The 72,089-nt window shown below is 45.1% G+C and overlaps 1 protein-coding gene and 1 long non-coding RNA gene across 2 annotated transcripts; both read right to left on the reverse strand.

Annotated features, from left to right (window-relative positions):
- Window positions 1-30,393: 30,393 nt before the first annotated feature.
- LOC149360831 (4-vinylphenol methyltransferase 2-like) lies at window positions 30,394-57,840 on the reverse strand. The gene is made up of 4 exons (XM_089572526.1): window positions 57,707-57,840; window positions 41,462-41,601; window positions 38,454-38,619; window positions 30,394-30,684 (listed from the first exon to the last, which is right to left on the reverse strand). Exons 1-4 carry the CDS (start codon window positions 57,795-57,797, stop codon window positions 30,476-30,478), a joined length of 606 nt encoding a protein of 201 aa, XP_089428652.1. The 5' UTR covers window positions 57,798-57,840; the 3' UTR covers window positions 30,394-30,475.
- Window positions 45,817-50,354, reverse strand: LOC149360832 (uncharacterized). The gene is made up of 4 exons (XR_016288875.1): window positions 49,511-50,354; window positions 49,061-49,129; window positions 48,482-48,546; window positions 45,817-45,952 (listed from the first exon to the last, which is right to left on the reverse strand). It is a non-coding gene; the product is annotated as an uncharacterized LOC149360832 (long non-coding RNA).
- Window positions 57,841-72,089: the final 14,249 nt, after the last annotated feature.

The raw sequence follows: 72,089 nt of genomic DNA on the forward strand, positions 1-72,089 counted from the left end.
TTCGTGTTTCAAGGTAGATGCGCGGCTAGAAATGTCGTTTAGCCTGTGAATGACGGTCGAAATGGAACTGTGCGTTAGTTAGCGCCGTGTGAGCTCAATTTACTTTGCACCTCCGAAAACGTACTTACATACACTCTCGTTCTGTGGTGGATTACATTTGTTTTCTAATCTTTGTGTTATCGCCTGTGTGGACCTTGGAGTGCTGTTCTTTTCGAGGTGTGCATTTCTTGCTACGTATGGACGCTCGCTCGGTGCGCGTCGTGGACGCCGACGTTTCAGCAAAGGTGTCTTGTAACGCTACAGACTGGAGCGCGAGACGCTTGTCAAAGTTGTAGTCAAGCGGCGCTGGAGGAATGCGTATAGTGTGATGGTATAGAATTCTTTGCCGGCGCGAATGGCCGGCGTGCTCAAACACCGCGAAGAACCCACGAGCTCCATCCTGTCTCCCCTTCGTTGCACACGTACGGATTCCTCCATGTCTGTCATCAGAGCCGTCGGCCGCCGCCGCTGGCCTGCGGGCACTTCATTTTGAAAGCTGGGTAAAGGTCGGCTCGACAAGAGGTGGCTTACATTTCGTTCCGAGTGGTTCGTTCATGAATCCCGCTCACGCTTGCACAGATTTCTAGAATACCATTTGCGCGAGAGGCAAAGTATGTGTTTCTGATTAAAGACTGCTACTTTACGAAAGCGCCGATGTAATTCGCCGCTTATTTGCGCCTAAAATTAAATTAAGCTCTCGTGTTATTATAGCTGCGCCTGTTGAAGGCGTTAATTGTTTCATTGAAATACTTCCTACTTTGAGCGCGTTCAATGCTTAAGTTATTTTTCTAGCAGCGTTGGGTTAGGCTACCTCAATGCAAGAAAGACACCTCTTTACTGCGCTCTTGGGTCTGCACTTGAAGGAAAAACTAAGTGAATTTCAGACGGTATTTTATCATGACAGTAATTTGTTGTCTCAAACTCGCGACTGCTTTCGAAACGGCGCAGCTGCAGCCTCTGTGTGCTGTATGAGTTTTCTGAATAATGAGCGCGGCATGGAAGCGCTGCAACCCGCTTGTTTCTAAGAGCGCGCGCAGATGTATGAGTGTGCTGTTCCATCTCTGTGCTTCAAGTTATAGGCGCAAATCTGTGGTGAACTGGTTGCTTCTGCCTGCTGGTTTTGAATAGCTTGTGCCCGTTTGAGTATCGGCTTACGTACACCCGACCAAATCTTTAACTGGCTCTGGTGTTGCATCGATAAATGCACCTTGTAAAAAAGGTGCCTTTTCGCTACACTGCTAGCATATTCATGTTGTAATTTGACACGTGAGATGGCATTTCGTAGTTCTTTTTTGTTAATATACCGTCTGAGTGGAGTACTTGCGTGTTTAGATCAAAGTTATCAGAAATATTCATCGTCTGCCGCTACGAACAGCCGAAACAAACGGAATACGCAGCAGTGGTTCTGGTGGCGCATTTGCACTTACTCTGGGTAAACGACTTGAGAGGATGAGGCCATATGGACCACATCCATTGATGCGTATGCCGCTTGTTTCAGCTGTTCGTAGTGGCAGACGAATGTTTCTGATAACGTTGATCTAAACACGCATGTACTGCACTCAAACATTATATGAACAAAAAGGAACCACGAAATGACATTTCACTCGTTAAATTACAGCATGAATATGCCATCAGTGTAGCCGAAAATCACCTTTTTTACAAGGTGCATTTAGCGATGCAACACCCGAGCCAGTTAAAAATTTGGCCGGGTATACCAGGCTTCACGCAGGGTATTTTGAAGCGCTTCTTCTATAACGGTTATAAGAATAAATTCTCCAATATTCTCCTTTTTGGATCCCTGTGTAAGGTGCACTGAACCTGTATTTTATGGAGGTGGCATTCTGAACAGCTCCTTGCGAGTCAATGCAGATATGTGGCACAATTGTTCGAAGTGTTCTGTTAAAAATAATGTAAAAGGATTGCCATACAGAAATCAGTATCAGTACTGGATTCAGAGTAGAGTGTTCCAGGGATTATGGGTCTTTGTTCCAATGTTTTATGAAGACACTTATAATCTGTCGTGTATTTACTGAAATGAATGCGCCGGCATGATAGCTCAGTGGCTATCATGTTCGTCTGGCGACCTGAAAGATGCAGGTTCGATTCCAGCCTAGGCGGTCCCATTTTAATAGAGGCAAAATGCTAAAGACCTGCGTACTCTGCACAGGTGGCCGAAATTATTCCGCAGCCTTTCACTTCAGCGTCTCGTAGCCTGTGTCGCCTTGGGTCTTCGAACCCCATAAAACCAAACCAAAAAATCAAGATTGCCTTTCTAGAATGGCATAGCCAGGATATGCCTTGCATTGTAAAGCACATGTGTAGAGATGGAATGGGAACTTTTTTTGAGTTCCTCAGTTATTTTTTCCTTTGTGCTGTACAGGTGAACATGCCGAGATGATTGACTACAGACAACAGGCCGCAAGAATGCTTCTGAGGAAACTAGCCGGACTGTTACTTTCAACATTTATGTTACTGTGGTGCATTCTTATTGTCCATGTATTGCATATTCCCAGCCTGGATGGCTTGGAAATAAAACTGAATTTGTAAGTATATTGATTGTGTCATTTGTGAACTCTGTCTGGTGACTTTTTTCAATGGTTGTAGACTGTCTATAGGCAGTTTATAGATAATGGTCTACTAATAGTTTAGTAGACAGAGGTCTATAGACTGTCTGTAGACAATGGTCTATAGCACTTCCAGGCCACACACCTGTGGAATGTCTATAGACAGTCTATAGACATATATCTACTGAACCAGTAGACTTTTGTCTGTAGACTGTCTATAGACAGTAATCTACAGGAAGTCTATGGCCATAAGTCTATAGGTCGTCTATAGACAAGTGTCTATAGACGGTCTATAGACAACTCTATAGGAAATGCATGACCATAAGTCTATAGATAGTCTATAGACTGTCTATAGACCTGTGTCTATAGACTTCCTATAGAGCTATAGACTTTCAGTAGACATTTGTCTATAGACTGTCTATAGACAAAAGTCTACTAAAAGTGTATGGCCATAAATCTATAGACAGTCTATAGACCAGTCTAAAGGATGTCTATAGACAGTCTATAGACTTCATAGACTAAAGTCTATAGACAGTCTATGGACTTTCTATAGACATTTTTATAAGGGCGTACGCTGTGTACGGCCCCTTCAACTGCATCACGTGATGTATGAAATTTTGTGCTGTTTAAATAGTAAACGTAGCTATATTTTTAGATATGATTACGTTAACTAAACTATAACATAAAATCACTTTCTGTAAACACTTCAGCGCTACGTCGCACAAATAGTAACCAAGCGAAAAAATTCACTCCTGATGCTGTTCTGATATATTAAAATTTCTTTACGAAAGAAGCCATTGGCTTGATTCTTTTGATTATACATTTTGATTTGTTCTTCGATATATGAAAACAGACGAACGAATGAAAACGTGACTGCTACCCTACTGAAAGTAGTTCTATATTTAAATGATTCGATATAGAAATATATGGAGTCTATATAGATCCTATCGATACGATATAGAATATGCAAAAAGCGCATGTGGAGACTTGCGGACACTATATGACGTCATGCACACTGTATAGAAGTCATATGAATTCTATATCTTATGGATTCCTAGTTCACAAATTTTATATTTGCGGCTCATATGGAACGTTTGAGATAGGATAGCCTACTGCAGGATAACCAACGACTCGAACGCCATCAAGCAGCAGCCTATAGCTACAGCACGACCGAACATCATAAACTGACCATGGTCCTCTTCGGTTCCCGACTGCGTGAATAGCTCCTGTCACCTACACATATGTTGAACAGTAGCCTGTTAATTAGATAGGTTTAGGAGTGGCTACCTCGCCGACAGCGGTTCACTGTTTTGATCAGCAGGTTCAGTCGTAAGCAGACGCTCAAAACAGTGGACTGGCCCAGATTTAAATTTCGCCAAATAGGGCCCCGAGAGGGTTCGATAGCCTTTTGAGAACATCCTGCCGTCATTCCCGAACCACTGTGTAAACATGAAGATGAAGAGAGCATACCGGGGTTCGACATCAGAGATAATTGACGTTGCCACTATGGAGGTCGCATGCTCTGATTTGCTACAGGACCTGAGAGCCCCTTATTCAACAGCCGGCTGCTCATCGGCCCGATAGTCGAGCAATTAATTTTCCCGACGTTGAAGGATTCTTTACTTCCGACTCGATAGGAAAAGGCACAGAAGTGCAGGCACTTATCGGCCATTCGTCTCGGTGCTTTTCCGTGAAAAGGAACATTCTAAAGTGGCGAAGGGACAGGGTGTGTCGAACGGCGTCATCAGCAGATTAAAATATTCTCAGGTAATAATATGTCGCGTGTCAGAGTGTTTGGTTTGTTTTCCTGAAAAAAAAGATTGTAACGTGAACTTGCGCGCATACCTGACGCAAAGGGGCACTTCACATATTACGGCCGGCTTTTCGATGCGGGCTAAATTGTTGCGGTCGACCAATGGGAACGCAGTCAGTACATCGCAAATCGTTATCGAGAAACACTAAAGACAATTTTCGTCGTCTTTTTCTGGCGTATTTTGGGGCATCACGACAGAAATTCTTGTCACGACAACCGGATTTTCTGTAGTAATGTGCTGTCCCCTGTCGTAATGACCGAACCAGGAGTGTTGCAGCAACAGGCAACTTCGCAATACTACCGAATACTCTGTCATAATGACAGGACAACAAGGCATTTTGTAGTATTTTGGGACCAGCCCTGTCGCAGTTTTTGACTGGGATATATAAGCCTAAATAAGTCTTATATAAGCGTACTGAAATATAATAACTTACAATGCAATGGTAGAAACCGAGTAAAGCGAGTAGCCTCCACCTGACACCTACATGTTCGTGCTCTTTCTGGCTCTCACTTGTTTCAGTGGGACAATTAAACTACCTATACGATGCAAATGAGTATGCTGCGGCTAGCCAAAGAGAATGACAGAGTATGTTTACGACATTCAATTGAGAGCGAGAACACGGGACTTTTTTTGCCAACTGATTTTGCTGATTTTTCATGAATGAATGACCCAACTGAAGCATGCACATGGCTGATTGCATTTTGTGTCCTTTTTGTTTAGCCGACACGCAAAAGGGAGTTTTACTCGAGTCAGAGCCTCCCCTTTAGTGCTGTTTATAGAAGACGACGGTGAGCGGGCAGTGCTGCGGGACGGAGCGCGCAGGCTATGTCAGCTGCGGGCACGCAAGATACGATTTTGCTCGAGACAGAACCACAGGATTAGTGCTCTGGGAGGACTGAGAGATCCTGCTGCTCTCGGAGGACCCGATCGTGGAGACCATCGCCACCGACTGGGTTGGCAGTTTATGGACCGCAGGAAAATAAACGCTTGGGTGCAGTGGCGGCGTGCGGGGGCCACGGAGTCTGCATGCTCCAAACTCCTCTGTTATGGCAGTAAAGTTTTGAATCATCGTGATGCTCAGACGACGACGATGAGCGGGCAGTGCCACGGGACGGAGCGTTTGCGCTAGGCAGTGCTGTGTCGAAGAGTACGATGGGGAGCGCTCAAGCTAGGCACATACATTGAAGAGACGATCACTTACACGCAACAGACGGTTTTGCTAGGCTCTTAACGTCGTTATTAGAGCTTTCGCTTAAATACCGGTGATGGTTTTGCGCTTTTGTAAGCTTTACATAAAAATCACAAATAGTAATTGGAACAAGCACAATGCTCATTAATAAACATTGTAAGAAATTCCTGCGCTTGCCTTGACGGGTTTACATCACCGACCACTCTTTAGCATGGTCGCTGTAACTACTGGGAGAATGCTCCCAAGTAAGCATTCGACTTCAAAGGTTAATAGGAAGCCGATGCTTCGCTTAGAAGTTATAAGGAATTTAAACCGTGAATGATGTCTTGTTTGGAATCTTGCATGTCCATGGATACTGCACTCCGTACATCTTATAAATTTTTTTTTTTCAGGGAAGAAAATGGTGCACTATATGTCTCACTTCGCTGTGGACAGTTCAATGGTGCCGTGAGGGGAGGAATGAAGGAAGCAGTAAAAGTAGAAAGCGAGAAGGTGGTGCCCTAGTAAAGGGCTCTTGAATAATGTCGACCACCTTAGGATCGTTAACTTGCAGTGACATCACACCGCGCACAGGCGCCTATTGCGTTTCGCCGGTGCCGAAACACGGCCGCTGCGGTTGGTTTTCAAAGCCAGATACTCCAGAATAGTAGACGAGTGCCCTAACCCCTGAGGCGCCGTGGCGTGTACATCTTGCAGAGTGCTTAAAAAGATATTTTTACGCAATGACAACCATATCAGGTCGGTGAAACGTTACCCAAGCAAACTGTCGAGAAGCTGCTCTGCAAGAGGCTTAGCAACGTATATCGGTTTGAATGCCAATCTCCGGGCTTGTACACAGAGTAGGTTCTCACTGTGGATTATCACATTCAAAAATTTCATGCCAAGCGCCAAAGAGCTGTTTTGTTTTTAGCCTCACAGAAGTAGTGTCATCTTGGTCACAGAAGAAGTGCCATCACAGAAGTAGTGCCACAGTGGCTTGACTTCATGAGTGCCAGTACAGGGTTTGCGAAGAGAATACCGGAACTCTATCATCGTATGCCCTTGATCACAAGCACGTGGTGATATCGGGGTTCGAAAAATGTTCTAAGTCGATGTTTCCCTCTGCCGTACAGTATCATGATGGTGCCCTTGCAGCGCACTTAGTGTTCGTTAATAACCCTCTATTTGATGATGAGTGCATTACAACCAGTGGCCCTTCCCCAAGGAGAGAAAAAGTGCTATTATTTAGCTACTGCGGTTAGAAACGTTTTCCCCTAATAACCTCCTGGAAGAATAACCTCCTGGCAGATTTAATAGATGAGCCTGGAGGATAAGTGAGAATGAAGCTGTACAATGTAATAGTTTTTGTTGCGATAAATTCAGCGAAGGACGTTATTGCATGGTTGTTGAAGTAACTTCATCTAAACTTGTTTCGGCAACTGGTACAGTGTGAAGCGTTCCCATCTCTAAGAACGTTTCATTGCAGCGGATTAGTGTTGAATTTTGGCTATTTAATAAGTAATACGTTCAAGGAAAATTATAGGCATAAGCCCGTAAACGCGGTTTTTTAATGCATCGTTTCATGCTTGCGCATTCCCGCAAAAATTCAAATGGAAGAGACCGTCTCTAACACCATTCGCGAATGAATGCGTTGTCAAGAAATCTATAAACATGGAGAAAAGAGCGTACAGGAGAGCGAGTCGGTCAAATGCTCCTGAAGACTGACAAAATTACAAGGAAATCTCGAAACAAACATAAAGAACAGTTATTGACGCAAAATACAAATATTTCAATTGCACTCTGCCCAATCTCTTAAAAACAAACCCGAAAAATTTCTGGAATGTAGTAAATCCCGAACAAAATCAGTCGGTACCATCCATGTTAGGTACAGATGGCAACGTGCTAACACCAGTGGAGTGTGCCGAGCAATTTAAGGCATACTTCGCTGTGGTGTACACAGATGAGCGTCCTATTAATTCCGTAATGCCGCAGCAGCAGAGTATCCCGTTTCACTTACCTTCGATTATCATCACCGCACACAGCGTAAAATGCGCCATTGACTAATTGCTGTTCAAGACCAGTTCAGGGCCCGATGGCATCAGTGCTAAACTTTTAAAACTAAGCAGTCATTTCTCAGCACAGATACGTGCACTAATATTCCAACAATCACTCGATTCTGGATGTATACCCGAAGACTGGAAAACAACTCATGTTCTGCCAATAGGTAAATCTGGTGATAACACTGTCTTCAGTAACTACCGACCTATCTCACTAACATCAGTTAGTAGCATATTCTATACACTCACATTATGGCCCATATCAATCGAAATAATTTGCTTGCGAACAACCAGCATGGTTTTCGCCTGAAGCTTTCATGCCAAACACAGCTTTATGAGTCGGTAGCGAACCTTCATGATTCATTGCACGTGTCTCATTATGTAGATGGCCGCCGCTGTGGCACAGTGGCTACGGTGCTCGGCTGCTGGCCCGAAAGACGCGGGTTCGATCCCGGCCGCGGCGGCTGAATTTCTTTGGAGGAGAAATTCGAGGCGGCCCGTGCCGTGTGCGATGTCAGTGCACGTTAAAGAACCCCAGGTGGTCAAAATTTCCGGAGCCCTCCACTACGGCGTCTCTCATAGCCTTAGTCGCTTTGGGACGTTAAACGCCATAAACCAACCAACCAACCAACCAACCAACCAACCATTATGTAGATGGCATTTTTATTGATTTTTCAAAAGCCTTCGACGGTGTACCTCATAAACGACAAACATTGAGAATGCGCAGCATCAAACTCGACGGCAAAACAACTCGATGGCTTGAACAATTTCTAACAAATCGTTCTCGAGCGGTTAAATTAAATGGTAATATTTCCAGCCTAACCCTTGTCAAGTCTGGCGGCCCTCAAGGCTCAGTAATAGAACCGCTTTTATTTTTAATACATATTAATTATATAGCACTAAATATCAATTCGACAGTCCGCCTTTTTGCCGACAACTGTGTAATTTACATAGATATATCTAGTCCTAACGACGTCATAGCATTGCAATCTGACCTGAGCAAGCTAACAGATTGGTGCGGCAAATGGCAGATGAAAATATATAGAGAAAAGACTAAACACTTGAAATTCAAATATGTTTCAAAATCGCAACCAAACACATACATAATAAATGCTAGCATAGTAGACTCGGTTTCATCTGTTAAATACCTCGGCATCCTGCTAAATTCTAGCTTAACATGGGCAGACCACATCGAAAATATTACATCTAAAGCACGAAAAAAACTTGGCTTTCTGAAGCGGCGCTTATATCTAGCCGACAGGGACACCAGGCTTCAAGCATTCAGTCCTCTTGTTCGCCCTTCCCTGCAATATGCGTCAATCATTTGGCACCTCTAAAAAACTACCCTCACCAGTATACTTGAAGCCATTCAGAATAAAGCCGCGCGATTCATCTTATCATCATACTCGAGATTTCAAAGCGTTTCAGCTTTGAAGGAAGAGCTCGACATGCCGCCCCTCGCAATGCGCAAAAAATTTGCCAGATTATCTTTTTTTTTCACAATCTCTTTCACAGCAGTACATCATTTGCCCGGTTTCACATCTTACCGCCACCTCATACTTCACGTCGCATAGATCATATCTACAAAGTTAACCCCTTCATCGCTCGGACGGAAAAGTACAAGATTTCGAATTTAACCTTGTCAATAAAAAAATGGGATGAGTTGCCCTCCAGTATCGCTACTATAACCCAGTTTTCCTTATTTCAGTCGGAATTGCTAACTTATCTGGAATCGCAGCGCATTCAGTAACCAGATATTCTTTTATATCACTTACTTGCAAACCAGTAGGCTCTCTTTCTTTGTTATTTGTGCATTTTTGGAACAGTTTTTACGTTGTCATGTTCTTTCTCAACCTGAGGTATTGACCACCTAAGGTGTTTTTTTACCTTTGAAAATGGTGCTCTGATTTCTCTCTCCCCCCCCCCCCCCCTTATGTAATGCCCCCATAGACCCTTAGGGTATTAGAATAAAAAAAATAAAATAAATAAATGAATGTGCATGTCAGCACTTCGCGGCGATAGATTTGGAGGTGAGGGGGCCGCCAAGGGTCAGCACTGCAGGTGTTTGTTGGTGCGCTGGCATTCTCTTTACCTTCAAGCGAAAAGGAGCAAGTTGAAAGACCTCCTTTCCGTTCCGGCCATGTGGCTGCGACGCAGTAAAGAGATTGCGTCAGATGACGGAGGAGTGAAGACAACTATGCTGCGAACGGTTAGCACATAGCGACACGCCACAGTGCTATGAATATCGGAGATTTAGGCCATGGCCTGAGGATTCGTCAACGATGTCGTAGCTTTCTTGCGCATGGCACCTGCTTGTTTTTTTCATAATTGTTAGTAATTTAGACAGTGTCTGAGAGGCGGTCAAGGCTAAAGGCTGAAAACCCTGATAAGGCTTTGGCCTCTTGTATTTTTTTTAAATCAGTGAAGAACACTATTCCCAGGTACAATGAATCTGGCAAGTCACCACAATTAGCACAAAAAGTAAATGCAGTAAACGTATGGAATGCGATAATTGAAGCGCCCTGCACACGTACGGCAAACGCTGCAAGAAAAAAATTGGAATCACAGTTCTAGACTCTAAAGTAAGCTGTAATCGGGTAGAACATTTTAAGGTCCATGCATATCACAAAAGACAAGAAAGCAAAGAAAATATGACAGGATGTAAAATGAACATTGCTCCAGCTGTTGAATATCATTAGCATCTGCGTAAAACACTGTGGCTTACTACGCCTCTTATGCACAAACATAAGAAAGAATTCCGAATAAGCAGAAATTAGTTCGTTATAAGTAAAGACAATGAGCCCTAAATCACAGCGTCGTTTTGAGCAAAAGCTTCTATATAATTTGTCAATAAAATTATAGACAGCTGGCTAAAACATGTTATTATAACTGTTTATGAATAAGCTAAATCAAAGTGAACATTTATAAGGGGACACCTGCATACAATTGCGTGTTACGAAGCCAAAGTATTTGCATAAATTTGGCAAAATAGTCAGGATTTTTTTTACATAACTTTTAAACGAGGCAACTGTGGAATATTGTGATACACTCAAAGAAACCAATCAACCCTCGGCCCTCAGTCCCCAGCGGCTGCGGAGCAGCTGACCGAGGTGGCGGTCAGACCTGTGACGCAGCGGAGGTCGCTAAGAATCTCTGGCTTCGGACAGGACACCATTGGAAACAGAACCTTGCAAAGTTTAACGCTAGAACCTTAGCAAGTGAGGCTAGCCTAACAACGCGGTTAGACGAACTTGCGGGTATGAAATGGAATGCAATATAACCGCTGGTCCTTAAACGCAGTGGATTGCAAGAGAACGCAAGCATAGCGGGGGGTGTCAGAAAGTTAGGGGGGTGAGTGAGATTAACAAGTTAGCGGGGATACGGTGGGTGTAGCTGGCAAAGGACAAAGTTAATTGGAGAGACATGGCAGAGGCTTTCGGCCTGCAGTGCGCGCACTCAGGCTGATGGTGATGATAATGACTATTGTGAAATAATCGGAGTGGTGTAACTTCCCGATGCGTAGCAGTAACTTCCTATGGATGTTGGTCCTCCGATCGCACCGACTAGCTAAGTGTGCCTTAAAAACAATCAGTGGGGTGTATTTTTACAATGAATAGCAGAAAACTACAAGCGTCCTGTGAAACGATCTGCGTATACGTTGATTGATAAGGTGAAGCCTTACTGTACGCGAAATATTGCGTTCATGAACATCTTCCACTTGACAAATATACCTATCCAAAATGTCTGGACGCGGTAGAGAGATAAAGAAAGGTTGTCGAATTCAGAGACCTATGTAAAACGCCGAGCACAAGATTTTTGTCTAGGTCATATGCGCTCAGTTCTAACATAATGGAAATGACCGCAAAAATAATTTTAATGAATAAAGGCTGAAAGCAGCAAACCTATTTGTTGATTAAAATGGAGGACGCAAAGCATTCGTGAGGTCAGCCTTTCATAGAAAATCTGGCATAGCGTGCCTTCAAGATTTAGGTGTGTCGCGATCGCATTACAACGTACTAGGCTTAGTAATTTTATGACCATGCCGGTAAAGTGCGATTTAAATTCATCAATAAGTTGCCAATCTCCAGCAAGAGAGAGTTTGTTTTCATGTGCAGGTAATAATGCTCTGAAGCAGTCTTTTTAGGCAAGACTTCATTTATGTAAGCCACAGAGGTGGCCTAGTGGTTTCAGCAACTTCGTATTCTGCAGAAGGAGCAGCATTCAATCCCGTGTGATGCATGGTGCCAACGCATTTCCCTTATAAAAATGGTCTATAGACTTTCTATAGACTTTTTATAGACTCTATAGACATCCTATAGACTTTTACTTTTGTCTATAGACAGTCTATAGAAAATCTATAGACTAAAGTCTATAGCTGTCTCAATTTCCTTTTGTCCATAGACTGTCTATAGACTCTCTATAGACTAAAGTCTATAGCAGCCTCAATTTCCTTTAGTCTATAGACGGTCTATAGATTCTCTATAGACTTAAGTCTATAACTACCTCAATTTCCTTTTGTCTATAGACGGTCTATACACTCCCTATAAACTAAGGTCTATAGCTGTCTCAATTTCCTTTCGTCTATAGACGGTCTATAGACTCCCTATAGACTAAGGTCTATAGCTGTCTCAATTTCCTTTCGTCTATAGACGGTCTATAGACTCCCTATAGACTTAGGTCTATAACTACCTCAATTTCCTTTCGTCTATAGACAGTCTATAGACTCGCTATAGCCTAAGGTCTATAGCTGCCTCAATTTCCTTTTGTCTATAGACTCTCTATAGAATAAAGTCTATAATTGCTTCAATTTCCTTTTGTCTATAGACGGTCTATAGACTCGATATAGACTAAGGTCTATAGCTGTCACAATTTCCTTTTGTCTATAGACGGTCTATAGACTCTCTATAGACCAAGGTCTATAGTTGCCTCAATTTCTTTTTGTCTATAGACGTTCTATAGACTAAAGTCTATAGCTGGCTCAATTTTCTTTCGTCTATAGATGGTCTATAGACTGTCTATTGACTAAGGTCTATAGCCTCAATTTGCTTTCGTCTGTAGACGGTCTATAGACTCTCTATAGACTACGGTCTATAGCTGCTTCAATTTCCTTTCGTCTATAGTCGGTCTATAGACTCTCTATAGACTACAGTCTACAAATACCTCAATTTCCTTTCGTCTATGCACTGTACACTATAGATAGTCTGCTGTCTATAGACCAGTCTATAACAATCCTAATTTTATCTAACAATGTTCGATACACTGACTTTCGACTAAGTATAGAACAATGTCAATTTCTTTTTGCACTGCATGCTGCGGGGACCTGCATCTGGTGACCGCAACTATGTCGGGAGTCCTCCACCTCCTTCGCTATTACGGAAATTAAAAAAGTATTGCGTGAGGACATTACAACACCCACCTGTATATTTTCAGGAGCCTTGACAAGCTCCTTTTCGTTATATCGTGACGTATATTGTCAATACAATTAAATATTTAATGCTAACAAGTAAGCCGCGGAAAGGCAGCCGTTCTTGAAGTAAGGGCGCCGCAAACTGTACTACATCGAATGAATACGCTGTCCCTTAAAGGAATCGCTCGACACAGTTCCATTCCATCTTTCGATCGTTACTGTCCAACGCGCTGAAATCAGACACATTTCATCACCGCTTCTACATTTCTCTTTAAAACGTCCTGAAAATAAAGGGGGAAAGACGGGTGTGAGAATTCAAGGAAGCGCCCATCGCTTAGAAACACCTCAGAATAGTCTCAAAGAGCCTGGTCCTCTGTGCGATTAACATCTCCCATTTATACCTTTGCAGTTTGTATTCACGTGAATAAGTTCACCGACGCAACAATCAGAAATAGGTAGAACAATCGTTCCTACCCTTGCACCTGTTGCTTCGGAGCCGATGACACGCTGATGTCGAGCATATCAGTTTTCTAAACACGAACACACGCAAAAAAGACGTTATGCTATGCAACATTCTAATTATTATTTGAGAATTGTACCACATACTATTCGGTGGGAGATGCGGCGCGTATACAGTCAAGCAGTTAGATTTCAGTTCTCTTTTCACGAAAACAATAAGGTTTTTAGAGGGTATGCGAAGAATTCACGCTTATAAACCAGTTACGTTCTGTGGTCTTGGATATCAGATCAAGCTCCACAAGGAAAGAGTGCGAGCGATAAAGATACGACCGTGAAATGGGTTTCTGTTTCACGTTTTACCGTTTTACCACGAGACGGCGGAAAATCATTCGTGCTGCAAACAACCCTGTGCGTGGCTGCATTGGTGGTGTAGGCGTTTTTTTCGCGGATTACGTTTTCTTCAAAATCCAGCTGCATCGTCCGCTTACGGTAAGTCTATACGTTTATATTTTATTCATTTGGTCTCCTAAACCACTCTAAGCAGAGCTGTGTGTGCAGAACAGATTATGTGCGCAGTGACAAACGTCCTATCTTCGTTTCTGAGGCGGAAGCCATCGGGTTCTCGACTAATGCCGCTTATCTCTGTGCCGCTGTCTTTACTAACGCGCGGAAAGGCAGTCTGTGCGATGCCCTTGATGATAAGCCGCTCCTCGCGAGCTGTCTACTAGAGTTTCGTGTTTCGAGGTAGACGCGCGGCCAGAAATGTCGTTTAGCCTGTGAATGACGGCCGAAATGGAACTGTGCGGTAGTTAGCGCCGTGTGAGCTCAATTTACTTTGCACCTCCGAAAACGTACTTACATACACTCTCGTTCTGTGGTGGATTACATTTATTTTCTAATCTTTGTGTTATCGCCTGTCTGGACCTTGGAGTGCTGTTCTTTTTGAGGTGTGCATTTCCTTCCTACGTATGGACGCTCGCTCGGTGCGCGTCGTGGGCGCCGACGTTTCAGCAAAGGTGTCTTGTAACGCTACAGACTGGAGCGCGAGACGTTTGTCAAAGTTGTAGTTAAGCAGCGCTGAAGGAATGCTTTTAGTGTGATGGTATAAAATTCATTTCCCGCGCGATTGGCCGGCGTGCTCAAACACCGCGAAGAACCCACGAGCTCCATCCCGTCTCCCCGTCGTTGCACACGTACGGATTCCTCCATGTCTGTCATCAGAGCCGTTGGCCGCCCCCGCTCGCCTGCGGGCACTTCATTTTGAAAGCTGGGTAAAGGTCGGCTCGACAAGAGGTGGCTTACATTTCTTTCCGAGTGGTTCGTTCATGAATCCCGCTCACGCGTGCACAGATTTCTCTAATACCATTTGCGCGAGAGGCAAAGTATGTGTTTCTGATTTCAGACTGCTAACTTACGAAAGCGCCGATGTAATTCGCCGCTTATTTACGCCTAAAATTAAATTAAGCTCTCGTGTTATTATAGCTGCACCTGTTGAAAGCGTTAATTGTTTCATTTAAATACTTCCTACTTTGAGCGCGTTCAATGCTTTCGTTGATTTTTCTAGCAGCGTTGGGTTAGGCTACCTCCATGCAAGAAACACACCTCTTTACGGCGCTGTTGGGGCTGCACTTGAAGGAAAAACTAATTGAATTTCAGACGGTATTTTATCGTGACAGTAATTTGTTGTCTTAAACTCGCGACTGCTTTTGAAACGGCGCAGCTGCAGCCTCTGTGTGCAGTATGGGTTTTCTGAATAATGAGCGCGGCATGTAAGCGCTGCAACCCGCTTGTTTCTAAGAGCACGCGCAGATGTATGAGTATGCTGTTCCGTCTTTGTGCTTCAAGTTATAGGCGCAAATCTGTGGTGAACTGGTCGCTTCTGCCTGCTGGTTTTGTATAGCTTGTGCCCGTTTGAGTATCGGCTTACGTACACCCGGCCAAATCTTTAACTGGCTCTGGTGTTGCATCGATAAATGAACCTTGTAAAAAAGGTGCCTTTTGGCTACACTGCTGGCATATTCATGTTGTAATTTGACACGTGAGATGGCATTTCATAGTTTCTTTTTGTTAATATAACGTTTGAGTGGAGTACTTGCGTGTTTCGATCAAAGTTATCAGAAATATTCATCGTCTGCTGCAAAGGGCGTCCGCAGAATTTTTTGCAGGGGGGGGCTCCATTGGTTCTTGGCGCCAGAGGGGGGGGGGGGGGGGTATGTTCGTAGCAAAAAGGCACTATTTGCGGAGTAAATTCATTTATTTATATATAAATAAAAAAGAAGGGAAATACGCACATGAAAGAAAAATTACAAACAGCAAATTAAAGCGTGGCTAAGAGAGATATATTGGAGTTTATCAACGAAGAAACAATTAAAATTACTAAAAAATGCAAAAAGATACTGTCACTTCGTGGAGAAGAGTGCTCAGTCTTGCTGCATACGGGTTCTCGACTCACCCGGATTGATGACCAGCACACAGCACAATATGTTCACAAACACGCAACTACAGTCACTCGTCAGTACTCTTCCTTGAACAGCAACTGTAGGCGCCTCGGATTTTTCTGGGCGAATTGCGTAATTACACGGGTGATAAATTCATTTCCGTGCTTCATTACACGCTCTCGGTGCACACTCATCATACACATTGATTGGAAAAACGGTTGAACTCGTACGTTGAAAACAAAAGACGACTATATATACAACGGAAACTTATTTACAAGATAAATGCACGCTCGCCGCTTCATACACCTCGCTCCATCTTGCTCGCGCATCCGCGCAGTCGAGCAACCGCACACACACTGCTCGCCGCTCGTCGTTTTCTCGTCCGCTGTTGTGGTTGTTCTCACCTTCGTTGACAACCGGCCACTAAAGACACCGAAGCACAAACACAGAGGCGCGCACACGTGCAAGGTAATATCCCCGAATGCGCACTTTGGGGGTGAAAGGAACGCCGCGCGACTTCCGAAGGGAAGGGACACTCGCCACTCCGGTCGGAAATTTTGTTTGTGTGTTTTTACGGGGTTCAGAGCCCCAAAACGACTCAGGCTATGAGGGGCGGAGTAGTACAGAGTTCCGGATAATGTCGACCACCTGGATCTCTTTACCATGCACTGACATCGCACATGGGCGCTGTTGGGATTTGAGGCCCAGCCAGTGGTGACAGGCGAGCCAGGCAGGCGCCATCGGGCTGCGTTCACCAAAGGCGCTGATTTTCGGAGAAGACGCAAGGAACGCTGGTGTGGGGGCGCCTCCGGAGACTGCGTCGCCGTGAACAAAAGCAGCTAATCCCCTTTGCCGAAGATTCTGAAAGCGGCGCTTCTACCGAACTGCGCTCTCCCGTGTATCGGAGGAGACAGTGAGCGGCGGCGGCGCCAACTCATCGCCCGCTTGCCCCTGAGCAGCCCGACAAAGGGGGGGTGGACACGGCTGATTTGACCTTCCCTCCTGAAGAATTCATCGGTGGCCGGCGTACGAACGTATCCGAAGGCGAAAACAACATGCCCTGCGCACTGTTTGCCTCCGTGTCGCTATCTCTCTAGAGATCAAAGAAACAGACACCCATCTCAAGACGGCTCGAAATACATGCTCGCCGGTGCCGCTGCATGTCTGCAACAGGTCGCCCTTTTGTAGAACTAATGATGGCGTGGTTTGACAACGGCGGGACGGCGCGCGCCCGGACGCGGCATTTCGCAGATGTGCCCCAAAGCGTGGAAGCGGGGCTGATTTTACCCTTTTGGCTGAGCTCACCACCGCCCCTGGCGTGCGGCCATCACTCACGGTTCGAGTGAGTGATTTTCCAGGGGGGTGCAGCCGCCCCCCGTTGCCCCCCCCCTCCGGACGCCCATGTACTGCTGCTACGAACAGCCGAAACAAGCGGAATACGCACCAATGGTTCTGGTGGCGCATTTGCACTTACTCTAGGTAAACGACTTGTCCGCCATGAAAGGAGTGGTAGTTTACCCAGAGGATGAGGCCATATGGACCAGATTCATTGCTGCGTCTGCCGCTTGTTTCAGCTGTTGTAGTGGCAGACGAATATTTCTGATAACGTTGATCTAAACACGCAAGTGCTGCACTCAAACATTATATGGACAAAAAGGAACCACGAAATGACATTTCACTCGTCAAATTACAGCATGAATATGCCAGCAGTGTAGCTAAAAGGCACCTTTTTTACAAGGTGCATTTAGCGATGCAACACCAGAGCCAGTTAAAAATTTGGCCGGGTATACCAGGCTTCACGCAGGGTATTTTGAAGCGCTTCTTCTATAGCGGTTATAAGAATAAATGCTGCAATATTCTTCTTTTTGGATCCCTGTGTAAGGTGCGCTGAATCTGCATATTATGGAGGTGGCATTCTTAACACCTCCTTGCGAGTCAATGCAGATATGTGGCACAATTGTTCAATGTCTTCTGTTACAAATAATGTAAAAGGATTGCCATACAGAAATCAGTATCAGTACTGGATTCAGAGTAGAGTGCTCCAGGGATTACGGGTCTTTGTTACAATGTTTTATGAAGACACTTATAATCTGTCGTGTATTTACTGAAATGATTGCGCCGGCGTGATAGCTCAGTGGCTATCATGTTCGTCTGGCGACCTGAAAGATGTAGGTTCGATTCCGGCCTATGCGGTCGCATTTTAATAGAGGCAAAATGCTAAAGGCCTGTGTACTCTGCAGAGTTGGCCGAAATTATTCCGCAGCCTTTCACTTCAGCGTCTTGTAGCCTGTGTCGCCTTGGGTCTTTGAACCTCATAAAACCAAACCAAAAGATCAAGATTGCCTTTCTAGAATGGCATAGCCAGGATATGCCTTTCATTGTAAAGCACATGTGTAGAGATGGTATGGGAATTTTTTTTTCAGTTCCTCTGTTATTTTTTTGCTTTGTGCTGTACAGGTGAACATGCCCGGATGATTGACTGCAGACAACAGGCCGCAAGAATGCTTCTGAGGAAACTAGCGGGACTGTTACTTTCAACATTTATGTTATTGTGCATTCTTATGGTCCATGTATTGCATATTCCCGGCCTGAATAGCTTGGAAATAAAACTAAATTTGTAAGTATATTGATTGTCATTTGTGAACTCTGGTGACTTTTTTCAGTGGTTGTAGACTGTCTATAGGCAGCTGTCTATAGATAATGGTCTACTAATAGTTTAGTAGACAGAGGTCTATAGACTGTCTATAGACAAAAGTCTACAGCACTGCCAGGCCACACACCTATGGAATGTCTATAGACAGTCTATAGACATATGTCTACTGGACCAGTAGACTTTTGTCTGTAGACTGTCTATAGACAGTAATCTACAGGAAGTCCATGGCCATAAGTCTATAGGTCGTCTATAGTCCGTCTATAGACAAGTGTCTATAGACGGTCTATAGACAACTCTATAGGAAATGTATGACCATAAGTCTATAGATCGTCTATAGACTGTCTATAGACATGTGTCTATAGACTTCCTATAGACCTATAGACTTTCAGTAGACATTTGTCTATAGACTGTCTATAGACAAAAGTCTACTAAAAGTGTATGGCCATAAATCTATAGACTGTCTATAGACCTGTCTAAAGGATTTGTCTATAGACAGTCTATAGACATCATAGACTAAAGTCTATAGACAGTCTATGGACTTTCTATAGAAATTTTTATAAGGGTTTTTTGTTTTCATTTGTACCAGCTGTCAAGCTGTTGTCTGGATTGCTGTCACGTTCACGTGTGGTGAACTGCGTGGAAATTAAGTATTTGGCCCCTCTAGAGCTAATCAAGCAAGTTAACCACGACTATTTTTGGTGAAGGTGATTTGAGCCCTTAATCATTGTCCTAATAATTCACAAAAGTACACGTTTTGCGTAATCTTGACGGGCCACTATACTATTCTGAAAGCGACAGCGCTTTTTAAAAACAGTTTTTCATGGTGATCTTGTTTTCCTGTTCAACCTTTAATGCTTCTTCATGAGGTTATCGCCGTGTTTTACTGCAGCATCTCCTGAAATTTTCTTTCGACGCAAAAGAGTTCAATAATTTCAGAGTAATTGAAGGTATTCAATACATCCTTCGTTCCAGCCTCATTCTCTTTTGCGAGTAGCGATATGTACAAGAAAAGCTGTTCTCTGAACATTCGTGACGTAATAAACGACGAGGACATAATAGCGAATCCAATAACGAGCAGTCATTTGTACTTTGGCGGGAATGGTCAGTATTCCTCGAACATTTATTGCACGAAATGAGTGCTTAGCTTGTTAGCCTGTTAAAATTAAGTTTAGTGCTGATATCAACAAAAATAGTACGTACGTTGGTATTCTGCGTGGGTATGGTATTGCTCTTGAGTGCGTCACGCAAGGGACACCTGCAGATAAATCGCTAGTAAAATACATGCCACCGTTATGAGCCATAAGCACCATGGAAGCACGAACGCTCGAGAAGAGCAACTATGTTTTTGTTAGTAGGTCTAACATTCCGCATCACAGCTATAATTACACTTGTGATATACCAAAGAAGCACCCAGTTTTATTCAAAATTCTGTGTGTCTGTTATCATAGACAATATGTAGACAAGAGGGAAGCATATCGACGCCTCTGGCTTTTGCTGCTTAGTGCAGGCGAAGGTCCGCTGTGAAAACTGCGTCCATTTAACCTAAATGTCTTTTACCTGCCTATTATCAGCAGCCTATAGGGAAGACGAAGCTTTCTGCACGTATTATTGTGATGCGTCCCTCTTTTTCGCACGCTCCAAACATGAGTGTCGGTTACTGCACGCACAGTCTTGGTCAAAAGTAACCAGTCTGTATGGTTTATTTCTAACTCGTACTGTGGAGCCCTTACAGCTTCCCTGAAGCTGAAATGGTCTTTAAAGGTAATACTTGGGGGTCTTCTTATCTTCCAATTCCTTTTGATCTTTAGGGAAGGCACAAGGTCTCCAAAATACAAGCTAGAAGCAAACCATGCAGCCTGGTTACTTTTGACAAAGACTGTACATCTATGTTCGACCTCCCCTTCGTTGATTCCTATTTGCCTTTCGCGAACTCAACTCAATGAATAGCGATTACAGGTGTTTTATTCCTATTTGATTGTAACTCGCTTATTTTAGATTTAGACGACAATGCAATCTTCTGATTTCTCACCTATGTCCCCCCATTGCTAATATAGGAAACGAGGTAATCTGTCTCTCGTGCAATTCTTAGCCATTCAGAGCAGCTTTTCACATGAGGACTTAAAGTTAAAATTTTTGGACCTTTCCGCTTTATACAGTGTTATTTGCTCATTACATTAATTTTTATTTCCTTTTCTAGCAAACGTCTTCAAAACTGAAGATGTAGTTTTTGATTCGGTTGTAATTCTGTGCATGTTTCAGCAGAGTTCTAGCCCATACATCTCCTGATCCTACATCTGCACTAAAACATTTTCTGCCAATATTTTCGTTTGTAGATCAGAAATAATTCTTGATATCCATAATTTCACCCCAGGAGGATCACTAATAAATTCAGTGCACCTGAAGTTGGTCAGCATGCGCTGGCATCATCGACAGCCCATGAGTCTTATGAATTTGTACAGATTGTGCATGTACAGGTTTGCAGCTCACTAAACCCATGTCCTTCACACTGCAAATTGACACACCCGAGCACAACTCGGTGTGATGAGCGTTCGTGTGTTAAGGGTACTTTTTGTCCTTTTTTTCCTGAGGAATTCAGGTCACACGACGGAGGGACTCGCGGTGAGATATATCCAATTAATATAGGCGCTGCTCGGCAGGGGACTTTAATGCACTGAAATAGAAAAGAAAAACTTTCTAGTCGTATGCAGGAAGATCAATGTGCGTCAGCTCAGCTCACGTACTACGCAGGTCTGCAAGTTGTAGCTCTAAAAGCGCTGCTTTTATGCGCAGATAAGCCGCGTCGCATGAGCGGGTTGGCTGCTCTCAGAATGCTGAATTTGGTTCGGTTTATGGTTTGGTTTATGGGGTTTAAGGTCCCAAAGCGACTAAGCCTATGAGCGACGCCGTGGTGGAGGTCTCCGCAAATTTCGACTACCTGGGGTTCTTTAACGTGCACTGACATCGCACAGTACGCGGGCCTCTAGAATTTCTCCTGCAAAGAAATTCAACCGCCGCGGCCGGGACCGAACCCGCGTCTTTCGGGACAGCAGCCGAGCACCATAACCACTGAGCCACCGCGGCGGCCAGAATGCTGCATTTGAATTTTTTGCGAAGCACGAGTCCTACAGGGAGGCCCTCTTCATACCCCACCGGTAAGGGGTAGTCACCGCACAAAATGCGTTTGACGTGACAGCACCAAACAAACAATATCGAGCCCAGAATATGAATATCATAGTGATTTCTGAGGATATTGTCTAATGCGAAACCATCAGGTGCACTATAAAGGCGAAAACTGTCCTGCGTCTCAGACGGTGCAGGCGGGGGCGGAGTCTGTGAGAAGCCTCCAGCTATGAACCATATAGCAGGTAGAAGAAGGTGGTGCTTATTAGTATTTCCCTCCATCCAGCTGCCACGCTTTGCGCCACACGAAAGGACAATACAACATCCAGCGTTGTAATGCAGCAGGGTGTGGAAAACAAAGTCGCACGAAAACAGCGCAAGCTTCACGAAGGACGCAGAAAGAGGAGAGGAGACAAAGGCGCCGAACGCAGCGCCTGTGTCTCGTCTCCCCTTTCTGCGTCCTTCGTCAAGTTTGCGCTGTACTCGTTGTGATGGAGAACGAACTGGCTCGTGATGTGTTCGTCGGAAAGAAAGTGTTGAGTGAAAACTCAAGGGAAGGAAATTTTGTTGTCTACATACCTGTGCGGCTCGGACTCCATCACTGCTTAACGATATTAATTCGTTTTACCACTGGCATGTGTACAATAATAAACAAAAGAACACTTCATTAGGAGAAGGGAGAGTGGATTAGCGAATCAGAAAAAAAAACCTGAAGAAATGACGTTCGTGAACAGCTGCGCTAGTAACAATGAAAGATAAACCTAAGGGAAATTTTCTTAAAGTATCCGAACATTCAACTCAGGCCTGACTATGACGTACAATAATGTATGATAGGCTCTGCACGTTATTGAACATTAACAGGGTGCTAGTTTGTATTTATTGGTGCAGTTTTTTAGAAAGTTTTGATAAAAAATGCTACTGCACTGATTTACCGCGCATAATATTGCCACGTATCATTGCAGTGTGTGTTCGTTCACGCTCAAGGCAGCAGGAAAGGGTCGTTATCACTTTTGTTCGTGGCGCGAGAAGCGACCAGACTAATCTAGATTGTTCGCAGCCATGAAAGGCTGCATCTAGGTTTTTCCAGATTACCGTAGATGATCTTGACCTGTTATCTGGAAGTTTCCTTGCCGGCTTTAAATTGAGCGATGCCGCGAGCGGCGGACATTCGTAGATCGACGATTGACGAGCACGCTTGTTGCTTACGCCGCCACCGAGTGATTCAGTTATTTTGCGGGCGCAAGTCAGCCCAAATAAAGAGCTTCGTTTGCAAGTCTTTCTGGTGTCTTCCTGACCGCTGGACTGCCGTCACTACAACGTGACATCTGGTGGAGGTGCGGGGTAGCCTTCCATGTACCGGACACCCCCTACAAGCCGTGACGCCAGCCCTCTGAGTCATCAACCGCAGGACCTGAGTCCAGTTCACCGCGCAAGCCGACGCCTGCAAGGGGACGCACCTGAGTTCGGGACCCTGCCGAACCCTACCCGGGAGCGAAAGAAAGTACCAAGGTCCATCATGACCTTGCCCCAGACGACCACTCCAATCATTCTGCAGCAGCCCCGGGTGCCACCAACCTTCGACGCTTCGCCTGGCGCCGACCCCGAAGAATGGCTGGAGCAGTTCGACCGTGTGGCTGTCTTCAACAACTGGGACGATGCCATGAAATTTAGGTACGTCTTCTTCGCCCTGGAGGGACCAGCAAGAGTCTGGTTCGAGAATGAGGAAGCCAGCCTTGCCAACTGGGAAACCTTCAAGGAACAGCTTCTAAAGACCTTCACGAACGTTGTGCGAAAGGAGAGAGCCCAGCAGCTGCTACAGTCTCGCATACAACACCCAAACGAGACCGTTGCTGTGTACACTGAGGAAATGAAGCGTCTCTTCCGGCGTGCCGACGCAAACATGAAGGAAGAAGAAAAAGTAAGGTTGCTCATGCTAGGAGTTAAAGAGCAACTCTTTGCCGGCCTCGTCCGAAACCCACCGAAAACTGTCGCGGAATTTGTAGAAGAGGCATCCACGATGGAAAAAACTCTGGATGCCCGAGCCCGCCAGTATGACCGCCAGCAGCGCATTTTCTCAGCAAGCTGCCTGGACACCGCTAACAGCAATGACCTGCGGGATGTTATACGTCAAGTTGTGCGAGAGGAGCTCCGACGATTGCTGCCAACGGGAACGCGGCCGCAAATTTCATCGCTCACGGACGTCATCAGGGACGAGGTTCAACAGGCCTTGGGTGTGACGCCGACGCCCACGCAGCCTCTGCAGCCCCCAGCCATGACTTACGCCGCAGCTGTGCGCCGTCCTGCCCCTCGACGACGGGACCCAAGCCCCTATCACCCTCAGCCAGCTGCGTTGGACCGCCGCCCACTCGCCCCAACCCGCCCGTCCTGCGAGCGACGCGCGCAGCCGAGGAAATGCGACGAGTGGAGAACTCCCGACCAGCGCCGCCCACTATGCTTCCACTGTGGCGAAGCCGGTCACGTCCTCCGGCACTGCCCATACAGAAGACTGGGCATCCGAGGGTTCTCTTACGACGCTCCACGACCCCGACCCGGCCAGCGACCAGCCGAAATCGAGGAGTTTTTGCGTCGGGAAGGATACTCATCGCCGAGCGGCCTATCGCGTTCTCCGTCGCCACCGTCACTGCGCTAAGTATCTCCTAGCCGAGGCTACGCAGTGCGTGGACGCTTCCCCAGCCCCCGAAGGTTAAACTGAATAAAGCAGCCTCTGGAGGTGAGGTTGCTTCTGAGCGCAAGAACTAATATCCTCCATCGACGAAAACAGAAGACCATGCCCCCTACGACGACGACGACCCCTACGACGACGACGACCCCTACAGCGACGACGACCCCTACGGCGACAACGACCCCTACGGCGACGACGATCCCTACGACGACGACAAATACGACGACAAATACGACGACGACCCCTACGACGACGACGACCCCTACGACGACGACGACCCCTACGACGACGACGACCCCTACGGCGACGACAAATACGACGACAAATACGACGACAAATACGACGACAAATACGACGACAAATACGACGACAAATACGACGACAAATACGACGACAAATACGACGACAAATACGACGACAAATACGACGACAAATACGACGACAAATGCGACGACAAATGCGACGACAAATGCGACGACAAATACGTCGACAACACCGACGACGACGACGCCACGGCCAGACTTGAAGCTTTTACCGCTGCCCTTACACACATTATTAGCAACGCTAAAGGACTCTAAGTTCTCGAAGCATTCTCCGTGTTTAATTTTAAAGCATCGAGACGATGCTTCTTTGGAAGGGGGGTGATGCCACGTATCATTGCAGTGTGTGTTCGTTCACGCTCAAGGCAGCAGGAAAGGGTCGTTATCACTTTTGTTCGTGGCGCGAGAAGCGACCAGACTAATCTAGATTGTTCGCAGCCATGAAAGGCTGCATCTAGGTTTTTCCAGATTACCGTAGATGATCTTGACCTGTTATCTGGAAGTTTCCTTGCCGGCTTTAAATTGAGCGATGCCGCGAGCGGCGGACATTCGTAGATCGACGATTGACGAGCACGCTTGTTGCTTACGCCGCCACCGAGTGATTCAGTTATTTTGCGGGCGCAAGTCAGCCCAAATAAAGAGCTTCGTTTGCAAGTCTTTCTGGTGTCTTCCTGACCGCTGGACTGCCGTCACTACAACGTGACAATATATTTAGGTGTGTGCTGTTGCGTCTCTCTAGTTGAGAGGAAGAGCATCGACAACAGCAACAACAGAGCAGAAAATATAGTGCCTCACAGAAGTCGGGCCACGAAGTATGTGCCTAGTTATTTAGTGATTGTTTTTCTAGCCTTTCACTTATTGTCAGTTTTTCTCTATTGTAATCATAGCGAAAAAAAATCTATATTTTGTAGCAATATGGTCTGCGAAAGTTTCTCCGGGAGATGATTGTCGGCGGGGCTCACGCATACTGCCGTCATGGCTGTAAGTTTACCACTGTATCAGAGGTTGGACAAGTAATTCGCTAGCGAAAATTTCGTAAAGGGTTGTGGAATTGTTTTGCAAAATTCAAACAATAGATCGTCTTTCTCTAATCAGGGCAGAAAACAAAGCAAAATATTCCCAGAGGCAAAGATAAACATCTATGCCAGCGTGAGTCCAACAAAGCGTTGGGTATTCCAGATAGAATAATGTATAATGTTGTGGACAACATTCCGTTGAAAGTGCATCAAAACAGCGCTCGCCGTTGCATAATGCTAACATGGACTGAGCAAAGAAGGTTGAAGTGCAAGAAATACGGAGTGTGTTTTCGTATTCATAAAGATAGTTCGGCAAATGGCTTTCTAAGAAAAATTAGCCAGTAACTGCCTAATCGATCACCCTTTTTTAGATTTTCACCAAACATTTAGCCTGGCACAGCTAACATTTCGGTCAAAGTATACGAGGTGTGTTCCATTGCCTTTAAAAATGAAGTTGATGTCTGCCAGCGCTTGCCATTCTATGCTCAGTAACCAGCTAGCCACCCAACACATCCTGCCTATATAAGCGAGCATAACAGTTTTACTTTATTTCTGAGAACGCCCACGTTATCCGGGAAAGATCGAACATCAATATGGGATTACCAGGGACAGATCATCGTCAATTGCTTCAGGATGAGCTTTTTTACAGTTCTAAATTGCATTGTTTTTTTTTCTACGAGTGGGGACTTCACCGAAGAATACCGGCATCTAAACAAAGGTACGACGACTGCTTTTCTCCACGAGCTGGCAGACATCAGAGACATATTTTCCTTACCTAACCAACCCGTAGAACCATCTGACCAAGGCCATTAGCCCACGTTTGATATCAACCCAGCATTAACCCGGAGCAGACAAGACCAAATACGCAGTCTTCTTCAAAAGTACAGCGATTGCTGCTCATCAGCATCGAATGTGGGGCGAACCCGGCTTGCCAAGCACCGCATTGTCACAGACGAACACGCCCGACCACTACGGCAGAGCCCCTACCACGTATCGCCGCTGGAACGCCAAGCTATCCGCAAACAAGTAGAGGAAATGCTTCGTGACGACGTCATCCAGCCATCGAGGAGCCCCTGGGCAGCACCAGTCGTCCTAGTGAAAGAGAAAGACGGCACCCTTCGCTTTTGCGTCGATTACCGCCGCCTGAACAGCATTACGAAGAAGGATGTCTACCCCCTCCCCCGCCCCCGCATCGACGACACATTGGATCGGCTGTGCAACGCTAAGTACTTCTCTTGGATGGACCTGAAGAGCGGCTACTGGCAAAGTAATGTCGACGAAAGAGATCGCGAGAAGACTGCGTTCATCACACCAGACGGACTCTTCGAGTTCAAGGTGATGCCATTCGGCCTCTGCTGTGCTCCAGCGAGGCTTCGGATAGTGATGGCAACAATCAACTCTTCAGGCCTAACACTGAACCCAGAGAAGTGCCACTTCGCCTACGAGGAGCTGCTGTTCCTTGGTCACGTTGTAAGCCAGGATGGAGTTCGCTCAGACCCCCAGAAGACGGCTGCGATCGCTGAGTCTCCACCGCCTAATGACAGGAAAGCTATACGCAGATTCCTTGGATTGCGCGCTTATTACCGGCGATTCGTCAAGAACTTTTCGCGCATCGCTGAACCTTTTAACCCAACTTACAAAGGCTGACGTGCCTTTTAAATGGTAAACGCGGCAAGTGGAAGCTTTCAAAGCGCTGAAGTGCCACTTACAGTCCCCTCTTATGCTCGGGCGCTTTGATGAAAACACCGAAACCGAAATTCATACCGATGCAAGTCGTGTGGGCTTAGGAGCGGTCCTCGTTCAGAAAAATGGTAGAAATGAGAAGGCTATCGAGTACGCTAGCAGTTCATTGTCGAAAGCCGAGGCCAACTATTCGACCACCGAAAAAGAATGTTTCGCCATTATTTGGGCCACGCCAAAATTTCGCCCCTACCTGTACAGAAGACCATTCAAGACCGTTGTGAGCGATCATCATGCTCTGTGCTGTCTAGCCAATCTGAAAGATCCCACCGGCCACCTTGCTCGTTGGAGCCTGCGTCTTCAAGAATTCGACATAATTGTAGTCTGCACATCTGGCTGCAAGAATTCCGACGCGGACTACTCGTCGCGAGCCCCCGTCGACGTACCACCGGAAGAGGATGACGGAGAAGCTCTCTTAGGACCGGCAAGCGCCAGCAGTTTCGCTGAGCAGCAGCGCTCGGATCCTGAGTTGCAAAGCCTAGTTGATTATCTGAAAGTAATGACCGCATCGCCTCCGCGAGGGTTCAAGCGCCAACTGTCGTCCTTCGTCCTTCACAATAACGTCCTCCTGAAAAAGAACTTCGCACCCAACAGGACAGTGCATCTTCTTTTCGTGCTCAAAAATCTCAGGCAAGACATTGTGCAGGCATGTCTTGATGAACCGACTGCAGGTCATCTCGGGATTGCTCGCACCTTGCACCGCATCCAGGAGAATTACTATTGGCCGCGGCTGGCTGCCGACGTTTCCCGTTACGTGAAAACGTGCCGTGACTGTCAGGGACGCAAAACGGCCTCCAATTAGTCCAGCCGGACTCCTGAACCCTATACCACCTCCAACTCAGCCCTTTCAGCAAACAGGGATGGACCTCCTCGGCGCCTTTCTGAATTCATAATCAGGTAACCAGTGCATCATCGTGGAGACCGACTGCATGACCCGCTACGCCAAAGCAAAAGCGTTGCATAATGGTACAGGAACAGAAGTAGCAAAATTTTTTTGTCGAATGAATTCTCTTGCGACACGGCGCCCCCGAAGTGCGCATCGCATACAGAAGAACGGCGTTTACGGCGGAGCTGACGCAAGCCATTTTAAACTACAGTCACACAAGCCATCGGAGGACAACTGCCTATCATCCGCAAACCAACGGACTCACAGAAGGTCTGAACAAAACCATCGCAGACATGATCTCCATGTACATCGATGCTGAACACAAGACGTGCGACACCATTCTGCCCTATGTGATCTTCCCCTATAACACTGCCGTCCAGGAGACAACCAGGTTTACCCCATTCCAGCTTGTATACGGCAGGAAGCCCACGACAACCCTCGACGCAATGCTCCCTCACGTTTAAGACGAAAACAACCTCGACGTCGCCGCCTACCTTTATCGCGCCGAGGAAGCTCGAGGACTTGCGCGGCTTTGCGTTAAAGACCAGCAGCACACCGGCGCCTGACGCTACAGTCTGCGCCGACGAGACATGCTTTACGAGCCGGGTGATCGTGTTTGGATATGGACGCCAATTCACCAGCGTGGATGGAGTGAAAAGTTACCGCGACGCTACTTTGGCCCGTACAGGGTTCTCCGTCGCATCGGTGACCTCGACTATGAAGTCATCCCCGACGGCACGACAGCATCTCAGTGACGACGCACACGCCCGGAAGTCGTACATGTCGTACGCCTTAAACCGTACTATGAACGCTAAAGGACACGAAGTTTGCATTCTCCGTGTTTATGTCCATTTGTGAAGCATCGAGGCGACGCTTCGTTGGGAGGGGGGTTATGCCACGTATCATTGTAGTGTCCAAAGCCGCAAGAAAGCGGCGTTATTATTTTTGTTCGTGACGCGAGAAGCGACCGGACTAACCTCGATTGACCACAGCCATGAAGAGCTGCGTCTACGGTCTTCCAGATTACTGTTGATGATCTTGGCCTGTTATCTCGAAGTGTCCTTGCCAGCTTTGAATTGAGCGATGCCGCGAGCGCCGGGCATTCGTATATCAACGACTGATAAGCACGTTTGTTGCTGAAGCCGCCGCCGAGCGATTCAGTTCTTTTGCGCGCGCAAGTCAACCCAAATGGAGTGCTTCGTTTGCAAGTCTTTTTGCTGTCTTCCTGACCGCTTGACTGGCGTCACTACAACGTGACAATATTTTTACCCCAAAAAGCCTATCTATGAAAATTTTTGAGCATGTTCGCTGAAACACCCGGTATGTTCTTTCTTTATTGGTGCCACCATCATAAAACACTTAGTTATTGATTATTTACTAGTTTCGTGGCCTGAATTCATTAAAATATTTTTTGATCTGGAATACAGATATTTGTTACAAACCTTTGGTTCCTGCTAATTGGCGAAGAGAAACAGCTAATGGAATACAACGTTGCAAAAAAACAAAGACGAGGCGCCCGTCCTGGTTATTGTTGCTCCCGCTTATGTTTTCTTTTGTCTTTGTATGTTATTTTTTGCCAATCGCGCATTACATACAACACGCGTTTCATAAGTGGATTGTCACCATATAATGTATGGTGGTCCTAATATATTGTAACCGAGTTTTATATATGGCGGCTATGATCAAGAACGTAAAAATGTTTCAATATATAACAGTTCCTTTCCAGCATCTAACAGGATCTGCGGTCATATTTGTTCTAAATTTTACAGTGTCTTGCGAAATATTATATCAGTATGTCCTGATAATCCATTATTCACTTCATATATAACTATATAATCTCATACACATTGCCATGTATGATTATATATGCGCATATGCATGCTATATCTGTACCTTATCAGTCGTTTATGTAAGGGTCCATCTTTCTATGACAGCGCTGGTTTCATTTGAGGAGGGTGTTACACCCCTGAAGTGATGTAAAGCCTCACCACTGGCCTCTACGAGGCAGGTAATAATAATGGCAATGAACTGAGAGCGTGCTAACAACCAGTATTTATTTAATATATAATTTCGTGTATGTTCTAACAGAAGTTTTGAAGGACCTTGCTTGTTTACGCAGAGATTAGCGGGCGTGGCAGGATTGCACTAGAAGGCGAAGCGGGCTTCTGGGAGTGAGCGACGATGACATCATAACTGAGGCCAACTCCATTTGAAGTGGGAGTCAGTCTTTTGATCAGAGAAGACATGAAGACATCCTGAAATGCGCTTCGCTTTTCATCCGGCACCCGCGCATCCAACTTGAAGAACCGCACGTAGTTTTCTGCGTGGAAAGAAGCAGGCAGTGCAGCGTTTAGCAAGGCAAGCGATTTAGTTTACACTTCTGATTAAGTCGCTCTGATAATATAACCTTAGTCGTATGATAAGAAACTACGGGAGCAAATTAAATAGCTTGGTCCTTCAATGCAGAAACGCCATTGCTTCCATTGAAGTAGGCGTTATACCAAGTCACTGTGTTTTTGTCCTTTTCATGGCCATGCACGGTCTATCCATCGACTGGTTCATTAACGCACTTTGCGTTCAAGATTAATCTTGAACGTTCGGCCTTTTCTTGATGCAATCATTTCAACTGCTATGCATGAAAATGTCATTGCCATTTAGTTCGCTACCTGTACCAGTTATAACGTCACCTACTGCTTTGTCTTTGTTTGAGTACTAAAATCAGCAGAGAATAGCAGGACTCCTCGAGTATTCTTAAGCAGATATACGCTTCACGTAATGTCCGCTTAATTCAATGCATGTGCTTCTCGAGTACATCGGGATTTCGTACTCAGAAGTCGCCGTCATTAGTTTTTCTCATAGTACGCTGCAACCGAGGGAATCGATATTTTCTCAGAGGAAAACTGCTTATGGTACGCGTTGCTTTCCCTGGATGTGACAGTGCCTCACGTGTAAATTGCGATCGGAAGCTGATCTATTTATTGACGCAGCGCTCTGTTTTAGGTGAGCTCGCATTAAAGGTTCACATTAATAGCGGGCTACCCTAAAGAAGACCTCTATGAAAAGCTGACATTAGGACCCCATGTTTTTGTACGACGTAGAATTGTTAACCTGTTCTCAGTAAAGTTGCTGTGTGCCTGTAATGCTCAAAACGATATGCCCCACGAATATCTTCCAGCAAGACATCTTTGACTGAGTTTTGTAGCAGCTGAGTAATGTGTTGTTAAAAATTTAATTTCCGTGTATTTGCACCTTTCACTATTCATTCATCGCATTTTGCATCCACTCGCCCCACTGCAGGCTGGAAAATATTGTGACGAAGACGAAGCTGGCAGTGGCGCGGGACGGAGCGCTCGCGCTAGGCCAGCGGCCATTAAATCATCTCTTGTTCATGGTTCCCCCTGCCTCATTCTTCGGCTGGCCACCACGTTACATTTGGTGGAGGTGCTAGGTTCCCTTCATCGCCATCCTGGTCCCGGAGCTTCGGTGTCCTGCGCCTGCCGTGGGCGTCGGTCGTGAGTGCCTGGTCCGCGCCGCCCGCCATGCCCCAGCCCGCCCGACCTGAACCGACCTCGCCGCTCACCCCAGCCCCGTCCCCCGCCCGGACCACAAGACACGATGACTCAAGACCCGACCGACCCGAGACCCGACCGACCCAAGAGCCTGCCCACATATGAGACACCGCCCCCCCCCCCCCCCCTGCCCCTGCCGTTCGGTGCGTTCAAGGACCTCGGCCGTGAGCTCCTGGCACCCTCCGGCCCGGATGCTTCGTGAACCGGGACTCATCCTTCAATCATCTCATCCACTGTGGCGGTCAGCAATGCACCTTCTTCTACATACTGTTCAACCCTCTACTCAAGACCATCGCCATTTCGCGCCTCTGTTCGTCACCGATCGGGACGATCGCTCGGTGGCCCCGGGTAGTGTGACGAAGACGAAGCTGGCAGTGGCGCGGGACGGAGCGCTCGCGCTAGGCCAGCGGCCATTAAATCATCTTTTGTTCATGGTTCACCACGCCTCATTCTTCGGCTGGCCGCCACGTTACAATATTTATACTAAATGCAAGGTGGTAATAGCCCCCGCAAGGGAAGCGAGAAAACACCAATCAGGAAAGAGCGTCATGCAGGGAGGGACAAAATCTCCACTGCTATTCACTCCTTGTGGCCAGGAGTTATTTACATAACGTGGTTGAGGAGAGCTAGTGATAAAAGCTAAGGCAAAACTTTTTTTGTTATTTTGGATTGGCTCACGATATTGTTTTGCTGAGTAACTCAGGCCATGAATCGCTGCGCATGATTGAGAACCTAGAGTGGCAAAACAGAATTGGTGCTCTTGACGTCAATAAATAGAAGAGTCGAGCAATGTTCAAGAACCTGGCAAGAGACCAACTTAACGATATGCTGTGACGAATCGGAAATGGTGAAGATATAACTCTACTTAAGGTAGGCAGTAACCACCGATCCCCATATTCGAAGGTGAACTATACTAGAAGAATAATAATACGGCGGAGCGCATTGGGAAGGACCTCTCCGATTGTGAATATTCGTTTTGCACAACACTCCAAGGGGAAACTATAAAACAGCTGTGTCTTGCCGGTAATCACCTATGGCGCAGAAACGTAGAGGCTAAGGAAAAGGTTCAGTTCAAATTGAAAACAGCGCATCAAGCCATGCGAAAGAAATTGACAGATGTAACATTAAGAGACAGAAAGAGAGAACAGTGGGTTAGGGAAGAAACGGGTGCTACCCAACAGTGAATTGTAGGGTTTAAAGTCCCGAAACGAAACTTGGGCTATCAGGGGCGCAGTACTAAATGCCCCACGAAAACAACTGACAGTGGTTTAGCTGTGGTTAAACCTGAAGGATTCCGAGAGCAACGAGAAGAGAGAGAGAGAGAGAGAGAAAGACTGGCGATGGAGAGCGCGCGGTAGCGGCGGCGGCCCCGGCACGCTAGCTATGCACCGCTACCCTGCATGCGCAACTGGCGAGCGCGGCGGCGGCACCTCTGAGTCACCCGCGCTGCGACGGCGCCAGCGCGCCAGGTGTGCGCCGTGTGACGCCACTGCTCCTCGCGCATGCGCAGTATGGCCTTGCATCGGCTCTGCGAAATGGCTCGGCGACTAGCGTAGTGTTGCTTTCGCAACAAAATATAAAGCGCGTAATACAATTGAAATAAAGGTGAGTAAATTGGTATGGGCAGGTCCTATGATGCCAAGAAGAGGCAGCCGAAGGTTCCTGAACTCATGGATGCCTAGCTTCCTATATCTAGAGCACCTCTTTTTCTGAGCAGTAACACGAAAAGTTTAGTATATAAAAGCTTCTACCCGCTAGCGTTGGTTCAATATCATCTAAACTTTGCACGTGGGAATCGTGACACTTCTGCCTTTAATTCTGTGTGTTGTGTTTGTTAAGAAATAGCCACCGGCCTTCTTAGCAAGCAGTGAACATCTTCGACGGCATCGACCACATTGCGATTTCGCAAGAAGAGCCAACGAGATTTGCATGCCGTTGTGATGACACGACCAAGGGCGATGAGAAACGTGAAATTTGATTGTATGTCAGATGTGTCAAGCTGTACCACACGCACTAAGTAGAGTGTGTGCGCAGTGCCCTACATTGTAGGACTGCTCAAAAGTCAGTGTTCAGAAAACAAGGCTTCCATAAGTTACTGATGACTTTGAATTCTGAAGCAGAATAAACTTTCTATGTCAAAAATATTTAATTTAATTTACAGACGTTTAGGTATACAGGGACATAACTCATTTGCGCAAATATGGGTTGAGGTAACGAATTGGTCACCACAAGAAGGCAAGCGCAGCGGGAGCTTAAGATGGTCAAGTAGGTGGATCATCCAGGTCGGCGCATCGAACTTCGATTGTCTGCCTCTCCTTGCTCCTCGTAGAACCGTAGAATGCCACAGAACCGGGAAACCTGTCCTTAAGTGCTGCTGCCATGAAACGCTTTAGATATTACAGAAATTTAACCAGTCGACGGGTACTGAGCATCAAAACTTATTACGTCACCTGAACTTTGTCAAGCTGAGCATAAATCGCCCGCAAACGTAATTGCAAATATGCCGTTTCAATACAGTGCATGCAAGGTGTTAGAAAAACTGGCTAATAATGAATGAATGCACTTTTATTAAGCCAGAGGAAGACATGTGGCCATGTTTGCGGGGTTCGAAGAAGAGGATCTATTATATGAAGTAATAGTTTAATTCGATGTTATAAAATTAAAAATCGGAAAGAGGGTATTTGTAACCCACAAAGTGGAGTGAGAAGCCCCGCATCACGCTGCTTGTATAAGGCCACTTTGTCTACCATGGACAAAGAGGTCCTGCTTTGTGCTGTGGAGGCCGAAAGAGAACAGAATGCTGAATGCTGTGGCGTCTGTGAGTGCGGTATGTTTGGTTGCCAAGGCGCCCTTGTCATATTAAATGGAATAGATCCAGTTTCTATCGAGGGAACAGTAAGGGCATTTCAGTAATCTGCGCTCTTGCGGCATCGGCGAAGATGATCGTGGGTGATTGGGCGCGATCCATTTGCGGATGATGTCAGGGGTGTAAGCACAAAGCTTGTTAATGAAAACTTGGACCACCCCAGAGAGCTGAGAGGTGTCAGCGAAAAAACGCTGGGAGGTGTTACGATGAAGACGGCGACGACTGACGTTCCTGAGGTAATTTAATCAAATATTTAAGGTGAAAATGCTCTTCAGGCCACCTGCACGTTTGAAAGACGCATACGGAATGTCCTTGTCAAAAGGGTGCAGCGGAGGTAACAAGGCGCTCCCTGGTCGCTTCATGAGCGGACTGGTTCCTTGTGCCGGCATCCGTGTGGTCCGAAATCTGTACGATACAAATGTTATCTCCGCGCTTTTAAAATATGGGTACTATGGAATCGAGCATGGTTGCGGCTGGGTTGGTAGAGGTAGGACTAATAATGAAGTGCACTTGCCAGCAGTGAGTAATAATATCCAGCATGCTGTACAATTTCTTCACATGTTCTTTGCCCTCAGCGTTGTCTCCTGGCATAGAACGTTTTCCCTTTGGGATTTTTTCTATTTTATACCATCACTTTTATAGGTGAATGTTCACGCAAACGCGTTATAGTGTTTATTGACGAAACGTGCATCCAATCGCGTCCGCACCACGTGCGCTTTGGTGGTGGCTCGCCTTGAGCTAACTTCATCGTTATCAGGCGGAGGGAGCGGTCGCAGCAGGACGGCACCAAACACCAAAAAATGTCGCTCCAGATTACCTTTTCATACGAGCCCTGCATTAACTACCACGTACTCTAGTCCGATCAGCTAGCTTTACTCTATAGAAGAAAAAAATTGGCTGTGGCTTAGCTAGGGTTAAGCCTGGATATCTCGAAGCGAAAAGCCCTCGCTGCTTTTCAGCCAACTGTCAAGCTACCACATTTGGATCGGTGTTTCTGCGCCGTCCGAGTGTTGCTTCTTCTCCTTTAATGGCGAGTGTCTGCGCCTGTTCTATGGGCAAGTGCGCGTTATATGCCCTTGCTTTCAAATTTGCACTGCGCACAGCTGCGGCGAAAGGTCAAACGGTGGCAAGGAGGAGAAGCGGCTGCGCACATGCGCAGTAGCGCGCGGCGGCGGTGGTGGTGGTGGAAAACATTTATTTACAGATAAACTTCGGGAGGTGAGGTATGAGCTGACCCAAAGGGGGCCAGCCCTCACAAGTACTAGGTGGAGGTCCCTAGTTCGGGACCCCAGTGGCGTCGGCCGCTGCCCGGGCTCGCGCGACCAGGGCCCGTTGGGCCTGCAGGTCAGAGCAGCCGAGCAGGGTCGCCTCCCAGTCCTCCCGGGTTGGGTTGGGGTGAGGGGGGATAGCAGGGTTGTAGGGGCAGGCCCACACCATGTGGTAGATGTCCGAAGACTTCTCCGCACAGTGCGGACAGCTGCCAGAGAAAGAAGGGTCAAAGTGTTTTAGAGCTGCCGGGCACAGCAAAGTATTTGTATATAGGCGAAGCAGAAGCCGCTCCTCCGCCTTTGAGAGACCTTTACACGGGCGGGGATAAAGACTATGGCCAGATTGATAAAGTAAAGAAATGTCTCTAAACGAGTAAGCTGGAGAGAATTCGAGTTCCTGATCGTCGGGGTCGGAGGGGAATGTCCGGTGAGAGAGCGCGCGGGCGGCGGCGTCAGCTGCCTCATTTCCCTCAAGGCCCATGTGAGCAGGAGCCCAAACGATACGCCGGTGAGCGGGGTCCCCGGTATAGACGCTGTTTTGGAGAATGCGGTAGGCTAGATACGGTACCCAGCCCTGCTCGACGTTCCGACATGCCCCTCGCGAGTCGGAAATAATTGTTTTTGAATTGGAATGAGATGCAGCCAAAGCAATGGCGAGCTCCTCCGCGTGTGTTATGTCACGGGCTCGGAAAGTAAGGCCGTTCACTGTTTTGGATTCGTGGACGACTGCGGCCGTGAACCATCCCCCATGGTGGGGGCCGGAGGCATCCACGTAGGCGGCGGCGGAAGGTCAGGCGACGGAGCCAGCGCGCCGCGGCGATGACGGCTGCGGAAGCAGTGGCCACCTGCGCTCCGCGTGATGTCACTCGGTTTCACGCATGCGCCGCTGTGGCAAATCTGTAGTGAGGCGCACGTGAAGCGCGGTTTTGACGAGCCTAGTGAAGCTTTTCACTTCAAAAGCTTGTCCAGAACACCAAAACCGCGTGGTCCGGGCTGCGAAAGCGGCTGTTAATCCTCCAGCGACCAGCAAAGCAATGATACTGCAATCCGACGAGTTTAATTACGGATGCTTACGTCCAGATAATTTTGATCATGTCGGATCACAAGATGCCACGTGTGTATTGCGAAACACTTCAGGAGCGCGCGGCTCATGAGATTTAAGAAAGTGTTTCGACCTCTACACTCATTGTTTTTCGGTACTCAATATTGCTGTATGTGTCCTGGCACATCAAGTTTTTATTTGAATTTTGAATTCGTTACTTTTTTTAAGCCTTCCTTATCGCACTGTTTTCTACCTGCCGCGGTGTTAAGGCGCTCGCTACCGAGCCGGAGTACCCGAGTTCGAACCCGACCGCGGCGGACGCGTTTCGGTGGACGCGAAACGCAAGAGACGCCGGTGTGCTGTGCGATGTCAGTGTACGTTAAAGATCCCCAGGTGGTCGAAATTATTCCGAAGACCTCCACTACGGCACCTTTTTCACTCCTACCTTGCTTCTTTCGCTTACGGCGTGGTTCACGTGTCCCCCGAGATATGTGAGGCAGATACTGCGCCATTTCCTTTCCTCAAAAACCAATTTACCAATTTAACAATTTACCGCTGTTTTCACTTACTTTTCTCTTACTTTTTTCTGGTATTGTATGCCACTTTGTATGTATGTATGAACGCTGATTGCACCTTAGACCCTCATGCACTGCGCGTCAGGAAGGGGAAGGGGGAATAATCATAATGATCAGCGTGATTGTAAAGCTCTTCACTGTGTTTATGCGCACAGTGGCAACTGTAGGAGTTACAATATGGCATGTGCCAGCGGTGCCTTTGCACATGCTATGCGTTGCTGGACGGCAGTGAAAGTAGCTGAAGGGGTAGCGTTACACCTTGAATGCTGCACGTGTACGAAAGGCCACAAACGTGGGGCTGGTGGACTATTCGGCTAATGCTGTCGGGACGCTGACCTGAAACGCACACCACTGAGAGATGCTCAAGTCTTTCCCAAACAGTTTCTCAGACTATAATTAAGTCGTCGTAATCCGTCAAGCACTGAAATACAGACAGTATCCCCTCATCAGTGGAAGCCTGATTCAAAACAGACGACACTGCTAAAACACACTGTGAACAAGCTGGCGCTGACCACCCACAATAGCGCGATTGTGACCAACAATAATTGCTTGTCTCCTTCGATGAATAATTATGTTGTGTTTAATATACAATTCATTAACAATCACCGTCATCTTGCACTGCAAGTGACTGAGGGACTAATTTTGAGGAAACTCTCATGGTTCAGTTAAAACAACACGACACTCTCTAAGAGATGTACCACCCTTGATTCAGAGGCTTTACTAATTTCTACCACACAATCACTTGGTAGTTGTGTACGCTTACACTTACCCATCCATGCATTCGCGGTAGGCAGCGTCCACTGGCTAGTGTAAGTGCGGCAGGCAACCAGCTCCAGTCCAGCTGCATCGATAGCACTTCTTTCCTGAGCCTCTACCTCTTGACGGTGTACAGTCTGGTTGACGCGGAACCGCTTGGACAGCACAGCACAGGGATCCTGTATGAAAGCAGTGTCCCGTTACGGTATCAGCTAATTTTTACAGAAGTGCGGTTTACAATCTGCGCGTAGTAGGAATGATTATTTTTGGTTTATTGAGAGCGAGAGACAAAGAGAAAGATAAACAGGAAGGTACTGAGGTTAACCAACTATGCGACGCCCAGTATGCTGTCCGAGTTGTGGTTTACTCAGAGCTTTATAATCGCCTGGACACTTGTCAGATAAATTTTCTAATCTTGAAGGAATTCTTAAGGGCTCAAGATTAACATGCTGCCTTAGTTTCCCTCAGTATTGATGAAGTCGACATCCGTTTGTTTGTGAAAGACTGGAAGATGAACTATCCGCTCTCGTGAGCTCGAATGTATTTCGAAGAAAACGAGGGACGCAGCGAGCGAAGAAAGCAAAAATAGAATCAATTTACGCAGTGAAAGGAGAGACATGTACCTGTTTTGTCGGTAAACATTGCTTCTAGCAAACAAATGCAGCATAAACAATATTTTACACATTTGATTCTTAATGCAGCTGGCAAGAAATTTCAATTTTCCGACACGGTAAAGCATCTTTATCTCCATAGCCGGCGGATGTAGCGAAACGAAAGTCAGTCTGAAGTATACAGGCTGTCCCAGCTAACTGGACCAAGATTTATAAAAAAAAAACTAAGCGTTCTTCGGAACTGAAATCGCGTGGATATTGTTAATGTTTATCTAAAGTTACAGTACAATTTTTTCCGCTTCTTTTATTTGAATATTTAGTCGAGATAAATAAATTAACTTTTGAAATATAGCTTGAAACGTTCAGGCGTCAATAGGAAAGTTTTGGAGCTGCACAAATATTGCCCAACCTGGGCACTTCCAACGAGATAGACTGAGCGTGGCCGCTTTTATTCGGTTAAAACAAAAGTACGCGCATTTAAAAAAAAAATACCACGTGACAGCGTTCTCCGTGCGGCCGAATGCGCCGCGATTAGAGCGCTCTCATCGGTGCTTTGTAGAAAACATCGATCGCTTCGCACCTTTCGTGCTGCTCTTGCCAGTTCTTGTTGCTCAGAGCTTCCGAGTACCTTATAGATTCGAATCTCTTCTCCGTGGCCCCTATCTAGAGCGAATAGTTTCAGTGAACGCCTTTCTAGCTGAAGCGCCTAGTGATTGCTGTGAGGTACTGCGCTGCCAAGGATCTTTTTACTCGCCTGGGATCTCTCCAAATGCTGAATCACATTTCAGACAACTTTTTCTTCTGCCTGGTTTAATTTTGCTTGTAGAAATCAAGGTAATAAAATTAAAGATGCTGTTGAAGTTGCTTACGTGGAAATGTGTAACCCAATCTCCCCTCAGTTCCAATATACTGGTAGTAAATAAGTAATTTTGTTTTGAAGAGAATGGTTTGTGTCCTCCCAGATACTAAGTGCCTTTTGATGGCTCAATGACGTTGTTCCTTTTGTACTTTATGAGGTCTACTTTTATTCGCACTGAGCATAGCAATGTTTGTTGGTTCGATAACTTTGACTCTTGCTTTTTAATTGTTTAGCACCGCCGTATATATATACGTCTTTGTACATACATGTTGTATATAACTTGATTAACACGTGAGAGGCAGTTTAGATGAGGGGAAGCTCGGCGATTAACACCGCCCCTGACCTCATGAAGCTGTTATCTATAAAAGGACGTTGAATAGAAACGTTGAAAGCAGGGGTTAACTGGTTTGGGCAGTGAATTAGTGTTTATCAAGGCTACCAGCCTTTGTTTTTCTTGCCTGATATTGTATGTTTACCTGCAAAAGTGGCCACTCTTTCCGAAAATAATATTAAGCAGACAGAATGGAACAGCCTAAGCTGCCCATCAGATACCTGCTGTATGGTTTTCCGGTTGCGCACTTCCCGTTCAGATTTGAGGCAACAATGTTTACGAATATCAAAATCACAGCGAAATGGATAAATAGCTGAAAGACTTGCTCATGTATTGTTTCGTATCCGGGCAATTTGAGCGCATAAATAACAGTAAACTAAATACCTTCACTGGGTGTGCTGAAATAGATGCTCGTTTTTATAAGTTCTAAGCAGTTCTAAGCTGCGTCAGATTTACGAACATTTATTTGTAAAGCACTTCACATTTTGCAATTTTTTTGAGAAAATTTGATAAACTGCAATTTTTTGCAGCGTTGTAGAAAAAAGAAATGACACCTAGACCAGAAAAGATGATTGCTGGTGCTGAGCGCAGTATGATTTTAACCATATGTGAAATATATATCCGTGGCAGTTAAAATGTACGGCAGTCTGCGATATGCCTCGCGGAATCAGGAGGTCAGCGTAGTTTGAAACATAGGCAAAACGGCCGCCACTAGTGGCTTCACTTCCGAATCTTAGGCAATGTTGTTGGAACTCTGTGTATACTGGAAGTATTTCTTAAAGCGCAGATGTGGAACGTAAAGGAATGAAGAATTTTAATGTTTTGGCCAAATGTTACAAGTTAGTTGCCTTTACCCTTTATAACTGGAATTTATCAGTCTGCACGTTGTTCACACTTTACTGCGAAGTGCTGAAATGCTATATCAGGACAAAAATTATGCCTAAATATCTCTACAACAAAGAACATTGTGCATAATGTTCTAAGAGATACTTGGGGATTTTAAAGAGCGCTGCTAGAGCGAGATATCTGAAAATTATGCAACGAAGGCTGCAGTAGCCAACGAAGCCTCAGATAAAATAGACTTCTGCTCATTTGTCACATATTCCCAATCATCCTATTTATAATGCAACCATCGCAGCGTCATGGCATCAAAACTTTCCGTGCACTCTGTGCTTAGAGAGCGTACTGCTGAACCTTTGAAACGCCGAACCATTACTTACGGGAATGAGGTCCATCCATGCTTCCATCTCGTACACCTCCTGCCATGTGTCCGTGATGCTGGTCCTGTTGAAGCTAACAGCCAGGCATTCTCCGCCGTCCTTAAGCAGCCGATAAATGTTGCGGTATGCCACCTCCAAGTCTGACACAAAATGCAGTGTCAGGAACGCGTACACTCGATCAAACGAGCCATACTTTTCGAGAATGTGTTCAGGATTGCCGTGCACTATATCGAAAAGCTCATAGAACACATCCGGCTCCTGGTGATATTTCCTGGCGTAGTCAAGCATTTCAACGCATATGTCGACTGCCACGACGCGCTTGCATGGTCGCAGTCGAGGAAGCAATTCATCTGCCAAGAAGTTTGCTGGTCCGCAGCCACAGTCAAGATACTGATCCGGTAAGCTGGATGGCCTCTTGAACTGCACACTGTATAGGCCCTTGAGATTCTCTAGGTACAAGTTGGTGTTCAAAGATACGAAGCCCACAGGGCTCAGATCAACGCCGCTTCGTTCCGATGGCCCAGGTCCCATTTTCGAGTCACCCTGTGAGCGCTTAGTCATCTCAAGGGGCATGAGCTGGCAATGTTGACAGATTTTTCACAGAAGTTTGGGGCAGCGTAGCTCTGAGAGTAGACGTGAGCCGAGTGCGGTAGAGAATTGCGTTCTGAAAGGGTGCGCTAAAATGTCATTGATTGTATCACGTCGGCTGCCCGTTGTCAAAACACTCTTAGTGAGGTTTTACTGCAGCGACACCGAAAACAGTCGTCCATCGCTTTTAGTCTAATATTTACGGCAGGTAACATTGTCCCTTTTATTTACTGCAACATAGCAGTCAATAGACTGAAGTGGTCTCAAGCGTCAGACAAAACAATCCTTGGTATCTGTCGGAACGATCTCTTGCAGCGATAAAAAAGCAGGCGCCGATTGTTTTGCTGGCATTACTTACCGCAGGTAACGTTGTCCCCTTCATATACTGCGGCATAGGAGTCAACGAACTCAGGTCCACAAGAGTGAGAGAAAAACAATCCAGTTTTTGTATCTCGCAAATATTTATTGTTATGGTAGGAAGCTGGGAACAATCCCTCAATTCTTGAGATTTATCGTATGATGGCAGTACGGAGCGGACATACGCTGTTTACAACAGCTTCAACTGTATCGTGTCATGTATGAAATCTTGTGTCGCTTGAACAGTTACCGTAGCTATATATTTTGATATTATGATTACGTTGTTAAACACCTATAACCTAAAGTCACTTTCTGTAAGCGCTTCAGCGCTGTCTTACAAATAGTAACCAAGCGAATAAAAATAAGTCTTTTGACGCTGTCCTGATATGTTAACCTGTCTTTACAAAAGAAGCCATTTGCTTGATTCTTCGATTATACGCCTTGATTTGTTCCTTGATATTTAAAAACAGCCGAATGAATGAAAACGTGACTCCTACTTTACTAAAAGTTTCCGCATGAGGAGTTCCATATTTCCATGTTTCGTTATGGAATTATATGGAGCCTATATAGAGCTTATGGAGACGATACAGAATATGTCTAAGCGCACATAGAGATTTGCGGAGACTATATGCTGTCATGGACACTGTATGGAAGTCGTATGGATTCCTAGTTCACATAGTTTATATGTGCAGCTCGTATGGAACGTTTCAGCACGATAGCCTACTGAAGAACAACAAACGACTCGAGCGCCATAGCTACAGCACGACCGAACATGAAAAGCTGGCCATGACCCCCTTCGGTTTCCGAATGCGTGAAAACCTCCTGTCATGCACACACCTGTTGAACAACAGCCTGTTAATTAGATAGGTTTAGGAGTGGCTACCCCGTCGAAAACGGTTGATAGTTTTCATTACCAGGTTCTGTCTTGTGCGGACGCGCCATACAGTTGACTGGCTCAGATTTGGCTTTCGCTAAATCTTGCTGCGAAGCGGGGTCGATAGCCTTTTTAGAATATCCTGCCATCACTCCCTAACCACTGTATAAAACATGGAAGATGGAGAGCGTACCGGGGTCGGACATCACAGATAACCGACGTTGTCACAATGGAGGCCGCATACTCTGATTAGGTACAGGACCTATTGAATGGCGGATTCAAAACCCGGTTGCTCATCGCTCCGATGGTCGAGCAATTAATTTTCCCAACGTTGCAGGATTCTGGATACCGTCTCGACAGGAAAAGGTACAGAGGAGCAGGCACTTACCGGCCACTCCTCTCAGTGTTTTTGCGCGAAGAGGAACATTGGCGAAGGTACAGAGCGTGTCGGAAGGCGCCTTCAGCAGATTATAATATTGTCAGGTAATAATATGTCACGTGCAAGCGGGTTGGTTTGTTTTCCTGAAACAAAAATTTTGTGTAACTTGAACTTGCGAGCATATCTGACGCAAAGGGGCGCTTCACATGTTAAGGCCGGCTTTTAGATGCGCGCTGAATAGTTGCGGTTGGTCAACGGGTACACAGTCAGTACATCGCAAGTCATTACCGAAAAACACTAAAGACAATTTTAGTCCTCACAACAAATTTTCTGGCGCAATTTGGAACTTCATGACAGAAAATTTTGTCACGACAACCGGATTTCCTGTAGTAATGTGCTACCGCCTGTCCTAATGACCGAACTAGAAGTGTTGCAGCTACAGGCAACTCGCAATACTACGGGATAGTCCGTAGTAATGACAGGACAACAAGAAATTTTGTGGTATATTTGGTTCAGCCCTGTCGCAGTTTTTGACTGGAATATATAAGCCTAAATAAGCCTAATATAAGCATAATGAAGTATTACATATTTCAATGCAAAGCTAGAAACCGAGTAAAGCGAGTAGCTTCCGCCTGACGCCTACTTATTCGTGTTCTTTCTGGCTCTCACTTGTTTCAGTGGGACACTTAAACTACCTATGCGATGCAAATGAGTATCCTGCAGCTAGCCAAAGAGAATGACAGAGTATGTTCACAACAATCAATTGAGAGCGAGAACACGGGACTTTTTTTGCCAACTGATTTTGCTGATTTTTCATGAATGAATGACCCAACTGAAAGATGCACATGGCAGATTGCATTTTGTGTCTTTTTTGTTTAGCGTACGCGCAAAAGAGAATTTTGCTCGACTCAGAGCCTCCGCTTTAGTGCTGTGTAGAAAACGACGGTGAGCGGGCAGCGCTGCGGGACGGAGCGTTCACGCTGTGTCGGCTGCGGGCACGCAAGAGACGATTTTCCTGGAGTCAGAACCACAGGATTAATGCTCTGAGAGGATTGAGAGATCCTGCTGCGCTCTGAGGACCCGATCGTGGAGACCATCGCCACCGACAGGGGTGCCAGCTTTGTGGAGTGCAGGAAAATAAACGCTTGGGTGCAGTGGCGCCGTGCGGGGGCCAGGGAGCCTGCATGCTCCAAACTCCTCTGTTATGGTAATAAAGTTTTGAATCATCATGATGACGACGACGATGAGCGGGCAGTGCCGCTGGACTGAGCACTTGCGCTAGGCAGTGATGTGTCGAAGACTACGATGAGGAGCGCTCTATCTAGGCACATACAGTGAAGAGACGATCACTTACACGCCGCAGACGGTTTTGCTAGGCTCTTACCGTCGGGGTTGGAGCTTTCGGTTAAATACCGGTGAAGGTTTTGCGGTTTTGTAAGCTTTACATAAAACTTACAAATAGGAATTGCAACAAGCACAATTCTCATTTATAAATATGGTAACAAATTCCGGCGCTTGCCTTGACGGGTTTACATCACCGAGCACTCTTTAGCATGGTCACTGTGACTACGCGGAGGATGCTCCCAAGTAAGCATTTGACTTCAAAGGTTAATAGGAAGCCGATGAATCGCTTAGAAGTTATAAATAATTTAAACCGGGAATGATGTTTTGTTTAGAATCTTGGATGTCCATGCACTCCGTACATTTTATAAACAGTTTTTTGAGGGAATAAAATGGTGCAGTACGCGTCTCACTTCGCTGTGGACACTTTAATGGTGCCGTGAGGGTCCCAATCAACCAGTGTACATTCACTGGACGTCCGAGGTATGTCCTTTACTGGATATACGGATATCCGTGGGAGATCCGCCGACGTCCAACGGCTCTCGCACGGACCTCCGACGGAGGTACAAATATAATTATTTAGACTGCCGACAGATATCCATCTCGGATATCCGCCGGCGGATCTTTTGAGGATATTTGCAGGTAATGCATTCTTCACCATTATGAGGCAAGCCAGAACTACAACCACCAATCAGTGCACCTCCCAGGGCCACTGGGCTTATTAAAAGCCCGCAGAGTGTCTGAAATCGGACATACACCTTGCTGTATGTAATCTGCATGAATCTGTAAAGCAATCGACCAAAATGGCAAAGCATATCAGTCGGGATGATTTTATTATGACATAAATGCCGTCTTCAGTCTTCATGAGGAATTCATCAAGCCGGCCATACACAGCAGCAGGAAGGATACTGTACAGACCATGATGAATTTGTAGACAAGCCGGGGACGTCTTCTGCAGAAAACAGTAAACATTAAGTTCAGAATATGTCATTAAAGCAAGCGAATTTGACAGACACCATTCAGTTGTATGCAGTAAGTCCACCGTGCCAAGTAAATTAGTCATCTGCCGCTCTGAAAGCATGTTTACATCTTGAACAACTAGTAAGTTGTAAGCAACAGAGGTGAGAATATTTCTTGCAATACAAAATATTTTGCTTTTCCAAAAAAAACTGCAAAAACAAATGCCCGACTGCAAAGCTTTGTACCAGTTCATGAAAAATGCGTGTACATTGCAAGCTTGAAGGAATTGGTGAGCGCTATAAAAACACGGAAAAGGGATAAACACACAGGACAACTGTTTAATCTCAGAAGAAACATGACTAAATACAAACATTTGACTTCATATCATACACACGAGGGAGGAACACACGCACTGACAAGAATGAAGGAAAAACAGGTAAAAACTATGCGAGCTTACAACAGCCGAAGATTACTATTCTTGAGGTAGGTTAATTCTGTTCCCCCTAACATCACTGAAGGGGAGCTGACGCATTGCTTATCTGGAGCAACGTGCATTGCAAAATTTTCGATAATTTCTCGTTCCCGTCAGTTTCTAGCCCTACCTATTACTTTGGTGTTCTTTAGCAAGGGTATGCATTTACAGTGTGCGAAATGAGGTGCCAGATTCCCGGACTTTGGAAGTTGTTCACTTGATCTTTCGTGTTCCCGGAGCCTCTTGTTAAGGCATCTTCCCGTTTGCCCTGCGTAAGTTTGTTGGCAGCTGAGGGGAATGCTGTAAATGACGTTTTCGTCACACTTTACATAGGTGTTTTCGTGTTTGGTGTTGCACCCAGGTTTCTTTTTGTGGTCTTCATTCTCGTTGACCTTTTTACACATTCCAATGAGCTTATTGGGAGCTGAAGAAACCACCTGGACTCCATACTTGTTAGCTGTCCTCCTTATTCTGTGGGAGATATTGTGAACATACGGCATCACGGCAGGGCGTCCCTCGTAGCTCGTTTTCTTAGTTTTGTGGGACCCAGTAACTTCTCTTAGTAAGCTTTCAGCAGTACAGCAAAGTAACTGCTACGGGTAACCGCTCTACTTCAATCGGGAGACCTGTTGGTCTACGCTGTGAATTATCAGTCATTCCAGAATTGTAAAGCGAGCTGTAGCTACGTCTTGCCTGAAACCAGCTATAAGAAAATCTTGCCCCCACTCGATAATTCAGAGCGTAGACCAACAGGTCTCCCAATTGAAGGAGAGCGGTTATCCGGAGCAGTTACTTTGCGGCATTGCTGAAAGCTTACTAAGAGAAGTTACTGGGTCCCACAAAACTAAGAAAATGAGCTACGAGGGACGCCCTGCCGTGATGCCGTAGGTTCACAATATCTCCCACAGAATAAGGAGGACAGCTAACAAGTACGGAGTCCAGGTGGTTTCTTCAGCTCCCAATAAGCTCATTGGAATGTGTAAAAAGGTCAACGAGAATGAAGACCACAAAAAGAAACCTGGGTGCAACACCAAACACGAAAACACCTATCTAAAGTGTGACGAAAACGTCATTTACAGCATTCCCCTCAGCTGCCAACAAACTTACGCAGGGCAAACGGGAAGATGCCTTAACAAGAGGCTCCGGGAACACGAAAGATCAAGTGAACAACTTGCAAAGTCCGGGAATCTGGCACCTCATTTCGCACACTATAAATGCATACCCTTGCTAAAAAACACCAAAGTAATAGGTAGGGCTAGAAACAGACGGGAACAAGAAATTATCGAAGCTTTTGCAATGCACATTGCTCCAGATAAGCAATGCGTCAGCTCCCCTTCAGTGATGTTAGGGGGAACAGAATTAACCTCCCTCAAGAACAGTAATCTTCGGCTGTTGTAAGCGCGCGTAGTTTTTACCTGTTTTTCCTTCATTCTTGTCGTCAAATGTGTGTATATAGTCATGTTTCTTCTGAGATTAAACAGTAGTTAGAAAGCGCTTCGTCCTGTGCGTTTGTCCCTTTTCAGTGTTTCTATAGCGCTCACCAATTCCTTCAAGTATGTATTTCCAACTCGCCCCAGTAGTAGCTCTTTTGTCTTTTACATTGCAAGACACCACAGCTACTCCCACAGGCAGTCACTTCCACACTGATGGTCAAAAAAATTCAAGTGCAAGAGTAGGGATCCTTACCACATCGTTGCAAGCTAGCTAATGACTTAGGTTGGGCACAAGGTACACTCATAGAGAAAAGTTTGCTGGATGTCGATTTTCCGAAAATATTTATTTTTGCATTGCCTCGCCAGGCAGTTAGCTGAAAGTTGTTCAATAAGATCGAGTATCCATGTCCCCTCCTGGTTCTAGGCTTTTGATTAAATTGCTCTGGCTAACAGCACAGAGAAAATGTTACACAAAGAACTCTCATACCACAAATTTTTATCCATTATTGTACAAGTACACTGCAGTATAGCTAGATACCCTCCGCTGCACAGAGCAAACAGAAGGAAAGTATCCATTATGTGACAGGGTCAAACTTGCACTGTAGTTCAAACTTACCTGAAGGTTGCTGCTGTAAGCTGCAGGTACTATATAGCTGCTAGCTTAGGTCAGTCACATCCACACTGTATGGACAAGAAAATAAAGTATGAGAGAGCACCTTATACTGCACGTTGTCAATGATGCAGCAAAACACAATCTCTGTCGAAACTACAATGCCCACAGGGTTCACTGATGAATCACGCATCAGGGCACTGACAGCATATTTGATGATCCACAGCTGCACAGGAGTAAGGAAGAGAGGTCTGGTCACAATCCAGGAACATGTGGCTCTAGCGGTGCCATATATGGTCCTGCTATCTGGCTCAGCATTGAGCCCTGTGGGCATAACATGTTTGGCAAAGTTATACCAAAGCACTGCAAGAGCTCATTGCACTCAGTGATTGGGAAGTAAGTGAAAAATGTGACTGAAGCTCGCAAATTTAACACAACAGTTAAGCTTTCCTAAACAATGCTACTGCACAGTGCAAAGTACTGTGTAGTGAGTGGATGGTTGGAGACTTCCATTTGGCAAGCCTAATAAATAAATTAATAAGCTGTGGAAGTATGCACAACTTTTATATGACATTTTCAACCTACCTGTGCTTTCCACGGCTTGGCATAATTAATGTAGGCACCAATACACTCGGTAGCCGGGCCACATCCACACTGCAAAGGCAACAGAAAAGTAAGAAAAACTAAGTCGCGAAGCACTGAAAAACTAACACCGTCCTGGCACTATGCTTTTCGTGCATTCTGTTTCATCGTAATTATGAACCTACGCGCAACTGCCTTAAACACCATGCAACTACACACCGTCTCCATCCATGGCAGAATTCTGCAGGGGTGGCAACGAATCACCTCCTTTGATGAGAAACGTAGGTCAACTTTTTTTCACAAACACGAGAAACACGTTTGCGGCAGCTAATGCATAGTGCTTGCAACTTCCACTCCGTGGCAAACAAGTAGCGCAACAGAGTACAACTGCGTTAATGCGGTTTAGTCATCCCACAGCAACAACCTGAAAGTAATTTTCAAGCAGTTACTTACCTCGCAAGTGTTAACACCATGGCCGCTTCTTTCATCCAAAGCAACAAAGCATGTCTCGGCAAGGGGTCAGGCGACACCGGAGCTTTTTCACGAGAGCCTCAGAATCAAACGAACGTCTTTTCGAGCGCGTAGATGACACAACACATTTGTAGCACAGCCAAGCAACCACAGAGCGAACAAACCGCACATTGCAGCAAAAGTAAAGGTCGAAAGGAGAACCACGCGACGAAAACCAACGAGACCATCGCGGATCGCGCCACAAATATTGGCTTGGCTGTTGGCTGATAGATTGGATTGGGTTGACTTTTAGGCTTACCGCTCTGCCGCGGCCCCTGGTAGGAGTTTATTAGGGTTTGTTTTCATGGAAGGCAGCATGCATGGCTACATGCCTCGGTTACCTCGAAGGAGTGCTGCAGGATAAAAGGGCGTTAATTATGAGCACTGGCGCCAGAAAGCCAAGCGATTCGTTTAATTCTGGTTCTTTAACATCAACACCATAGTTGAGTGATCTTAATCAATCTGAATATTAAACTAGTTGGTGGTAGAAATGTGATTGTGTGAATTTTGGCATTGGCAAAATAGAATTTGTTTTAAAATGTTCGTCTGAGGGAAAACAAATTATATATGTCATGTAAGCTCACATCCCAAGAGGGATGTTTACGGATACTCCTCGGACATCCGCCGGCGGATGTCCGCCAGCCATCCAAAAACGAACGTCCCTCGTACATACACAGAATCTCCGATGCGTATATCCGAATATGGACATACGTAGGCATGCCCTATGGACATCCCAGCCTGGCACTGGAGATTCGGACCTTACTCGGATATACCACGGATATCCGTGGTTGACTGGGGTAGGAATGTAGGAAGCAGTTAAATGAGAAAGCGAGAAAGAGGTGGCCTAGTGAAGGGTTCTGGAATAATGTCGACCACCTGAGGATCTTTAACTTTCCGTGACATCACACCACACACTGGCGCCTATTGCGTTTCGCGGGTGTCAAAACGCGGCTGCTGCGGTTGCTTTTTAAGCAACCGCAGTAGACGAGTGCCCTAACCACTGAGCCACCGTAGTGTGTCGATTTTGCGGAGTGCTTAAAAAGTTATTTTTTCGCAATGGCAATGATACCAGCTCGGTGAAATGTTACTCAAACCAACTGTCGAGAAGCGGCTCTGCGAGATGCTTAGTAACGGATATCGGTTTGAACGCCACTCTCCGGGCTTGTACACAGAGGAGGTTCTGACTGTGGATTATCACATTCCAAAATTTTGTGCCAAGCGCCAATGAGCTATTTTGGTTTTAGCCTCACAGAAGTAGTGCCATCTTGGTTGAGGATCGACCACAGTGGCTTGGCTTCATGAGTGCCTGTACAGGATTTGCGAAGAGAATACCGGAACTCTATCATCGTATGCCCGTGATCAGAAGCATGTGGTGATATAGGGGTTCGAAAAATGCTCAGAGTCGACATTTCCAGCTACCGTATAGTCTCATGATGATGCTCTTGCAGCTCACTTCGTGTTCGTTAATAACCCGCTATTTGATGATGAGTGCATTACAACCAGTGGCCCTTCGTCAATGAGAGAGAAAGTGCTATTGTTTAGCTACTGCTGTTAGAAACGTTTTGGCCTGATAACCTCCTGGCTGAATTTCAGAACTCTTCAGATTCCGTCATCCTCCTCCTTCGCTTTTGATTTCCACTAGCAGTACCGACGGCTTTCATCAAGATTCAGATTGTGTTAAATACAAGAATGATCAGAACAATAAATGATTTCTTTTGCGAGTGCTACTGCCTTTTGGTCGCTTTGCGCCGAATATCACTTCAAGATAGAGTATATATACGTTCAGTATATGCTTTTTTTATGTGGTGTATATTTTTCCAAAACATTACTGAATCGGCTCCAGTTTCTGAAATGTAATCTTACTAGGCCTCACTAAACGTGCTGTTTGAGAGTTCGTTCAAGACAACCTCACCATACATCTTGCGCATGCAGTCTTGTATTTGAGCGTCAACTTTCGGGAGCAACTCGCATAGTTTCTGTGAGCTAGCAAAGGCGCTTAATGATGTTGGATATATTTCTCTCCTTCCTGTTTTAGACCACACCAGTATGAGGTGACTTTACGTCATAATGCGCCTTTGCTATAAAGATTGTCGTACACAGTTGATGTTTGATGTTTGTATTGCATCGTATGCTTTCCTAGATTTTATGTCTCGAAGCAAGGTCGACTGTAACTCCATTGCAGTGCTGGAGTCTTCCAAGGCGCTGCGTAGCACACAATTAGCGAAACAGTTCAGGTGCAGACCAGAGGCAGCGGTCAGTCCCGAGCACGCACGAGCATCGGAACGTTGTTTAACTCTTCGTCGTCTTCTGCCTTAAGCGCCAGCCGCCGACAGCCGCCGAGGGCCTGTCTTACACCATCACTATTCGCTGAGTACTGAAGACTGTTGTGTAAGAGCATGGTCAATAGCTGTGGTGTTTTTTGGTTTTATTTTGGTAGCGAGCTAAAAGTATAAGCCTACGCAGGTAATCGTGCGTAATCCGGAGCTGTAAAATCAAACATCCGTGGAGTCAGACACCCTTCACGAGACACTTGAAGCCACATAGTTAATCTATTCTTGCAGGCCGAATCTCGGGCTGCTTTAGCCAACCGCAATGTTTACGCTAATTACCGTATTTTTGCGCCAATAACGTGCTCCTGCGTATAACCCACACTCGTACTTCAAACACCTACAGAAAAAATACTACCTCGAGTAACCCGCGCGCTTACCCTGAAGTATGTACGAATAGGCACTTTGTAACCATGTTGGCAGGGACCAATTTTTGCTCAAAAGTTGTTGATTTCGAGAACGCTATGGCAAAGCTCAGTTGACTGCATTTAATGATCGCTATCCTTGTCGTGCTGTAAAGACACGTCGCCGTTCTGAAAACTGCTTATGCATCCAAATTTGTTTTCGTTTTTTGAGTTCGACAGCAATAATTTTGGTGCGCAAACTGATATTAGAACCTAGCAGTTTTGTGATGATTTCTTGGCTTGTTGGCGCAACGTCGTATTTATTAAGAAATATAAACTTGACCTCAACAAAAGGTAACTAGCTAGCTCCGCTGTATTCGAGGGTCGTTTAAGGCACGGTGACAAACAAGAGACAGGCCTCGACGACAATGCGCATGATATTTGTTAATAAATGACACCACCTTGCGTCGTTACTGGATATCAAAGAACAAAAAAACATCGGAAAGAATGCAGCCACATGAATTGTTATCAAATACTGTCTGGCATAAACAAATGTTGCCCCAGCCAACCAAGTAATGTTCAGGGGATATCCATATAATATAATTTATAAAATATCAGATGTCCATATAATATTCTCACAAGTTCATATTATGTCCATAGAATATCCATATGAGCTTCATTTTGATAACAGTGGATGTTTATATAATGTCCATATTTTGGCCACATATGGTCACTCTGAGATATTTAATGGACGCTGAATAGATATTCATCCAATATTTTTGTGGGTTGTGGAGGGAGGTGCCGGGTGTTCTACGCTGAATGTAATGATGCTGTGTCAATATAACAAAGCACTGGGCAAGACCACCATTATTCTTATGTATCTTTATTACCCAGTCAGGTACCCCACCACTGTGACAAAGCCAAGGTGCAGGCACAATCCAAGCAAAATGAGGAATGGCGGACGCCTACTCTGGAGAGGTCCCCACTTGATTTCGAGTGGCCTGTGAATATAATAGAGCACAATACATAGTATTAAATAGTAGTCACAATTACACAATTAGGTGCACTGCAAATTCACAAAGCTTGGAGCATAGTCTGCATAGCTTAGATTTTTTGATTTAAGGCTAATTAATTGAGCGGATAGAACGCTTTGTATACAACTGAAAGAGCAAATATATTTCACAAAATCTTAAGCTTGGCACTGTGACCTCCAATGTTTTGGTGGTAGATTTTGACCCTATAACTGATGTCATTTTTTTTTCTCAGAATTCGGTTTTATTTGGTTCATGGGATTTAACGTCAAAAAGCGACTGGCTATGAGGGACGCTGTGTGGAGGGCTGTGGATAATTTTGACCACTCTGGGTTTTTTTTATCATGCACTGACATTGCTACACAGGCACCTTCCATGCCTGTGTAGCCTCCACAGCCAGGATCAAACCTTGGGTTGCCAGGCTCAATAGTCGAGTGCCCTAACCACTGACTGGTTAGAGCCCATGCGCCCTTACATCACATCTGTCTTCAAAATTATTTGAAGATGCCTAGGGTGACAATTTCATAGATCTGGATTTTAAAAATTTTGTTTCCAATTTTTTAGCAGTTTCCATACCTAGAAAACGTTTGCCATTTGTGTTCTCTCTCCGCTGGAATGATAAGGACTGTTTTGAATCGAAGTTACTTGAGTAGTCAAGTAACTAAAAAATGCACTTTGTGGAGAAAAACGTGTATGCTAAAGCAGTTTCTGCTTGGAAAAAATTAGCTCCAGAATGACACTACAGGCGAATACAAATGCAACTAGGAATCAAAACATTCAATGATGTGCTATTTGTACTAAATCGCAGAACTTTTCAGAAAGTGACTGTATTTAGGTGCCATTTATCGTATGCTGTGCTATGTCAGTGCACGTTAAAGAACCCCAGGTGGTCGAAATTTCCAGAGCCCTTCGCTACGGCGTTCCTCATAGCCCGAGTGACTTTGGGACGTTAAACCCCATAAAACAAACTTCGATTCAAAACAGTCCTTATCATTCCAGCGGAGAGAGAACACAAATGGCGAACGTTTTCTAGGTATGAAAACTGCTAAAAAATTGGAAACAAAATTTTTAAAATCCAGATCTATGAAATTGTCACCCTAGGCATCTTCAAATCATTTTGAAGACAGATGTGATGTAAGGTCGCATGGGCTCTAACCAGTCAGTGGTTAGGGCACTCGACTATTGAGCCTGGCAACCCAAGGTTTGATCCTGGCTGTGGAGGCTACACAGGCACGCAAGATGCCAGTGTAGCAACGTCAGTGCATGATAAAAAGAACCCAGAGTGGTCAAAATTATCCACAGCCCTCCACACAGTGTCCCTCATAGCCAGTCGCTTTTTGACGTTAAATCCCATGAACCAAATCAAACCAAATTCTGAGAAAAAAAAATGACATCAGTTATAGGGCCAAAATCTACCACCAAAACATTGGAGGTGACAGTGCCAAGCTTACAATTTTGTGAAATATATTTGCTCTTTCAGTTGTATACAAAGCGTTCTATCTGCTCAATTAATTAGCCTTAAATGAAACAATCTAAGCTACGCAGACTATGCTCCAAGCTTTGTGAATTTGCAGTGCACCTAATTGTGTACCAGGGGACTAAAAATGTTAGGCTACATGAGGCAGCAAACCAAAAACTAATAGTGTGCACACAAATGCTCACAAAAATCAAAAGTGGATAACACGAGGTGTGGAATGTAACCTTTGGGTATGCCAGGTCTATGCAGACAAGCACACTTTTGGCCATCACTGTACACACAAAAACAGTCTCAAGCTCACAAAAGGTATAAGGGAATCAACTTGCCTCAGCTTTCTTTGCGTGCCTTTCCTGGAGCTGCTTCCGCCTGCAGGACGCATGCTGCAGCCATTTTTTTACCACTTCTTCTATCTCGGCCAGTGTTGTTGAGAACATCTTGTTCGATCGAACAGCATCTATGCAGAACGATAGGACACATTCAGTATGAAAGCACACATGGAAAAAAGAGCCATGAATGGTCGATATTGTAATAATTCTGGTTGGTAGATCATAATCGGGGAATGCAGCATGAGGAAACACGGATGGGAACAAAATTGGAATGGGCTGGCACGTACTTTTTCATTGCCATTGTGAAAATTGTTTTCCAAATGCATCAGCATGCAATTAGATTTTGATATTACTTAAGCAATACTAGTTGGACTTCCATAAATTTTTGCTAAAAGTTGTATAATGCACGCTAAAGTACTTCTATGCAGAAAGTCCAGGCAACTATTTGTAAAAATAACAAGAACAGGGTGCCTGGCTATGAGAAATGCTCATAAATTTGTAACAGAAAGTAAAGCTCCAGATTCTAGAGAAAGCGTTACACAGCATTACTGAATTCAGTCTGAAGTGATGCAGTGTCAGAACCATCAGTTATTAAGCATTAGATGACACAATCAGCAGCAAAAAACAAGCAGAAACAACACTAAATGAACTGCTAATACAGGTCAGAAAAAGTTAACATGCTAAAGCACATCCTTGAGGCATGCCTGAAAGGATTGGAACACCATAAGAGTTGGTTGCATTAACAGTCAAATGATGTGCAGTTAGAAAGAAAGTCAGCAACCCTGTAGAAAACCAAATAGTCATTGTTGAGGTGCCTTAGTTTTATTGTAGAAACCTGGAGTTTAACATAGAAACATGCCTTGGAGACGTCTAAAATCAAAGCTCTTTCCAGACCCAGAAGCTATAAATGTATGTTAATCACTACCGAACATTATAAATTGTGCTTCATGAAAGCATTTGCGGAACCGAAGTTGGGACGTGTGAGAAAACAGGTTTAACTCAAGTGAGTTAATTACGCCAGTGAAACGTGATTGCTTGAATTTTTATGCGTTATGTTAAGACGAAAGATGTGGCAGTAGTTGGCAATTAGCCTGTCTTTAATGAAGAACTAGAATATATTTGGTGAAAGCTATTTGCTTTCCATAGGTCATGACTAATAACCTAAGAATGAAGCGCGAAAAACAGTTTCATACCAGCTCTTTGTCTTGATGGAGCAAATGCAGCTAGTGAGTGACAACATACAGACAGCCTCTTTTCTGAACATGCTCTCCAAAATACCTGAAAATGAACAGGAGAGAAGAATGGTCACACCCAGTTGCATTACAGGTTTACAATTTGCAACTCATTTTATATAATGTAACCCCGTACTGGGGCACACGAACAGTAGCAAGAATTTTCTCAGCACTACTTGCATTGACACACTGCAATAAAAAGATATTTTCAGCAAAAGTTATAGAAACCACAAGCTGAAAGACAAAAACAGTCAAGAACCAAATATCATGAAGTGAGCAACAACTGAAATAGGAGAAAATTACAAGTAAGAAAGAACCCACAAAGGTTTCTTTAAAAGCACAAAGATGAAAAAGCAATGTCAGACCGCAAAAGGCAAATTTAAACAGAAGAGCTTGACTAAAAACAAAGCCCAGTTAGTTTTGAAGAGAAGAGCTGCAACGAAAGGGGACCTGTTAGCAAATTTTACACCAACACAAGACCTGCCAAAACTGTCTTCTTGAGCCGCCGGAGACTGGAAACTCTACCTTTGTAGTGAGGGTCATAGCATGCCAGGCGGCCGCCACAGGCATTCCCGCGCCACTACTGTACCATGCCTCCGCTTCAGGGACAAATCCAGTTAACTAAACGCCACGCATTTTTAAGCTATCTATGCACTCCACGAACTGATAAACCGACTGGTGAAATCGCCAGCACGAAAACTGCACAATTCCACAAACGAACACTAACACTTGTTTGAGAGAAAAGTGTGCAAAAACTCACCATTCTTGCCGTTCTTCACGTAGTCCCCCAGTACACTGCACAATGCTGGCACAGGACGGTATACGACGCGTACAAGCTTGCCGCCACAACGAAGAAAATGTGAACACGCGAAAAAATAAAATGTGCAAACGAACGCTGAAAGGGACCAAGAAAACGTCGCTTCGCGGCCGCCGCGGCTAATGATGATGCCCATGGCCGTTGGGCTGCCTAATATCAACACAGTTCTAGTTGCGGTTCTGGTTTGAAATTCGCGGCGTTTGTGGGTTTCAGTCTAACTTGAGAAGTTTCTTCAAATAATCGTACTTCACATGCATTTGCTTGCATAAAATAAAATCAAAGCATGTAATTGCTGACTGCCTAAATAATTCACTCCTGAAAACTTCAGATTGCGAAAGCAAAAAAAAATAAAATTTAAAGGCAACATAATTTTAATGTGTTTTCTGGTAAGCTGTTTGCACATTTCCAAATCTTCCACTGTGCTGAAAGAAAAACATGTATGAATGTCATCTGAATATCCACTAACTGATATCTGAATCCGATAGTCCTCTCAACATGCAGAGGATATCGATACATAGACATTGGACGTGAGGACCATTAGTGGACATCCTCTGCATATTCATGGTTTGCTGGGGAACTACTCACAGTTTAGATGCAGCGCCCTATCGGCCAGTGCCACGAAAAGCGCCTGGAATGTAGGTGTAGTTATTTTGGTTTGAAGACCCCTAAGGACCATGCATCGGTCTTATCGTCAGTGTTGTTTTGGCGTGCGGTGCCCACTCTCCGCTCGGTTTCCACGACGACAGATATATAGGAGACCTGCGCTGTAAACAACGGCTTTATCGACGTTGCCACTATATGATGCCATCGAACACGTTCTTTGTCACCTGCTTGCCGATAAGAGTGCCACTCATATTGCACTCAAGGTGGCCAATCTGCGGAACATGCCACGTGCTGGGCAAGCGATCAAATGGAGCTGTGAAGAGTGTGCACTGTTTTCGGATACGGGAGCGGATTGCCGTTTTCTTCTGTCTCTTTTTTTTCGTTTTTTCTTATCTTTCTTGTTGCAGGTAACGATATCAATTGTATGCTTGCGTAGAAGATGAAACCACGAGTGCTCTAAGTCGTTCTTGTTACAGAGCACCTGTAAAGTGAGGGGGAAAAGGTGTTCGCTACAAGCGCATCTCCCTTACCTTAAAAAGGTATGGCAGTGGTGAATTCTGTGGGAAAGTGATATTTCCAACAATGACTCCCCTATGAATTTAGGCTCGAACGGAACTCTACAGTTCACTATTCAACAATGTGCGGCCGTAGGGTGTAGGTGAAGATAGTAAAAAGATATTTTTCTGTGCCTGTGCCCTCCTTTGATTCAAAGCGAGCTGACTTAACTGCTGTCGCTTAGGCCATCTGATATTTCCATTTGGGAGAAAAATGCGAAGTAGTCTTCGAGATCACGCCACGGAATAAAATACATCAGAAGGCTTTAAAAATACAGCTGAAGGACCTCTTTTTTTTATTGGCGATAAGAGCAGTCAGGAACATATACATATGCGTCGTCGTTTTCTAAAAGTTTATGGCGGATGTCTCCCTTATGTTTTTTGCTTTTCTTTCAATTTATGCCTTTTTAGACATTTAGATGAAGTAGATAAATACATCTTTGTCATTATAAATGAAATTTAGTTGCACTTTTGATGCTCTGTGCATATTCTAGCAAGTCTATTTTTCTAGTTTCTCCCTAATCTAATACTATCGAATTAGCCCTGATTTCCACCCTTCTCAAGTTCTCAACGCTTTCCGTGTTTACCTATCGATGAAGCGGAAAGGAAACCAATAAGAATTAACGAAACTAGTTGGCAGACTTAACCCATTTTTCAGACAATGCAACTAAGGAAAATTTATTGCACTTTAGTTGATTTCCCTTCTACATCCTTACCTGCAGCATGAGAGCGAAGTACTAATTCTGGGATTAAGAAGAAATACTGGCAAATTACCTGAGATAAGGCAGACGAGGATACAGTGGAGCCAGAAAAATACAAATGCTTTTACTGTGTTATCTCGAATTCATGAGGAAAGATAACGAAAAGAAGTGCGACCTTCGAGAGCAGTTCTCGTCAAGCCCACTCTAGCAGCAGACAACACCTTTAGATAGATATGAGAAGAAATCCGGCTGGCGGCACTTACAAGAGTGGCAGCTAACATAGGCAGGAGAATAAAACAGAGGGCAAGAGAATTGTTTTCGCATCATCTGTGGCCGTGCTTACCGCACTGTTCTGATAAATCACTGAATTGAAGGAAATAAGTTCGTGCGCAACTGCTCTGCTGACGGGATGTATTGTGTAGCTGATGTGGCCAATTTAGCTCGCGAACAGTTATTGAAAGGGATTTCGCAAAGAAGCACTTCAGATTTGTTATTTCGTTGTGGTCCATAGGAGGCGTTTTTCTTAGGCGAGCTGGACAAAGGGTGGTTAATTGAAACCCAATTGACATTTCTGAAGGAATCCCTCTTCGAAATTTATTTCGAAGAGGGATTCATTAGCACTCAGCACTCAGTTAGCACTCAGTTCTTCTTTTTTCCCGCACGCAATAGCTCTATGGAATGCCCTGCCAAACACCATTGTATCGTGCACTAATCGCAAATCATTCCCTGAAATGCTAAAGGACCATTTTTCGTGAGAGCAATCTTTTCAGTTATATGTTGTGCTTGATACAGACAAGTGGCCTTGCTTTTTTCATTCCTTAGCCTTTGTTTACTCATGTGTTAATTTTTTTTACTTGTTACATATTGTATAACCTTTTCGACGCCCCTTACCTGCTGTACATTTCTATTCCTTTTCACTGTTATTTTTTTTCTCTTTCTTTGTAGTGTTCGTGTCATGTTGGTGCCAATCTTGAGTTTGCTCCCCCCTTATGTAATGCCCTCGGGCCTTTAAGGGAAAAATAAATGAAATGAAATGAAATGAGATGAAATTTACACAAGCGAATCCAAGAACTTTCCTGACAGCCCGTCAGTCCCAATGTTAAGGTCCAATGCTCGACCCCCAACGTAACACTATAGGTCATCTTTATGGAACATTGCCACCCCTTATTCATCAAGGCATACGTTCTGCTAACCCGAACATTGTCTTTTCCTACTGCTTAATAATTATAACTAACAAAACAGGCTGCTCGGAGAAATCTCAACGGCTTAGTTCATTGACTTCCTTCGCTTGACTGTGGAAAGGCAAAGATGTCTTTGCACTAAAGGCGAAGCTTTATTTTAAATAAACTAAGCACCCTCAAGTTTTTTTGTTTATTTCTCCTTCGGGCAACATACAGGTATTGCCCACGAGGCAAGACAAAAGGAGGTGCTAAACCTCCTGACTGGGTCTTGTCCTCGCCTGGGTACAGCAGCAGGAGCGGTATTGCATTATACAACAACAAAAGGCTGTCTTTGCCATCGCTTACAAAACAGACGCATCATAAACAGTTCTTGTAAATATATACAGATAATAAAATAATAATACACACTAAATCATATACAAAAATGGTACAGTAATGCAATACATTAGGGTTGTTCGAACCGATACAGCATTCCCTGCTGAAAAAAAAAGTGCTGTGCGAATTCGCAAAGAAACATCAAGAGGCTTTGCATTTTCATCGGAGGCATCATTTACTCTCTTTTGAAGTCTATAGCCGCAGAAGCAATATGGTTTTTATTAAAAGCATATATACGTGGCCTGCAATAGGATCCCTGGAAATGATTTACCAAATAATTATCGAAAGGTGCTCAAGCGCATTACCCGTGCCAGCCATGGACTCAGTGAACATGACCTCCACCAACTGTATGATGTATGATGGCCCGTACCTTTACCTAATGAAAACAGCTCAATAAAATTGAAACAGCCATCCGCAAATAGCTACGCCGCAAGGCGTCTGCAAAACGCAGCCAGCTATCTTATGCAAAAACCGTTTTGCACAACAACATAAAGGAGAAGGCTGTCGCACATCATGAAGCTTGGCATCCCCACTTGGCTGCCTGCCGTGATGGCCGTGCTTTACTAGGACACCTTGGAGAAAACACGTCGCACCACCCACAAATCCCCCATTTCCGCTGGGAATATCTTCCGCTGTTTTTATTTCCGAGTTTTTTATTTCGGATTGTTTGGGATTATTTCCACGTCACCATACTGTACTTACACTGTAAAAATATTTATTGAAAAAAACAGAAATTTTCTGGCAGCTGCCCTGCCAGAAATTTTCTGTTATGCTATGTTTTCGGTTTTTTACTTTTTCTGTCATTTTACAACAGAGAATTTCTGTTTAGACGATAGAAATTTTCTGTTATTGTATGTTTTCTGTTTTTACTTTTTCTGTCATTTCACCGGGTTTTTTCTTTGCAATTAACAGAAAATGTCGGTGAGGATAACAGAAATTTTCTGTTTTTAATTTTTTCTGTCATTTCAGAGGTTTTTTCGGTTTGCTGCTAACAGAAAAATTCTGTGATGTTCCATTTTCTCTTGCCATATTTTCTGTCATTTAACAGCTTTGTTTTCATGACTCACCGAAATTTTCTGTGAAGCTCCATGTTCCGTCATTTCACACACTTTATTTCTTTCACATCATCTTTTAATGACTGACATAAAAACAGATACAAAACGATAGCACTGCTGCCATATTTCAATAGAACAAAATATTTCACCGCTTTTAAACACTCAAAAGCAAAGGCAAGTTAGTATTCAAGAATATTAAAAAATGTGCAGTGTTAAACAATGAAATCATAGGTGGTATTTTACTATACAGTAATATCTTTCAGAATCACTGAATTAAGGTAAACGGTAGGTGGGTGGCCGAAGAAAAAAAGAAACTTACATTGCCCTGCCTGCACAGTAAAAGCATGCAAAATATGCAGTAATGGCAAGTAAAGTAGAAACGAAACCTGTGCCTTTCTGTCATACAGAATGGCATGATTCACTCTAAAACAGTAATACAGTACAATGAATACAACACAAAGTAATAATACCTGAACAATGAACACAACCAGTCACTAAACTAATGGGAAGCATACCCAAAAAGAGAGTATTGGAAAATATGCTTTGCTCATGACTAGTGCTACATTAAGCAGCAAGATGAAAGCAACAGGACATAAGGCATGCCACGGGCTGTTTGCCTTATCACAGTGTAACTGCAAGACAATTTTTCACTCCAGTTAGTACGTCTTATCTTGAGACTATAATAACTTTAAAATGAAAAAATTAACACAGACAATATAGAAAGTAGTGCTACAATTCATACAACCAGCCACTGATGTGCAACAGCAAGTATAAGCATAAATAAGGCATCTTAAGAAAATTGCGTCTTGCCTGACACTAGTACGAAATGAAGTGAGATACAAGCAACAGGACATAAAGCATGCCACTAGCTGTTTGACTTATCAGTCTAACCATAAAACATTGATTCCTTATACATAGTACATCCACTCTTGTGACTACTGCATGATAAGGCATGCCACAGGCTCTTTGGTTTATCACAGCGTGTACATAAAATATTGATTTAAAAAGTTGTAAAATTCAGAACAGTTAAAAGTCAAAGTCTTGCATGATGAGGGAAGCAACTTTTGAAGAGGGGCAGTGCTGCTTCTTCGAGTGCTCTGCCTTCGTTCCCCGGACAGGATTCACAGCTGCAATGGTCCTGAAACAACGACAGAGCATTGTTACTCCTTGGACAATGAGCATATCTATATTGCCTTCAAAGAAATAATAAACATTACCAGAAAACTGCACCCCTCCTCCTACCCCAAAATTTAATTCCTTTGTAGTCCACATTTTGAGTTTCATTGTCTGCGCTAGTGAATATATCCAGTAATCTTTAGTACTCAGGACAAAACTAAAGTTCAAGCCAAAATAAACTTTTCCTAAATGTTCACTTTAATAAGGTTTTTAGCAACCATAGTGTTCTGTTACTTGCGTGAAAGCTGCTCAGTGAACTCCAACACTAGGTTTTAAAGGGATGCAAAAACAACTCCATGCAACCTGTTGCTCTAGGGAAAAATTCTTTCTGTCTGCACTTTTCCAACTTGTTGCCCGCCGCGGTGGCTCAGTGGTTATGGTGCTCGGCTGCTGAGCCGAAAGACGTGGGTTCGATACCGGCCACGGCAGCCGAATTTCGATGAGTACGAAAGTAGAGGCCCATGTGCCGTGCAATGTCAGTGCACGTTAAAGAACCCCAGGTGGTCGAAATTTCCGGAGTCCGTCACTACGGCGTCCCTCATAGCGTAAGTCGCTTTGGGACGTTAACCCCCAATAAATCGAATCAAACCAATTTGTTGATGTCTGTGTGGCAGCATAAAAATGCATGTATTGCTGAGAAAACTAAAGTTAAAAATTTGCCGGTCACTCAATTCAAATTCTGACGTATACGTCGAAAAGGACTTCATTACCACATTTTGTAGTTAGTTGCGGGGCTGCTCAGGGCCTTGTGATCTGCACCCAAAAATCTGACGTGTCAGTAGACTGCAGTCTACTTAGAAAATGAGGCAATGATGACAACACCTGTACTTTGTTTCTTCATTTTATGTAGCTTATAAAAGCACCATTTCAGTCTTAGTAGCCTCTCGACAAAGGCCAACTTCAGTTTGCATTCAATGTTCCTTCAAAACACTCTCTGACACCAGAGTAGCAATGTCTGTATACACAGGACGAATCATCAGCATGCCTATTTTGTGCCACCCGAAAGCACAGCCGTAAGCAAAAATCTTTTTTTGACAGGTAAAAGTAAGTTTGCAGCACATATGTACGTGCTTTGTCTTTACAAAGATTTAGATGCTTGACGAGGGATATGTACATTTTAGTGAAGCTGGAATTAACAGAACTGAGCAGAGGCTTGTTTGTATTACTAATGCCCCACTAGTGATACGCAAGTCTAAAATGATGTCTAGTGCTGCAGAGCAAGCTGTTACGTGAATGTGACGTTACCCTCTCACATCTACACACAGCTTCCACTGCCCCAGAATAGTGCAAAGTGCCTGCTGCCCTGCGTAAAAAACTTTTCTGACCACAACCTCAAGCAATAACCCAGCAAAAGATTGATGCAGAATGCACACAAAATATTCTCTGTAGGCAGAATCAAAACAAAATTAAGCAATAGCTTCGAATAAAACTTTTTGTTGAGCATTGGAGCATTGGAAGCGGTTACCACTGCAGAGCGGCACTGCTTGATTTTAGACGTTAATTACAGACCTAAATGTAGACTGGGCTTTTTGCTAATCATCATCTTGAGACTCACGGGATTTTGGACTGTGAGCCCATAGTTACTCGTTCATAAGAAATACTTGTCTTAGACAAAAAGATGTTTTCAATTCTGAATGCCAAGAGAAAATGGGCACAGAAAATTTGTATGATATTGTAGAGAATGGTTGTAGTGCTACTATTGTTGCTATGTGCATAGATGCAGAGAAAAATTTTGTGCAGCGTTCTGGCAACTTAGAAATAGAGATTTGATTTGCTGCACTGGCATTATGTCAGCATGGTTTGTTTTTATTTTGAAATTCATTTGCTTCTACTCAATCACCTGTCCTGCCTCTTGCATTGTAGCCATGGACAGTGCAAATGAACTCTCCTGACAAGCTGTCTTGCCTTATGCGCAGTTCTAAGCAAGACAATTTATGAAAGAAAAAGAATAACGAAGTGCTAAAATTGCTGGTGCATTGTGACAGTTTTCAAGGAAAAGCAGAGATGATAGAAAAAGCCCTTTTTAAAGTACAGGAACAAGATGAATTATCGTAGCAAGGTTAAAACTAACCTGATCTAGCCTGGCTAACTTTGCATGGCCTGCTGTTTAAGCTGAGTAAGTTCAGCTCATGTCGACAATAGATGTTTTGCCCCACTGTGCAACCAAGGCACTGTTATTAGGAACAGACGGAATCCGTGATGATAAATATAATGCTTGTACCATTTTCTACATATCCAACTGGAAAAAGGTGTCAATTCTCCTGTCACCCAATTTAACGCTATCAAAATTTTGTTATGCTGGCTTTTTTGTAGGCACTATTAAGAGTGGAGCAGGGAAGACTAAATCATCAGCTTCATGAGCTAAATAATGGTTTCAGAAGAAGTGGGAATGCCCTGCGAAAGCCAGTATCGTCAAACACAGCGACCCAGAGAAGAGAGATTGCATGAAAAGTGGGACAGGTGGAGTGTACTCATGGTTCTAGGAAACTAACGCACAACTCAAAAATCTGGATAGCACTTTTCTGGTGCTTCACGGATATGTACACCAACGTAACACATGTTGACTGTGACCACGAACACTACGATAACACCAAAGTAAATCCGGCCGGACCCGTCCGTGACCCAATATTACAACCATTCAAGACATTTTAGCGATGTTATTGCAGGGGCAGATTCATGGGTGCAACTGGAAGGGGGGGGATTGAAGGAGGGGGGTGGGGCACATTAGAACCATGTATTCCTAGGACATTTTGATCTAAGAAATGAGGTTCAACATGGCTGTTATTTAATATTTTCTAGCGGGAATCCTTTACTTTGAATCAATTTCTCCTAGGTGAGCATTACCATATATCCTAAACAAGGTTTCTCAAAGACACCTCAAAAACAACAGTCTTCAGTGGACGCTGGATATTTAACATATTAAGACAGAGTATTCTGTTTCTTCTGCAAGCTCTTTGACAGGGATCCCACGTAATCACCAGCGGCAAGTGGATAAAATGACTGGAGGCACATGGCACAGATTCTTAGAAGCCTCGAAAATTTGACAAATCACTTCGCACCATACCAAGCTTGCACAGAGGCAAGTCTAAGAATGAAGCAGAGCAAATGCATTGACAAGGAGCATGAACTCATCATGGCGCAAGCGAAGAGACTCTTCAAGAATGTCTTAGAGCACCTGATCAAGATAAAAAGCGTATATAGTATTTCATGGCTGTTCGGACTGGCTTTTTGCAATCTGTGAGGAACCAGGGCAAAAAAAAAATGACAACAGACTACACAGAAGGAGACCACATGGACTGAAGCACTGAATGATCAACTTTTTTACAGTTTGCTGTCAGCACACATGGCAAAAAAAAGATGAAACCATATCAGGAGATACCCCGAAACAATGTGACACGTGGTTTTTTTTAAGTCCGAAAAAACAGAGGGAATGAGCCAGTAAGGATCTGCACAGCTCTTTCTAGGGCACAGCAGAAAAGCAAAGTTGGTGAAGAATGGCCAACAAGGAAAATAGAAGAAACCAGGGTGGAAACAAGTGTACAAGACATGGTCTTGAAAGCTAAAACCAATAAACAAGATAAAAACGTCACAGGCCAATGAATAACAGGGCAAAAGGCTAAAAAGATTAAAGTCGCAAAAGTGACAATGAGGTGAAAGACCAAATGTAAAACCAGAAGCAAGTGGGGAAGGCAAAAAATAAAAAATACGACTGAAGGCCGAGGGTGCACATGGTGAGACAAGTGTCGCATATCTAAAATCTGGTATTGCATGACAAATAGGCTGGTACTTTTTCAAATAATGAAACTGAAGGTTTCCTTATGCACTGGTCCTTCATTGCCAGTATCTTGCCTGCGTTGATGATTTCACAAGCCAGTGAGTTTTTGTTCTTCGCTATTACTTCCATTCTTTGAAATTCGGATAAACGTCTTGTTTCCAAAATTTTAGAGTTCCGACAGTGAATGACAAGATGGCACCATTACTCAATATCAGAAAAAGAACTAGCCTACCTGCCATGCAATACCTAGTTTTAGCTACACAATAATTGTCTCATCATGTGTATCCTGGGCCTTCAGCAGTATTTTTTTATTTTTTGCCTTCACCACTTGCTCCTGGTTTTACACTTTGTCTTTTCCCTCATTGTCAACTTTTATCAATTTCAACTTTTTAGCTTTTTGGCCTGTTACTTGGTGCCCTCTGAGCTCTTTAACTCTTCTATCACTTGTAACCTTCAAGAGCATGTCTTATTTTTTCACTTGTTTTCATCGTGATTTTTGGCATGTTTCTTGCTGGCCATTCTTCGCAAGCTTTGATCTTTTGCTGCTTCATAGATACAGCTGCGAAAATACTTGCTGGCCCATTCCCTGTCTTTTCCGCCTGAAAAAAATCTTCTTGTCGTATGTTTTTGTCTTATTTTGGTATTCCGTGATACAAGCTCTCATATCAAATGGACCTTGCCTAGCTTTTTTCGTCGTGTATTCCGACAGCTGGGAAGCTGCACAAATAGCTGTCCCCGTTTCTTCTGATATAAAAGTTGGCAGCTCAGCATCCACGTTGCCGCCTTCTGTGCAGCTCTTTGCCCAACAGAAAGTGTTGCTCTAGCTTTTCACTGTAAACAATGAAAACTTTCTGCGATTACCTAGCTTCTTGGTTAATACGACAAAGTCATGAAAGAGCATTTAGGTGTGCGCCAGATATGGTAGATCACTACTGCAGCAAAAGAAATTAGAATGAAATATTTCACGTGATGGTGAAGAATGTGATCAAGCATTACACACAAAATGAAATGGCTAAAGTGAGTGCTTTTTTGCCTCTGATGCCTCCCTTCTTGGCTAGCAATTTCATGAGTACTGGGAAAGGAGTGTGTACTACGGTGGCAAATATACCTTGGTGAAAGGTGCATCATGCTGCGCCATCTAATGAGTATTGTTTATTTTTTTTCCCCGTAATGCAAGTGCAAGTGCTTCTGGGGCACTGCAACAGCAACAACTGACTCTCTTGGATAAGCCGGGAGCTCACTCTATGCGACTGTTTCTTACCAAATAAGCACTTTATCGGTCCCTTCATTACTGGGATCTTGTTGCTGCCACTTCTCTTTGAATAACTATAGTACTTGTGTCACTCTGATGCCCATTCTATTTATGTCCCTTGGACTGGTTGATTTATTAAAGAAATTTTAATCAGACATATAATATCTATGCTTTGCTTATGCATGCACTTTTAGAAGAGGAGCTGAAGGTGTCAGCATTTTCAGTTCATGTAACTAAACTCATCTTTCAGTGGCAAGCCTCTTTGCTTTTCTATATTTTAAACCGTACTATCTGCTTGCAAGGTTGGTGGTCCGTGTCCTTCGGTGGCATTGTGGTGGCGACTTCCAGTTCCCGCTATTGGTTTGGAGTATCCGTTCAGGCTACAGCCATCTAAGGGCACAGCTTGCGGTAATGTACTGTAAAGCAGAATTTTGTTTTACAATTGGGCTTCCTTTTGAAAAATACCGAAAAAATTGCAATGTAAAAAAGGTAATAGCGCTAAAGGTAATAATAATGCTAAAAGATTTAATGAGAGGCTTTGCAAGTATGGGCCTCAGCAAGGGCTCACACAAGGTGCGGTAAGGTCATCCCTGAGGCAACGTGATACTGCCAAAATTACCTGGCAATGTTGCAGGGATTATACTTACTGAAAGGAGAAAATTAAGAAAGTACGGAGGCTGGTACACATCTTAAGGTGGTACTGGTGAATCACTGTGCATTTTGAGGGACTGTTCTGCTACCGTATACACCTGTGCACACAGACAGGGAAGCTACTGGCAAAGCGCTGTTTGGTAACTGTCATCACTGATTACTTAGTTAAATATGGGGTCCTTCACTCCACGCAAGGACACTGGCATGAAAGCTACAAACCGCTGGAAATGAAAAGGTGCATGTCATTCAGAGATCTGCCCTCAGCCATTGTTTATGAGACATTGGACGCATACCTAGCACACTTCCCTCTTTCTGCATCTCTGGAGGCATCTGCATATATAATATAGTGTAAAAAGAATTTTTATATCTTTTCTTCTTTCGTCTTTCCCACAGCACAATGTATCCAACACAAGCCTAGCTAAACTTTCCGCTTTTCTAATTTAGGCTTTTCTTTCACTGAAGTGTCTAAAGATACACCAGACAGACTGTTCATTCTCACTGAGCGTACGGCGGATGTAGCTGCCGGCCCATGGCTAAATATCGTCCAACATGATAGTGGATGCTGCCAGCCAGTGCACTACTGCTGTGTGCAACACTCTTCTCCGTGAAGCATTTGCAAGTTGCATGCCACATATTGTGACTTTCGAGGAGCTTCAAAGGGAAGTTTTCCCAGTCTTATATCGCCGGCTGTCATTCAGATGAAGTAAACAAGCCCAGCACTCCCACAAAATCCCAGATATATCGCACCAGTTCACATATGTAAGCAGCAAGTTACACGGCGTGCACCAGCAGCTTGGTACTTTCGAACTGGTCTTGTAATCTGTCACCTGTGCTCATAATTTAAGCAAGTTATCACCAGCACTGAAGCACAGCAGAATGCTTGCTAGATCGAGCGCCTATGCTCTGCACAGCACGCATGTCCCTAGATGCACCTATCCGTATTGCATAAGAAACATAATGCTAGCCCTTTTTTATCACCAGATATGGTTTGGTTTATTGGTTTATTGGGGTTTAACGTCCCAAAGCGACTCAGGCTGTGAGAGACGCCGTAGTGAAGGGCTCCGGAAATTTCGACCACCTGGGGTTCTTTAACGTGCACTGACATCGCACAGTACACGGGCCTCTAGAATTTCGCCTTCATCGAAATTCGGCCGCCGCGGTTGGGATCGAACCCGTGTCCTTCGGGTCAGCAGCCGAGCGCACTAACCACTGAGTCACCACGGCAAGTATCACCAGATATAATATTCATCTTTAAAATAGTTATATTGTTACGGGGTAGTTCCGCTTGGGATTGCAGACAGGGCGGACACGAAAGACAGGGCTTTCAAACGACAGGCGTTTACTGCAGGCACCAGCCGACACTGCTCGACAGTCGTCTTCTTCAAAACTCACGAGCTTCGTCTTAGTCTTTCCTGATGCGCATATCAGTGCATGCACCGCCTAATGCAACACTACCCCGCCGGCTGAAAAGCACCGTCCCGGTGCGAACTAGCCCAAACCAGGGTCCGTGTAGTACGGCTTGAGGCGTGCAACATGGACCGTCTCAGTGCGAGGTGTAGAGGTATGGCGTGCGGGATTCAAGGGTGCAATTTCGTATGTCACTGGAGTCACTTGTCGTAAAATACGGTAGGGTCCTGTATAACGGGGCAAAAGCTTTTCCGAGAGGCCCACGCGGCGAGCTGGGGTCCAAAGCAGCACGAGAGAGCCGCAAGAATACTGGGGGTTGCGATGACAGGAATCATAGCGACGTTTCTGGGAGTGCTGGGAGGCTGTGAGTCGGTTGCGTGCAACAACGCGGGCAGCATCATCTCGGGCTATGGCGTCACGAGCATATGAGCTGGCAGTGGCGACTGAAGGGAGCAGGCTGTCAAAAGGAAGCAGAGGGTCACGGCCGTATAGAAGATAGAAGGGGGAGTAGCCGGTGGTGGTTTGACGCTAAGAATTGTATGCAAATGTCACAAATGGCAGCGTGATGTCCCAGTCGCGGTGGTCATCAGAAACGTACATGGACAGCATGTCAGTCAATGTCCGGTTAAGGCGTTCGGTAAGCCCGTTCGTCTGTGGATGGTAGGCAGTCGTGAAAGGATGACGAACGTTGCACAACCGTAGGATCTCGTCGACGATACGCGCAAGAAAGCAACGGCCACGGTGGGTGAGCAGTTGGCGGGGATGAATATGAATATGAAAGGTGCAGCAAGAATAACCGGTGGGATGCTAGCATAATGCTAGCAAACATCATCTTCTATCTAGCGGGAACGGCGAAGACCTGGTTTACCAACCACGAACAGGAAGTGCCTACTTGGGACATCTGCAAACAAAAACTTCAGGACTTGTTTGGCAAGCCAATTGGGCGAGCTCTAGCAGCCAAAAACGACCTGGCTACTCGCGCCCAATCGTCGACTGAATCATACCTCGCCTACATACAGGACGTCCTCGCCCTTTGTCGGAAGGTGAACGCCTCCATGACCGAAGCTGATAAAGTGGGCCATATACTTAAGGGTATCGCCGATGACGCCTTCAATATACTTCTCTGCAAAGACTGCTCTACGGTGGACACAGTCCTGCAAGTGTGTCGCCGTTTCGAACAGGCGAAGCAGCGCCGCATCGTCCATCGATTTATGCGCCTTCCCAACACGGCAACTACATCCTCCAGTGATGATCCGCCCACTTTGCAGCAGCCTTCAAGTCAAAACAACCTCACTACCATCGTCCGCAGGGAAATCGAGGCCTTGACTCCCGTTACCCTTCCATCCCCTCCTGCAGAGGCCACAATAGCTATGATACAGGCTGTTGTCCGCCAAGAATTCGCGAATGTGGGCCTCGTCTCCAATCCTACCACGCCACCCCCTGCACCACAGCCAATACCAGTGGTTGCTGCTGCTACCACAACCCCGTCCTACACACCGCGCTACCCTGCCCGCAATCCTGCGGAGTGGCGCACATCTGACAACCGGCCTATTTGCTTCGTCTGCTGTCGGGCTGGCCATACGTCCCGCTATTGCCGCAGCCGCCCGGTTCCCCCCTCTAACCCCTACAACAGACCCCTCCGCCACGACTATTATGCACCACGGCCCGTTTCTGTCCCCCCGGCACAGCTTCGTACCGAGAACATTGCGCAAGTCCGTCGTCCTAGCCGTTCGCCATCGCCCCAAGCCCACCGTTCTCGATCACCTACTCCTCGCCGCAGCTTCTCCCCAACGTACCAAGACCCCTACTCGGGAAACTAGGCGACGCAGCGCCCGGACGTGACGCTGCGTTACCCACCCGGACTGCCAACTGTGTTTCGACCATCGCACCACGCCGCAACCTGATCAATGTTCTCGTGGATAGAGTCCCTGTGCTCGCTCTCATTGACACTGGAGCCCATATTTCAGTTCTTAGTTCGTCGTTCCGCCAGCGCCTCAAGAAAGTTCTTACGCCCGCTGACACCTCGACAGTTCGTGTTGCTGATGGAAGCACTGCTACCATCATCGGAATGTGCACTGCGCGCGTTAGTATTGCCGGCCACCACGTCCCTGTGCTCTTCGCCGTCCTTACTACTTGTCCTCAAGACGTCATTTTAGGGCTAGACTTTTTAACAGCCCATTCCGCTCTCCTCGACTGTTCCTCCGGACTTCTGCGCCTAGCCCTGCCCCATTGTGTTCC

The sequence above is a fragment of the Amblyomma mixtum genome, chromosome 2 (assembly GCF_055824585.1).
Source record: "Amblyomma mixtum isolate Tamu chromosome 2, ASM5582458v1, whole genome shotgun sequence".
NCBI lineage: Eukaryota > Metazoa > Arthropoda > Arachnida > Ixodida > Ixodidae > Amblyomma > Amblyomma mixtum.

What these genes read in the sequence shown, in the direction of transcription:
- LOC149360831 (XM_089572526.1), bottom strand. Translation starts at nt 57,797, where the DNA reads ATGGTCCTTAGGGGTCTTCAAACCAAAATAACTACACCTACATTCCAG. An exon ending in TAGGGCGCTGCATCTAAACT is followed by an intron (nt 41,602 to 57,706) that starts GTGAGTAGTTCC and finishes ATTTTGTGTCAG; the next exon opens with ACTTGGAGGTGGCATACCGC. An exon ending in TACCGCGAATGCATGGATGG is followed by an intron (nt 30,685 to 38,453) that starts GTAAGTGTAAGC and finishes CTTTCCACGCAG; the next exon opens with AAAACTACGTGCGGTTCTTC.